Below are 72089 nucleotides of genomic sequence, written 5' to 3' on the forward strand. Positions count from 1 at the left end.
CTTCTCCAAGTCATTAAGGTTTCGAGGCTGACATTTGGCAACTTGAACCTTCAGCTCCCTCCACAGATTTTCTATGGGATTAAGGTCTGGAGACTGGCTAGGCCACTCCAGGACCTTAATATGCTTCTTCTTGAGCCACTCCTTTGTTGCCTTGGCCGTGTGTTTTGGGTCATTGTCATGCTGGAATACCCATCCACGACCCATTTTCAATGCCCTGGCTGAGGGAAGGAGGTTCTCACCCAAGATTTGACGGTACATGGCCCCGTCCATCGTCCCTTTGATGCGGTGAAGTTGTCCTGTCCCCTTAGCAGAAAAACACCCCCAAAGCATAATGTTTCCACCTCCATGTTTGACGGTGGGGATGGTGTTCTTGGGGTCATAGGCAGCATTCCTCCTCCTCCAAACACGGCGAATTGAGTTGATGCCAAAGAGCTCGATTTTGGTCTCATCTGACCACAACACTTTCACCCAGTTCTCCTCTGAATCATTCAGATGTTCATTGGCAAACTTCAGACGGGCCTGTATATGTGCTTTCTTGAGCAGGGGGACCTTGCGGGCGGTGCAGGATTTCAGTCCTTCACTGCGTTTTATGTTACCAATTGTTTTCTTGGTGACTATAGTCCCAGCTGCCTTGAGATCATTGACAAGATCCTCCCGTGTAGTTCTGGGCTGATTCCTCACAGTTCTCACGATCATTGCAACTCCACGAGGTGAGATCTTGCATGGAGCCCCAGGCCGAGGGAGATTGACAGTTCTTTTGTGTTTCTTCCATTTGCGAATAATCGCACCAACTGTTGTCACCTTCTCACCAAGCTTCTTGGCGATGGTCTTGTAGCCAATTCCAGCCTTGTGTAGGTCTACAATCTTGTCCCTGACATCCTTGGAGAGCTCTTTGGTCTTGGCCATGGTGGAGAGTTTGGAATTTGATTTATTGATTGCTTCTGTGGACAGGTGTCTTTTATACAGGTAACAAGCTGAGATTAGGAGCACTCCCTTTAAGAGTGTGCTCCTAATCTCAGCTCGTTACCTCTATAAAAGACACCTGGGAGCCAGAAATCTTTCTGATTGAGAGGGGGTCAAATATTTATTTCCCTCATTAAAATGCAAATCAATTTATAACATTTTTGACATGCGTTTTTCTGGATATTTTTGTTGTTATTCTGTCTCTCGCTGTTCAAATAAACCTACCATTAAAATTATAGACTGATCATTTCTTTGTCAGTGAGCAAACGTAAAAAATCAGCAGGGGATCAAATACTTTTTTCCCTCAAGTGCATCCCTGTCCCACCCCACGACCCTGAGAAAAGACATCTGTGTGTTTATTGCCAATTTTAACCGCACACTGTTTTTGTACATTGATTTTACAATGTCATATGCTTTCCCCCCAACACCACTTTTTATCAATGTGTATAGCAGACCCTCATGCCAAATTGAGTCAAAAGCTTTTTTGAAATCAACAAAGCATGAGAAGACTTTGCTTTTGTTTTGTATGTTTGTCAATAAGGGTGTGCAGGGTGTTTACGTGGTCTGTCGTACAGTATTTTGGTAAGAAGTCAATTTGACATTTGCTCAGGACATTATTTTCACTGAGGATATGTTGGAGTCTGCTGTTGATGATACTGTTGAGGATTTATCCGAGATTGCTGCTGACGCATATTCCACGGTAATTATTTGGGTCAACTTTGTCTCCACTTTTGTGGGTTGGGGGGATCAAGCCTTAGTTCCAAATATTAGGGAAGAGCTGAGGATAATGTTGAAGAGTTTAAGAATAGCTAATTTGAATTTGTGGTATGTATATTTTATCATTTAGTTTAGTATACCATCAACACCACAGGCCTTTTTGGGTTGGAGGGTTTGTATATTGTCCTGTAGCTCATCCGATGTAATTGGATAATTCAGTGGTTTCTGGTAGTCTTTAATAGCTGATTATTATTTTGTCTATTTTTTTTTGCTCTCGGTTCTTAGTTATATGGCTGAAAAGTTTGGAGAAGTGGTTTATCCATACGTCTCCATTTTGGATAGATAGCTCTTCCTGCTGTTGTTTGTTTAGTGTGTTCCAATTTTCCCAGAAGTGATTTGATTCTATGGATTCTTCAATCACAATGAGCTGTTTTCTGTCATGCTGTTCCTTCTTTTTTCTCTGTGTTGTTTTAGTGTTTCACCATAGTGAAGACGTAAGCTAAGGTTTTCTGGTTCTCTGTGTTTTTGGTTGGATAGGTTTCTCTATTTCTTTCTTAGGTTTTTACATTCTTCATCAAACCATTTCTCATTGTTGTTAGTTGTCTTAGGTTTTCTGCTGGGAATTTAAATTTGTTAGCTGATAGGTCAAATATATTGTTCAGGCTTTCTACTGCTAAGTTTACACCTTCACTATTGCAAGAAAACATTTTGCCCAAGAAGTTGTCTAGGAAGGATTGGATTTGTTGTTGGCCAATTGTTTTTTGGCCAATTGTTTTTCGGTAGGTTTCTACTCTACCTTCCTTCCATCTATAGCATTTCTTAATAGTATGCAGTTTGTTTGGCTTCAATGCCTCATGGTTGATTATTGCTCTATTCAAGTTGATTGTGATTTTGCTGTGATCTGATAGTGGTGTCAGTGGGCTGACTTTGAACACTATGGGAGACTCTGGGTTGAGGTTGGTGATAAAGTAGTGTACAGTACTACTGCCAAGAGATGAGCTATAGGTGTACCTACCGTAGGAGTTCCCTCGAAACCTACCATTGACTATGTACATACCCAGCGCGCGACAGAGTTGCAGGAATTGTGACCCATTTTTGTTGGTTATGTTGTCGTAGTTGTGTCTAGGGGGGCATATGGGGGAGGGAATGCTGTCACCTCCAGGTAGGTGTTTGTCCCCCTGTGTGCTGAGGTTGGGTTGGGGGTGTGGATGTGTCTGGTGGTGCTGTGGTCTGGATGTAGGTCCTCTCGTTCTCTCTCTCTTGATCTCTCTCCCATTCTCTCTTTCGCTCACTCGTTATCTCTGTCTTATTCCCATTCCCCCTCTCTCTCTCTCTCTCTCTCTCTCTCTCTCTCTCTCTCTCTCTCTCTCTCTCTCTCTCTCTCTCTCTCTCTCTCTCTCTCTCTCTCTCTCACACACACACACACACACAGTCCTATTCATAGAAATATTGCTCACACAGCATGGCATAGGAAAATACATTTTTGTAGTAGAAAATAATAAAGGACATAATTAAATAATATTTACATGAATTAGATTTTGCGGTTGAGGTGAAATGCGCGTGACAGTGACACTGACACACCCCTATTCTGAGCGGAAGCAAGTGCGTTCAAGGTGTTGCAGACAGATAGCGCTGCATGTTCCTAGTGATGGGAATTCCGAGTCTTTTCGGTGAGCGGGATCATTTGGCTCCTTTCACCTAAAAGAGCCGTTCATTTGGCTCATAGTGTTTAGAAATTGAGTTTAAACTATACAAAATATTACATCTGTAATTTAAAGCCTAAAACGTTGCCTACCATTATGTCAGATCGTGAAATGTGAGTTCAAATATATTTTTACCTGACCAAATTATTAAAAATGAATAAAATAATAATAATAATAATACAATGAAAAAATGAGCGTGGATCAGAATGAGGCGCTCTCCTCACTATAAAGTTCCTGCACTGAGGAATTACCATCAACAGACACTGTTTTTATAACTTATCTGCAGATAATCGATGTCTGGAGCTCAAAAAGCAACGGTGGCAGTATGCAAATCAGGGAGCCAAATGATCGGCTCTTTCACCGATGCAATTCGGTTCCCGACGTTCACTAAAAACAGCCATTCAAAAAGAGCCGTTCGTTCGTATCACCTGCTACCCACCCGGCCACTGCAATGCGATGCTGCGGCTGCTCATTACTGCCGAGAGTCCCACGCAGTACTGATGGAGGGAGGGAAGTTGTGAGGCGGCGAGAAGGGGAGATATCCCCTAAAAAGGCCAACCTAAGACCATGGCGGAGGCCAATCCTTTTAGGGGACTGCCCCGTTTGCGGAGGGCCGCGGTAAGGTGTTTACGATGGAAGTATTTCTTTGACGTTTCCCCAAATTAGGAATCAGAATCTGTCTATTGCAGCATAGCGAGGCGAATACTGCTTGCCCGGGATGTGCCCTACTGCGGCATCAGCTAGAAATCGCATGCGATTTAAGGCATACACAAATGTAGGATAACACTTGAGTTTCTGTCTGTTCTAGTAAGCGTGAATAAAAAAATAGTTTACATAGTTGTAAGTCTATACATGTGTTTGGAGATGCGAGGGGTCGGACAGGACATGCCAATGACAAAATGGTGTGTATGATAAGTCTTGCGCGGGATAACAACTGTAACATTAGTTGAAACAGCTCTTTAGGCATTGAAGAGTGATATAACCTAGTGTAAGTTGTAGGAGGGTGTTATCAGTTTAATCTTTATCAATAGAGAGCACATGAATATTGTATGACCTTAAAATATTGTTGCAGTAGCCTAATTGCGTTTCTACAGCTGTCTGTATGTATCAGTCCGCATCATTCACATAAAGTTAGCTAATAACTGATATAGCCTACTGTACGGGATTTGCTCTGTAGTTCACCACAGGGCATGTAAGCAAGGTGTTTCACTGACATAGCAGTGCAGTCGCACTGCAATGGATGCTGTTGGTAAATAAAGGAAAAACTATATTTCATAATACATGCATTATGTGATGGTATAGGGGTCTATTTGAGATGTGTAATAGGCCAAAACTCTGTTCATATGCATGTTTCTGATCTGTGCTGCAGTGGTCAAACTAATCTTCAGCTTGTCTCCACTAGGATTGACTGAGTGTGAGGGAAAGCTGATGAGCTTGATGTCGACTGGTGTGTTTCATTGATCACCTGTCCTGCAGACATTCAGATTGACTTTGCCTTATATCTATTTGCATTCACACGGCTGCTCAAAGCTGCCCCTTGGATCATAGTGGCCTGTACATGGAAGTACATCTCCATTGGCCTATGCAAAGTTCCATTATTCACGTCGAGGCCTTATAGTTCTGAGCCTGAGATGCATTTGCCTCACACATCTGAAGAGAGCCTGACAGGTCACAAGGATGTAATACGAGTCTAAGCACCTCCATGATGTTGGAGGTGCTGCAGTATGTTGTGAGTTTCTCTGCTATTCCAGAGATAGTAGAAGGCTTCTATTTGACCCATATTTATCCTCTTTCTCTATCATTTGTTTATTTGAATCATCATGTAGAGACATTACTAGTCATACATGTTTTGCAATCCTTTATAATGAACCCGAACTTAAATTCCAGAAGACAGAAGGAGAACATCCTGGTAAAATTAGAGTCCAATACATTCATCCAGAGCCATATATTTAACAAGTGTAAAAAATATTTATCAAAATATAGCTCTGCATTCATCTATCCATGCAACATAGGTTGCATTTGTACCAAACATCAACATGCTGACTTAGGTTTATTCACTAGTCTAGTGCTATAGGGAGGAGGACTTATGTAAGAGTTATCTAATGATTTAAGAGGGTCAATACTGTAAACGTCCACAGTTACCGAGTAAGATGAAAACTAAGAAGAACGGCTTGAGAACAGTAGTGAGGCAATAACCAAGTATGCATAAAACAGAGCAGGTTGACACAACAGTCATACCACACAGGTCATAAAGTGATATCATATCAATTATCTTAACTGTTTATCTCATCTCCTGCTGTTTTCTTTCTGCAGATGTCCTTCCCAGGGAATCTCCACCTGGTGTTGGTCTTGCGGCCCACCAGCCTCCTGCAGAGTCCCTCAGGCACTGGCACTGACTTGGGCTTCCGCTTCAGCCAGGATGACTTCATGCTCAAGATGCCGGTAAGAAGTGGAGATGATGAAACCAAGGCTTATTTGAAATGTTGAGCAAGTACCTGTACAGATAGTGGTTAAGGGACAGTATTGGGTGATTACAGTAAATATTGAAGTAGTTGTTTCAACAGTCTGACAACATAAGGGGCTGTGAAGGGCTCTCTTAGGTTAAGTTACCCACAATCTCTCTCTTAGATATATTACTGTAATGTGATGAGTGATTATTATTGATTCTGGTTGTCATGGTGGTTTTATGTTGTACCCCTTGGTCTGCTACTCTGCGTTCTTCCACAGGTGGTCATGCTCAGCTCAGTTACAGACCTGCTTCGCTACATCGATGAGAACCAGCTGACCTCCGAGTTTGGTGGAACTCTGGATTACTGCCATAGTGACTGGATTGTCCTTCGTACGGTAAACATACTGTCCCACAGTGTCACCTACAGCAACACATGAATTATAGGCAGACCTGGTATTTTGGATTACTGACCACATCAACAACATCTAGACAATTACACCGCAAAGCAGCCTAGATGTGCAGTGTGGCACTATACATAACAAATGAGTGTTTTTGGTAGAAGAAGTTCATGACTATTTGTCTCCCTCTGCAGGCTATTGAGAGCTTTGCTGTGACGGTGAAGGAGATAGCCCAGTTGCTCCAGTCGTTCGGCACGGAGCTCGCTGAGACCGAGCTACCAGATGAGGCCGACGCCATCGAGTTCCTCCTCAAATCCCACACTGACAAATACAGGCGGCTGAAAGTAAGACACATCTCCCATGACAACCTTGGAATTATTCCTAGTGTTCTTTCTTTGCAAGGCCATAGTAGTGCATGCTGTTGTGATGTCGTGTGAATAACTGAATGACAATGATTGCAGGATGACATCAGGTCTGTGATGCGGGAGGGCCGCCACTTGCTCGCCAACCTGGAGGCCGCCAAGGCAGCGAAAGCTGATGGACAGGAGGACAAAGATATCAAACAGGACTGGGACACAGTACAGAGGTACAGTATACTTTTAAAAAGATGGGTCAGACAATTATTTGTTTCTTCACATGCTATTGGTTGTGTGTAGTATAATTGATCTAAGGCTGTCTTTGCAGTAGCTGCCATGGGATGGGGCTCTGAAGGAATTATCGTTTTGATAGATTTAAGTGTTTGACCTTTAGCTTGTGGACCACCTGTTTTCCTCAGGCTTCTGGCACAACTACGGGACATGGAGATGGCTTTTGATGGCTTTTTTGAGAAGCATCACCTGAAGCTGCAACAGTACCTTCAACTGATGAGATATGAGATGAGCTTTCATGAGGTACAGTCAGTTTAGAGTGGTAAAGTGAAAAGTGTCAATCTGTACTATTTTCTACATTTAGTGCCAAAGGCCAAACTTCCTTTTTGCTGTTGCTCAGATGGAGGAGATCCTGGACCAGCTGTCTGGTCAGGAGAAGGAGGTCGCTGCAGTGGGCGGGACAGTGGTCCAGACAGAACAGCTATTAAAAGATCTGGAGTCACTGGACACCCGTGCACAGGTCAGGGTCCCACTACACAAACTAACCTCTCACTTAACCCTTATCTAGTACATCATGAGATTTCTGACAGAGAAACGTAAACTGCTCCAGATAGGGACACTATGATGTTGATCCTTGACTGGGTTTTTTTGATTGTGGTGGTTGTCAGGAAGAGATGGGCCGTGCCCAGATCATCATCCTGCGCGGCCACCAGCTGGCCACCAGTCACCACTACGCTCTGGCCCTGATCGTCCAGCGGTGCAACGAGCTGCGGCACCACTGTGACGTGCTGACCACCGCCATCCGAGCCAAACGGGCTGCCCTCACCCGCATACGTGACCTGCTGCTGCGTCTGGAAGAGGTATGCAAACGCACACACACACACAATTATAACCCCCATCCTCCCATATCCACTCATAAAGCTTGTAGAGTCTGTTATGTCTGTGATGGTCAGTGTGTCATGCTTCCATGCGTCTCTGTGTGTGTGTCTGTGTGTGTCTATGTCTGCCTTCAGGCCCGGCGCTGGTGTGACGAGGGGGCTTACCTCTTAGCCAATCAGCTGGTGGATAAGTTCCAGTCCAAGGAGGGAGCTCAGGGAGCGCTGCAGGATATAGAGAGACACCAAGAGGAGGCACCGTCGTGTCTGAGCCAAAGCCCTGATGTCCTCAGTCTGGAGTTTGAGGCCATCCTGACCCCCCAGCTACAGGTATACATCCCTGCTCCATAGCCTGTTCTTCGGTGTCAGTCACTTTTCCACCCAGCCTGGCTCCAAGTCATACTGTACCATTTCATCCCATTATCACTGTATCATTTCATCCCAAAGCTCTTTTGTATGATGATAACATCCTGTCAACACAGCAAACATGACACATACTGTAATACTACTACCACCACAAGCTTATAATATTATTATCAACAACCTACTGTTGCCAGCACTTTCCAACTGTCTATTTCCTCGTGCAGATCCAATATGCCTATCAATCTCTCTCTCTCTCTCTCTCTCTCTCTCTCTCTCTCTCTCTCTCTCTCTCTCTCTCTCTCTCTCTCTCTCTCTCTCTCTCTCTCTCTCTCTCTCTCAGTCTCAGATTGGGGTGGCCACTGAGAAGCTGTCTGCCATGCAGAGAATGATCCACAACAGACAGGCATGTCTGAGGAAGCTGGCTGACATTCAGGTGCGGCCCATCCAGCTGGTGGCCCCTCGGCCTGAGCACTCTCCTCGATGCAAATCCCCTCTCTTCTCCCCCAAACACAGTACGTTACCATAAATAGACCACCACACAACTCTTACCAAGGCCTAACGGACGGTGAATGTGAATTACTTCTCGTACTCTGATTATTAGGTGTGTGAGAAAATATTTTTCAAGAATGATAGTGGACAATCTTCCGCCTGTCTTCCTCAGGGCAAGTGTTCATACTTCAAGTAATAGCATTTTCTATAATCATTCTGTGCGTTTTCATGTCTGCAGGTGTAGATTTCAACTCTGTTCTCAACTCAAGGTTCTCTTTTGACCTCTTACCTGGCAAGAGGGCAGCTCGGAAAAGCCCTAGAAAGGTGAGAGTTGGGTTATTAAACCTAAAGATCAGAAGGTTCTGTAAGCTCTACTGCATTCATGAAGTATATGACACGCACAGGACCTGTATTACTATAGAACGTTGGTTATGTCAGTTTTTTCCAGTGGACGATTGGAACGGGATTAGTTTCACCAAACTGCCCGTGAAATATATTTTTTCTCATTAAATTGACCATTATGATGGAAGCCTGGAGGCTGTTCTAACCTTGAATAAGAGTTTCCAAATTGGGGAAATGTCTCTCTCGCTCTGTCTTCTATCTATCTATCTATCTATCTACAGTTGATGTCGGAAGTTTACATACACCTTAGCCAAATACATTTAAACTCAGTTTTTCACTATTCCTGACATTTAATCCTAGTAAAACTTCCCTGTCTTAGGTCAGTTAGGATCACCACTTTAATTTAAGAATGTGAAATGTCAGAATAATAGTAGAGAGAATGATTTATTTCAGCTTTTATTTCTTTCATCACATTCCCAGTGGGTCAGAAGTTTACATACACTCAATTAGTATTTGGTAGCATTGCCTTTTAAATTGTTTAACTTGGGTCAAACGTTTTGGGTAGCCTTCCACAAGCTTCCCACAATAAGTTGGGTGAATTTTGGCCCATTCCTCCTGACAGAGCTGGTGTAACTGAGTCAGGTTTGTAGACCTCCTTGCTCGCACACGCTTTTTCAGTTCTGCCCACACATTTTCTATAGGATTGAGGTCAGGGCTTTGTGATGGCCACTCCAATACCTTGACTTTGTTGTCCTTAAGCCATTTTGGCACAACTTTGGAAGTGTGCTTGGGGTCATTGTCCATTTGGAAGACCCATTTGCAACCAAGCTTTAACTTCCTGACTGATGTCTTGAGATGTTGCTTCAATATATCCACATAATTTTCCTTCCTCATGATGCCATCTATTTTGTGAAGTGCACCAGTCCCTCCTGCAGTAACGCACCCCCACAGCATGATGCTGCCACCCCCGTTCTTCACGGATGGGATGTGTTCTTCGGCTTGCAAGCCTCCCCTTTTTCCTCCAAACATAACGATAGTCATTATGGCCAAACAGTTCTATTTTTGTTTCATCACACCAGAGTACATTTCTCCAAAAAGTACGATCTTTGTCCCCATGTGCAGTTGCAAACCGTAATCTGGCTTTTTTATGGCGGTTTTGGAGCAGTGGGTTCTTCCTTGCTGAGCGGCCTTTCAGGTTATGTCGATATAGGACTCGTTTTACTGTGGATATAGATACTTTTGTACCTGTTTCCTCCAGCATCTTCACAACGTCCTTTGCTGTTGTTCTGGGATTGATTTGCACTTTTCGCACCAAAGTACGTTAATCTCTAGGAGACAGAACGCGTCCCCTTCCTGAGCGGTATGATGGCTGCGTGGTCCCATGGTGTTTATACTTGCATACTATTGTTTGTACAGATGGACGTGGTACCTTCAGGCGTTTGGAAATTGCTCCCAAGGATGAACCAGACTTGTGGAGGTCTACAATTTATTTTCTGAGGTCTTGGCTGATTTCTTTTGATTTTCCCATGATGTCAAGCAAAGAGGCACCGAGTTTGAAGGTAGGCCTTGAAATACATCCACAGGTACACCTCCAATTGACAAATGATGTCAATTAGCCTATCAGAAGCTTCTAAAGCCATGACATCATTTTCTGGAATTTTCCAAGATGTTTAAAGGCACAGTCAATTTAGTGTATGTAAACTTCTGACCCACTGGAATTGTGATACAGTGAATTATAAGTGAAATAATCTGTCTGTAAACAATTGTCGGAAAAATTACTTGTGTCATGCACAAAGTAGATGTCCTAACCGACTTGCCAAAACTATAGTTTGTTAACAAGAAATGTGTGGAGTGGTTGAAAAACAAGTTTTAATGACTCCAACCTAAGTGTATGTAAACTTCCGACTTCAACTCTATCTATCTATCTATCTACAGTGGGGAAAAAAAGTATTTAGTCAGCCACCAATTGTGCAAGTTCTCCCACTTAAAAAGATGAGAGAGGCCTGTAATTTTCATCATAGGTACATGTCAACTATGACAGACAAAATGAGAAAAAGAAATCCAGAAAATCACATTGTAGGATTTTTAATGAATTTATTTGCAAATTATGGTGGAAAATAAGTATTTGGTCAATAACAAAAGTTTCTCAATACTTTGTTATATACCCTTTGTTGGCAATGACACAGGTCAAATGTTTTCTGTAAGTCTTCACAAGGTTTTCACACACTGTTGCTGGTATTTTGGCCCATTCCTCCATGCAGATCTCCTCTAGAGCAGTGATGTTTTGGGGCTGTCGCTGGGCAACACAGACTTTCAACTCCCTCCAAAGATTTTCTATGGGGTTGAGATCTGGAGACTGGCTAGGCTACTTCCGGACCTTGAAATGCTTCTTACGAAGCCACTCCTTCATTGCCCGGGCGGTGTGTTTGGGATCATTGTCATGCTGAAAGACCCAGCCACGTTTCATCTTCAATGCTCTTGCTGATGGAAGGAGGTTTTCACTCAAAATCTCACGATACATGGCCCCATTCATTCTTTCCTTTACACGGATCAGTCGTCCTGGTCCCTTTGCAGAAAAACAGCCCCAAAGCATGATGTTTCCACCCCCATGCTTCACAGTAGGTATGGTGTTCTTTGGATGCAACTCAGCATTCTTTGTCCTCCAAACATGACGAGTTGAGTTTTTACCAAAAAGTTCTATTTTGGTTTCATCTGACCATATGACATTCTCCCAATCCTCTTCTGGATCATCCAAATGCACTCTAGCAAACTTCAGACTGGCCTGGACATAAGCAGGGGGACACGTCTCGCACTGCAGGATTTGAGTCCCTGGCGGCGTAGTGTGTTACTGATGGTAGGCTTTGTTACTTTGGTCCCAGCTCTCTGCAGGTCATTCACTAGGTCCCCCCGTGTGGTTCTGGGATTTTTGCTCACCGTTCTTGTGATCATTTTGACCCCACGGGGTGAGATCTTGCGTGGAGCCCCAGATCGAGGGAGATTATCAGTATGTCTTCCATTTCCTAATAATTGCTCCCACAGTTGATTTCTTCAAACCAAGCTGCTTACCTATTGCAGATTTAGTCTTCCCAGCCTGGTGCAGGTCTACAATTTTGTTTCTGGTGTCCTTTGACAGCTCTTTGGTCTTAGCCATAGTGGAGTTTGGAGTGTGACTGTTTGAGGTTGTGGACAGGTGTCTTTTATACTGATAACAAGTTCAAACAGGTGCCATTAATACAGGTAACGAGTGGAGGACAGAGGAGCCTCTTAAAGAAGAAGTTACAGGTCTGTGAGAGCCAGAAATCTTGCTTGTTTGTAGGTGACCAAATACTTATTTTCCACCATAATTTGCAAATAAATTCATTAAAAATCCTACAATGTGATTTTCTGGATTTTTTTTTCTCAATTTGTCTGTCATAGTTGACGTGTACCTATGATGAAAATTACAGGCCTCTCTCATCTTTTTAAGTGGGAGAACTTGCACAATTGGTGGCTGACTAAATACTTTTTCCCCCCACTGTATCTATCTATCTATCTATCAATCTATCAATCTATCAATCTATCAATCTAATCAATCTAATCAATCTAATCAATCTAATCTAAATCTAAATCTAATCTATAGGTTTTTGGGGCTGGAATAATCTATCTGTAGGTTTTTGGGGCTGGAATAATAACCTTCCCGCCAAGTAAAAATGACTGACATGGCATACACGGACAAGACAAAAGTTACGGATGTGGTGTTTTGTGCTCGTGCAGATAATTACATTACTCCACCTCGCCAGTATATCTAATCCCGTCCTAACTTTACATTTCATGTGAACAATATTTGCATGGTAAAGCATATTTTTTTATCTGGCCTCCACATCGTCTCTGTGACCTATAGGTTTATCATTTTTTCAGCTTGCCATGTTGACTAAATTCCATTCCATTGTTCTCTCTCTCTCCCCTCCAGATAGAGGTGATGCATGACTATGAGGAGAACCGCAACTGTCTCTCCTACGGCCAGGAGGGAGAGGAGAGCCCAGACCAGCTGAAACGGTGAAACAGCACCCGACCCCACTCATCAATCTGCATGTACTGTCTGACTCCAGCTTGCTTTCAACACCTGTTTATCTGTCTTTATCTGTTATCTGTCTAGAAAATGTAATTACATTTAATTTAATAAAGCAATTTCCCTTACTGGTGCCTCTCTGTCTCTCTCTCTGTCTCTCTCTCTCTCTCTCTGTGCATCTCGCTGACTGTGCTTTGTGTCTTCAGACACATAATGAAAGAGCTTATTGAGACAGAGAGGATCTATGTAGAGGAGCTGCTGTCTGTTTTGCTGGTAAGGTGTTTCATTTAACAGTTGCACAGACACACAAACCAACCCAAAGGGTACAATATAAAAAACAAGTCTTCATTTCTGTAGGGTTACAGAGCAGAGATGGATAACCCCGCCCTCTCCAACCTACTGCCCTCTGTCCTGCGCAGCAAGAAGGAGGTCCTCTTCGGGAATATGCCAGAGATCTACAACTTCCACAGCAGGCAAGGATGTACACAAACACTCTCTCACACACACACTGAGGCACTGATAAGCAGAAACGCTGACTCCGTTTTTACAAATAAAATTGAATTTGTCACATACACGTGTTTAGCAGATGTTATTGCGGGTGTAGCGAAATGCTTGTGCTTCTAGCTCCGACAGTGCAGTAATACAATTTCACAACATATACCCAATACACACATCTAGTAAGGATGTATACATATATATATACATATATGGACAAGCAATGACAGAGCGTATTGAAGAAAGTATTGATTGAAATTATAAGTCTGCCATGACTCACCCCCATCACCCCTCCTCCTCTCTACAGAACCTTTCTCCAGGACTTGGAGGGGTGCCTGGAGACTCCTGAGAGAGTTGGAGCATGCTTTCTACAACGGGTGAGCAAGCTTGTGATCACCCCTCTCTGACCACATGTGGAATGGGGTCATCAGTCAGAGCCTCCTGTAACCATCTACAGTCATTTGGCTTGGTTTTGACATTTCTCTGTCGTTTCAGAAAGAAAAGTTTCAGGTGTATGAGCGCTACTGTCAGAACAAGTCACACTCTGAGTTGCTATGGAGACAGTGCTCTGCTTCACACTTCTTCCAGGTACTCTCGCTAAGTGTACTGCAAAACTGTTTTTATTGAGGAGAGTTGCACTTCCACTTACCTCCCACTTTTGAATCCCCTTTCATGTATTGATAAAAGTTATAGTTTTGACAAATGTGTGTCTTCTGGATAAATTTGAAGGATTTCTTCAATCTTTCCGTCTCCATCCTGTGTAGGAGTGTCAGAAGAAGCTGGAGCACAAACTGGGGTTGGACTCGTACCTACTGAAGCCAGTCCAGAGGCTGACTAAGTACCAGCTGCTGCTGAAGGTAGGGCTTGGGCTCAGCCAACAACATCTTGACTTACATGGTTCATGTATGAGCCTTAACATTCCATTGTAACACATTGGACCTCCGGGCTCCTGTCTTTCCCAACAGGAGCTGTTGAAGCACAGTGCAGACAGTGATTATATCTCTGAGCTGCAAGGGGCACTAGAGGCCATGCTGGATCTCCTCAAGTCTGTGAACGACTCCATGCACCAGATCGCCATCACAGGTTATGAGGTAAAGAATGTGAGTGAGAGACTGCATGAGTGACTAAGTGAGAATGAATGAGAAATGTACAGATGTGCATTTTCTTTCTCTCAGTGATTTCTTCATAATTACTACAAAGTGAAATGTGTAATAATTATGTCTTACCATATCCCACCATGCTGGGTTGTGTTGTGTCTGGCTGTGTCCCCAGGGGGATCTGAGTGACCTGGGTCGGGTGCTGATGCAGGGCTCCTTCAGTGTGTGGATCAGCCATAAGAGGGGCCCCACGAGGATGAAGGCCCGTTTCAAACCCATGCAGAGGCATCTCTTCCTGCATGAGCACGCTCTGCTCTTCTGCAAGCGCCGTGAGGAGCATGGGGAGGCCCACGACCGCACCCCCTTCTACAGCTTCAAGCACTGCCTGAGGGTAAGGCCGGGGCAGGCCACTACTGGCACTTCTGCTCTTATCATATGGACACACGTTCGCTTTGAGGGACAGTCAATGCACTTGCAATGGTGAATTGTGTTTTCTCTGCAGATGACTGCTGTTGGGATCACTGAGAATGTCAAAGGAGATGTGAAAAAGTTTGAGCTCTGGTACAGTGGCAGAGAGGAGGTGTATATTGTTCAGGTGAGGCCCACATTGTTGATCATTTGATTTTGATTATCTTGTGCTCTCAGTTTAGTCTGTGCCTTGGCAAGTGATGGAGTGGGCTTGGTCTGGTCTTCTTACCCACTTCATATGTAAATGATATACTCTATTCTAGTCAAGGCTCATCCTATATAACTACTGCTGTACACACCTTTTCTATTCATACACTGTCCATAATGTCTATACACACTATCGTATATATTGACTCTGACATTGCTCATCCTGATATTTCTCAATTATTTTATTTGAATTTTATGGGATTTGTGTGTATTGTTAGGTATTATTGCACTGTTGGAGCTAGAAACACAAGCATTTCGCTGCACCTGCGATAACATCTGCAAAATGTGTACGGGGCCAATACAATTTGGTATGGTTTGACTCGCTGACACACACAGTACTGATGCCTGTGGCTGTGTTCCCCAGGCCCCTACGTTCCAGATCAAGATCGCCTGGCTCACCGAGATCAGGAAAATTCTCACCAACCAACAGAGGCTCCTCCAAGGTTTCTACTTTGCGTCTACTTGTCTGTCAGCTTCCATGTTGGGTGTGTTGTTCATTCCCCTTGTCCTCTATTGTGGTGTGATGGGACCTGTCTGTCTGCATGCCAGTAATTTGGTTAAACTACCTGGAGTTTTAAAGTCCCTTTTATCTGCCCTCTCCCTCTCCCCCTCTCTCAGAAGACATCCCCCCTATTCAACTCTCAGAGCAGACTCCTCTGTCTCCTCCCTCTACTGACAGGTGATGCTCTTTGCATGTCCTCTCATGTCCTCTCATGTCCCCATGTCTTACAATTTGCATGATGACCAAAGAGAACATTGTGATTTCCTGTCGCTCATAGCATGTGATTTGTTTGTTTTCGATTCCAATCATAGCTTGGTTTCGACTCATCTCCAACCTACTGACTCCGAAATGTCAAGCTTGTTTCTCTGGTATGATCTAGAGAATGATGTGACTTGGCCAGTGCCTGAGGCCAAGCTTGTGACCATGTGGATGTTGTGTTTCTGCCCCGTTCCTTTGCGACGCGGGACAGTCTGGCTCATATGTCGGTGTGCATGCCGTGGAGTCCCGGGCAGATCACTGGCTGCTCAGGTTGTTTTGATGTCCTTCCTCACAGTAAGCCTCCAGACCAGTCCCTCAGCACAGAGGAGGCCGAGTCGTCAGGCCGCACCAGCCCCGTCCTCACAGACCCCGTGGTCTTCTCCCCCCAGCCCCAGCACAACAATCGACGCAGTGAGTCAGCGTGGAAAACAGCAGCCATTTTGTCTCACCAACTCACTTTAGTAATAAAGCAGACTCCAAGTCTACTGGCCAATTGGGGCCGGTCAGTGAGGTTTCGACACTGAAAAGTCCAGCATGTAGCAGTGGAATTGTGTTTTTGTAGTCAGTGGAAAGGTTTTGAAAGTATCTAACATAAGTGACATTTAGGTCAATATGTATGGTACGTAGAGGCCTTTGACTTGTGAAGATAGTTGTATTTGAGAGCTTCTGTCTGTCAAACGTAGGTTGGCCTGGCACCTCCCAGTCAGTGGATGTCTGTGAGGGTCTGGAGGACTGGAGCACCACTGACCTGTCCAACCTGTCAGACTCTGACGAGGATGACGACCCTACTCCATTGGTGAGCCAGTCTAAACTTCATCTGGCATTGTAGTGTTAAGTGTCCTGTAAAACAGCTGTGGAAGTAATTGGACATTGGACATTAGTCAGACAGTTTCCTAAGTTAGTGCGCTGTGTAAAATATGATGCGATTGTCAGTCTGTTTTTATTACTGGTCTTAAGGTAACATGCTTTTCTCTCACAGGTTCCTGGGAGGTACAGGGCCCTGGTGGAAAGTAGTGTGTGTAGTACAGATGACTTCATCATTAAGTGCGGTGATGTCATCCAGCTGCTACATCAGGACACTGTAGGGAAATGGTGAGAAGCCCCAGTACTAATATCACTACCACTCTTACTCTTACTGTTCCTTGCTGTTGTTACTACAGCAGTACTCCTGATTCTCTCTCTGTCAGGCTTGTGAGGAATGTCAGTCGTTGTGATGAGGGTCGGGTCTCAGCTGATAACCTGCACAGGATTCTGGGAGAGAGTAGCCGTGCCCACTCAGGCAGGACGGAAGGTGAGGGGCTCCCCATGGACCCACTACTAGAGATCACTGTTCTTGTATAGCTATTAGCATGGATGAATAAGATGTCCTCGTTTCCACATTACAACCGTACTACCTGTAGGTTTCTCTTAATCTTTCAGGGAATGAGAAAACCCGGAAGCTCAGCTCTCTCTGAATGAACCATGTGCCATCCATCCATCGTCCGGACACAACTTCTGTCATCACAACTGTTGTCCTGCTATCATTCGCATCCAAGGTCTTCTTTCCTGGAGTCTCCAGGGGCCTTGAACATGCTGCCTGAGACTGACCAGTCATCAATCAAACCAGAGGATCTGAAGGGTCAACTATGCCTTCTTACCATCCATCTCCAGTAATTTAATACCAATGGAATAATTGATACCATATTAATACCATGATGATAAACCACAAGGACATCTTTTTACATTTCCTCCAGAGGGTGCATGTGTTGCCGTGCAATGTTAGGGTAAAATCCCTACCCACGTCAAGCAAACAACCTCAAGCACAAGGCAATGGACTGAGTCTACTTTCCAACCCCAGGCAGCATCACAACATCACCCTTAAAGTACCGCAAATCATCAGAGAGATAGGATCTTCATTTTCCTGCGGATGAGGTGCATGAACTGTTTCCAGTCCACTTTATGAATATTTACTTAGAAAAGGACTGTTTTACTTCTGTTACAGTGAAGGTGAATCAATCTCTATTTTTTTACATTTGTGTATAACTATCATGGTTCATGAGAGACCATAACAGATTTCAACATTTCATCAATGCCAGTTTATGTGCCAAAACATTGACAGTTTCCCTGTCTTCTTTATTTGTTACAACAGCCTCATTTTGTACCACTCCCATTATCCCCAATTACTATGGTAAATAGCTTACATTTCAGTGTGAAAGCTAACAGCAAGCAAACCGTGCCAAGCTTTGTATTTCTATGCTCACTGTTCTGCATGAATGTCAACAGGGTGTTGCCAGTGGTCAGTTCCCTGTTGAACATTGCCTAATGCTTCTTTTTATGTGCACTGCAATTTTGTACCAGTAGGGGGTGGTGTGTCAGTAATCTGACCATTGACGTGAGAGGAGGGTCCTGCAGTGCTGCTGCTGCTTCTGCTGCTGAGCGAGTGTGATGAATGGATGTTGCAGCTTATATGTAAATTCTCCACATTGGCGGACGTTGGGGATTCATGTAAATGTACAGAGAATTTAATGTGCATATATGATATGGATGGAAATTATTTTACCAAATACAAGCACAAGATAATCTGATGGGAGAGTCTTTCTTTACATTTAGTCATTTAGCCAACACTCTTGTCCAGAGCGACTTACAGTAGTGAGTGCATACATGTTCATAGTTTTTTCTTTACTATGTCTTCACTTTTGAACCTTTATGGGTGTGGATGTGCATATAGTAAATGTTGACTGATGCTACTGTTCAAGGTGTAGGCCTGTGGGTCAGTCCCGAACGTTTCTGAATCTGCCTGAATATCTTGAATAACTTACAGAAGACATTCAGAGACATAATTTCCAGATCCCTTTTAATTCAACAACAAAGAATAAATCAGCTCAGTGACACAATACACATTTGTAAGAATCCCAAACTTTAAGTAGAGACGTCAGGCTCAGAATTGGAACCGATGCTTCTAAGCCCAGTGACATTGGAGATCCAAGGGAAGTAGCGTGACACACGTGTGTAGATGCCATACTTCCCTTCCTTGGCGCACTCCTCGCCCCAGCTCACGATGCCTGTGAGGAACCAGGTGTCCCGGTACTGGGTAGCATGGGGACCGCCACTGTCCCCCTGGCATGAATCCTTCTGCTCATTGATGTAACCGGCACAGAACATGAAGCGGGACACCCGTTCTGCGCTGCTGCCCTTGCACTCGGTCCGGTCCACATAAGGCACCTCCACCTTCTGCAGTATGGAGGACTCTGGGCCCTGGAAGCGCATCCTGCCCCAGCCGCTGACCACAGAGCTGGAGGCCTCCCTCAGCAGCGTCTCAGTGAAGTCCTTGGGCCCCAGGCAGATGGGGAGGCTGTAGTCAGAGAGGAGTACGGGCGTGCGGAGCTTCAGCAGGGCTATGTCGTGGTTGTACAGGCTTGTCTTGGCGTCGTATCGCGGGTGTATGTGGTACTCAGCCACAGCGTGGTCATGCTCCCTCCCCTCTTGGACCTGCATGTTGTGCTCACCTGCAGAGAGACATTGTGATCAGATAAACATTCTTTTGAATGAAGGAAGCACAAATACGAAAACAGGCAGTCACTCCTACTTGGGTTGACTCACCCACTCTGATGAAAAATAATCCAATGAAGTCCTCTTTCAGGCAGTGGGCAGCGGTGATGACCCACATCTCACTGAGGAGGGAGCCACCACAGAAGCTCTGCCTGGTCAGCTTGCTCATCAGGGCCACCTGGCAGTGTTCCAGAGGTTAGCACAGACAACAGCAGTCTAAACACATTGACTGGAGGGGCTTAATTACACTCACACACACACACACACGACTGTCCTACCTGCCAGGGGATCTCCCCATGTTTCACTGTATTTCCCCCAACGATGCGATTGTTGTCGGATGTCTCTTCCCGGATGGTGGGTAGTGTTGGGGAGAAGACCCAGGAGGGCAAGTCCCCCAGCACTGAGGAAGAGTGGCTGCTGCTGGTGCTGCTGATACGGTGGGGGGTTGTGGTGGTGGCATTGACCACACGAGAATCTAAGGTGTTGTTCACAGAGGTCTCCAGTGCCTCAGTGATGTTGATGGCGTTGTCGTAGGAGTGCTGAGTTTGATCAACATTTACGGCTGTGATGATCGACCGAGAGGACAGGGTTGAGCTTACAGCCTTGCCAAGATGACCACAAGGGAATAGTCCTGGCAAACACAGGTTGAAAATAGAAGATAGATTATGTAAATAAATGTAAAGGAAACATTATATTTTATATGCAGGATTAATCAGCACCTTCTGGTTCACAAGTGGTCTTGTCTGGAGCCAGTTTATACCCCGTGGCACAGTCACACACTGCATGCTGGCCGTTCAGCACACAGAAGTGGGAGCAGCCACCGTTGTTGATGTCACACTGCTTAGCCATCTCTGAGTAGGGAGAATCCATGAGAACAGTGGGTTAGGAGACTAGTTGACTTCAAACAATTTGGGGAAATTAAAGAGGTTAACATGTAAGCTACTATAAGGTAAACAAATGCAATGAAATCTTCAGGTAAAGCAGGAATATCTGCAAATCCAATCAAATGACAAGTGGATAAAAAGACAGTCAACGTTACTGTATTTGATTAGATTTTAAACAGAATAAAGGGACCACATTGCTCACCTATCTCACAGTTTTTCCCATTGAATTGAGGTGGACACCAGCATACATAAGCACTCATGGCGTCTTTACACTTCCCCCCATTCTGGCATGGGTTGGACTCACACTGGTCCCCGTCTGGAGGGGCACATAGACAAAGACTTGACTACAGATACATTATATAGATTATACCAATCTGCTGATAATATAACACTACTATGTCTACAGAATATCCACATTTTTAATAATTAATGCTTACCAAGGTAATTCACCCAAAAATCCATCTAAATAAAAAGAAAAAAAAAAAATTATTGATGCTGTCTATCACCTGACATGGCAGAGCCAATGGGCAGATGGACTTCATGTGGGGTTGTAGAGGATGCTACCTACTGTTTTCTCCATGTCCTCAAACACTTCTCTCGCCTCCTCCAGATTGCAGCGCTCCTCGATACACTCCCTCTCCAGGTTGTCCCTCTTCAGCTCCTCGAAGGCCCCCGTGTTGTAGCGTTTCTGCCTCCTCAGGAGGTTGTCTGCAGACTGCCTGGACAGAAAGACTGAGGCTGGGGAGGAAAGGAGGACAGAGATGGGGGGTCACTAAATGAACAATTGAGTTTAAATGAATTCCCCTTATAAGGGAAAGGTGAACATCTTTTTTGATCTCATTCAGGTTGGCGAAGCATATGACGTTTACCATGAAGAAGAAAATATGATAATTGACATAAAGAAAACGTCTCTGACTCTTCTCATGCTCTCATCCTGTATCTGTACCCTGAAGTTTATACAATGTGACACTGCATTTGACTGACAACTGAACTGGAAGAAGCAGGGGCATCATGCACCCAAAAATCTGAGGGGGCACAAAGTACTTGAGGATGGCTAGGGGGGAGTCCGGAGGGGGGCTAGGGCCCCCGTCAGGAAGTTGAAAACTTTTTCTAACACCTGAAACAGTTTTTTCCTAAAATCTAGAGCCATAATCATTATGCTTAATTCTATTAAAAAAGATATGCTTATTTTTCTGCATATCTAAGCATACCTCTTGAGCTGTCTGTATCCTACTGACTGGTGGTTCTTTTTTTAAAGAAACTAATTACACTATATATACAATGTGGACAACCCTGTATGTGGACAACCCTTAAAATTAGTGGATTCGGCTATTTTAGACAAACATTGGCAGTAGAATGGCCTTACTGAAGAGCTCAGTGACTTTCAATGTGGTACTGTCATAGGATGCCACCTTTCCAACAAATCAGTTTGTCAAATGTCTGCCCTGCTAGAGCTGCCCTGGTCAACTGTAAGTGCTGTTATTGTGAAGTGAAAATGTCTTGGAGCAACAACGGCTCAGCAACAAAGTGGTAGGCCACACAAGCTCACAGAACGGGACCACAGAGTGTTGAAGCGCGTAGCGCATAAAAATCGTCTGTCCTCGGTTGCAACACTCACTACCGAGTTCCAAACTGCCTCTGGAAGCAATAACTGTTAGTCGGGAGCTTCATGAAATTGATTTCCATGGCCGAGCAGCCACACACAAGCCTAAGATCACCATGCGCAATGCCAAGCGTTGGCTGGAGTGGTGTAAAGCTTGCCGCCATTGGACTCTGGAGCAGTGGAAACGCGTTCTCTGGAGTGATGAATCACACTTCACCATCTGGCAGTCCGACGGATGAATCTGGGTTTGGCGGATGCCAGGAGAACGCTACCAGCCCGAATGCATTGTGCCAACTTTAAAGTTTGGTGGAGGAGGAATAATGGTCTGGGGCTGTTTTTCATGGTTTGGGCTAGGCCCCTTAGTTCCAGTGAAGGGAAATCTTAAAGCTACACCATACAATGATATTCTAGATGATTCTGTGCTTACAATTTTGTGGCAACAGTTTGGGGAAGGCCCTTTCCTGTTTCAGCATGACGATGCCCTTGAGCACAAAGCGAGGTCCATACAGAAATGGTTTGTCGAAATTGGTGTGGAATAACTTGACTGGCCTGCATAGGGCCCTGACCTCGACACCATCAAACACCTTTGGGATGATTTGGAATGCCAAGTGCGAGCCAGGCCTAATCGCCCAACATCAGTGCCCGACCTCACTAATGGTCTTGTGGCTGAATGGAATCAAATCCACGCAGCAATGTTCCAACATCTAGTGGAACGCCTTCCCAGAAGAGTGGAGGCTGTTATAGCAGCAAAGGGAGACCAACTCCATATTAATGCCCATGATTTTGGAATGAGATGTTTGATGAGCAGGTGTCCACATACTTTTGGTCATGTAATGTATGATTCTCTGTATCTCTGCTAACGTCTGGGTAAAAGATTGAAAGGAATGAGAGTACATTTAGTAATTGCTTGCTTTTACTTTCTAAAGTCTACCAACCTTATCAGCAGGCATGCCAGCTAAGATAGTTAGACGAGCTAGCTACTCTGACTTGATTGATAGCCTGAAATGGCTTCTTGGTAGCTAGTTATGAGGTTAGGAGATTGGGAATCTATCTGGGCTAGCTAAAACCAACTTCATAAAATTGCTAGATGGCTAGTAGTATAACAGAGAAACAACAACAACAAAATGTAGCTATAAATTACAATAATTATATACACTACCGTTCAAAAGTTTGGGGTCACTTAGGAATTTCCTTGTTTTTCGAAAGAAAAGCAATTATTTTGTCCATTAAAATAACATCAAATTGATCAGAAATACAGTGTAGACATTGTTAATGTTGTAAATGGCTATTGTAGCTGGAAACGGCTGATTTTAATGGAATATCTACATAGGCGTACAGAGGCCCGTTATCAGCAACCATCAGTCTTGTGTTCCAATGGCACGTTGTGTTTGCTAATACAAGTTTATCATTTTAAAAGGCTAATTGATCATTAGAAAACCCTTTTGCAATTATGTTAGCACAGCTGAAAACTGTTGTGCTGATTAAAGAAGCAATAAAACTGGCCTTCTAGAGACTAGTTGAGTATCTGGAGCATCAGCAATTGTGGGTTCGATTACAGGCTCAAAATGGCCAGAAACAAATAACTTTCTTCTGAAACTCATCAGTCTAATCTGGTTCTGAGAAATTAAGGCTATTCTATGTGTGAAATTGCCAAGAAACTGAAGATCTCGTACAACGCTGTGTACTACTCCCTTCACAGAACAGCGCAAACTGGCTCTAACCAGAATAGAAAGAGGAGTGGGAGGCCCCGGTGCACAACTGAGCAAGAGGACAAATACATTAGAGTGTCTAGTTTGAGAAACAGGCACCTCACAGGTCCTCAACTGGCAGCTTCATTAAATAGTACCCGCAAAACACCAGTCTCAACGTCAAACAGTGAAGAGGCGACTCCGGGATGCTGACCTTCTAGGCAGAGTTTCAAAGAAAAAGCCATATTGCAGACTGACCAATAAAAATAAAAGATGGGCAGTCTGAGATATGGCTTCTCTTTGCAACTCTGCCTAGAAGGTCAGCATCCCGGAGTCGCCTCTTCACTGTTGACGTTGAGAACACAGGACTGATGGTTGCTGATAATGGGCATCTGTACGCCTATGTAGATATTCCATAAAAAATCTGCTGTTTCCAGCTACAATATCCATTTACAACATTAACAATGTCTACACTGTATTTCGGATCAATTTGATGTTATTTTAATGGACAAAAAAATTGCTTTTCTTTCAAAAACAAGGACATTTCTAAGTGACCCCAAACTTTTGAACGGTAGTGTATATTTTTAAACAGGACAAAGCTGAGGGGGAACATGCCCCTGTGCCCCCTATGGGCATGAGGTATCTGGGAAGGAATTGTGCCAGTTTACTGAAATCATATTAAACCCATAGTTTGGGTTCATGTGAAGCAGATATACCAGAAAATGTTGAGCAAATAATATGTGAATCAAACATTACATTTGTACAGTATTTATATACTATCATAAAGAATGATAAAGAAGCACTTAGGAAAAACATAGAGGATACTGTTTGTTGATATCAATTTTTTGTTAAATGTGTGAAGCCTACCTCCAGAAGTGAACCAGTTTTCCACCATTAATACAACAGTTATGACAAATAAACAAACCCTTGCCATCTTGTTGCTCTAGGTAGTTATTCCTTTTGATATCCCACCAAACAGAAAAGACCAAAAAGGAATGAACAAACAGACTGTAAACTCCAAAGTACAGGAGACTATTTGCACATGACCACCTGGGTAAGCGAATCTCTCTCTCTCTCTCTCTCTCTCTCTCTCTCTCTCTCTCTCTCTCTCTCTCTCTCTCTCTTCTCTCTCTCTCTCTCTCTCTCTCTCTCTCTCTCTCTCTCTCTCTCTCTCTCTCTCTCTCTCTCTCTCTCTCTCTCTCTCTCTCTCTCTCTCTCTCTCTCTCTCTCTCTCTCTCTCTCTCTCTCTCTCTCTCTCTCTCTCTCTCTCTCTCTCTCTCACTCACTCTCTCTCACTCTTCCTCTCTGTGAGTCTGTACAAAATTCCTCTTCAAGTTTTTTACAGTTAATGTGGCTTGAGTTAAAACCTAACTATTATTATTAAATATATTTGTCTATATATTTTGCTGATTTAAATGTAATTGTTCATAAATGTTTACTAATTTAATACAAATGTTGTCCAAACTTGGGCAACACAACAAATATTGACAGTTGCTGCCTGACTTTTGTCAACCCTGTGTTTGAAGTACAAGACCGCTGAATAGTGGTTCTTTAACCATAAGGTTATTTCCACGCTTGATAAAGGTTAAAAATGCCTGTTGTAAATTCTAGTCTGTGTCACAAAAACAATGATTGTGTATCCAAATGAGGGCGAGGTGGGTATGTCAGTATAGCGCTAAGTGGCATAGTATTTGCATAGCTGGCAAAGCTGATGAAGTTCTGTCTCACTAATTATGTGTATTTTCCTATATCTGGCTGTCCTGCTGTTTTCCCCATCTGACCTTTAGTGACCTTTGGAGGATAAGGGAATGAACAGGGCACTAGGCCTCTAAAACAGGTCACACGTAAGGTCACAATGTGAGCGTGATACTACCAGCATCACAGGCAGTGTGAAGGCATCAGGACAAAACATAGGACATGAAAACTATTTGGAATATTTATAAAATGTACAACAAAAGCATTAGGCCTACTTATTGAATTACAATGTCCTTAACCATTATATCGTTTTACACAGCTAACAGAATGTACGATTTATCACAGACAATGCTGTCATCTCCCCATGGACATTGACAGTACCTGTATTCAAGCAATGATGATACACTTGTTCACACATTAATAACTGTAGCTTAGAAATGACAATGACCGAGTTGATGTGCAGGGTACGAGTGTCACGAATTCCTCCGAGGCTGCCTCCTCTCCTTGTTTGGTCAGGCTTCGGCGTTCGTCATCACCGGCCTTCTAGCCACTGTCACTCCTCATCTCATCATTCCATTTGTTTAGTCTTGTTGATTACACAAACCTGGTTCATAGTCCCTCATCAGTACCTGTATAAGTATTCCCTCTGCCCCCTTGTCTTTGTGTGTGATTGTTTATTGTGGAGAGTACTGAAGCTCGGTGGATCTCCTTGTATTTTGTATCGCCGGGATATTTCCCATGTGCCTTGTATTTTCCAGTAGCGCCTGTTTTGTGCACTGGAGTGTTTTGACACGTTACTGCGTAACTCTGTGGTTTGCGGAATAAAGCCTGTTATTCTGTGATTTACCCTCCTGCGCCTGACTCCTTCAACATCATGTCATCACAACGAGGTAATTGAGGTAGATATGTACATACAGTATGCTGTGGGTAGGGATAAAGTGACTAGGCAACAGGACCAGCAGCATATGTGATGAGTCAAAAGAGTTATCAGAAACGGTCCATGCAGATAGTTCGGGTAGCTATAGGTTAACTATTTAACTAACTATTTAGCAGTCTTATGGCTTGAGGGTAGAAGCTTCTCAGGGTCCTGTTGGTTCCAGACTTGGTGCATTGGTACCCATGCCAAATCTTTTCAGCCTCCTGAGGGGGAAGAGGCGTTGTCGTGCCCTCTTCACAACTGTGTTGATGTGTGTGGACCATGATAATACCTTAGTGATGAGGACATCGAGGAACTTGAAGCTCTCGACCTGCTCCACTACAGCCCTGTCGATGTAGATGTGGGCGTGCTCGGCCCTCCGTTTCTTGTAGTTCACGATCAGCTCCTTTGTCTTGCTGATGATGAGGTTGTTGTCCTGGCACCACACTGCCAGGTCTCTGACCTCCTCCCTGTAGGCTGTCTCATTGTCGTCGGTGATCAGGCCTACCACCGTTGTGTCGTCTGCTAACTTAATGATGGTGTTGGAGTCATGTGCGGCCACGCAGACGTGGGTGAACAGGGAGTACAGGAGGGGACTAAGCACACACCCCTGAGGGGCCCCCGTGTTGAGGGTCAGCGTGGAGGATGTGTTGTTGCCATGAACCATGACCAACCTTTCAAAGCATTTCATGGCTACAGATGTGAGTGCTACGGGGCGATAATAATTTAGACAGGTTACCTTAGCCAGCTGGTCAGTGCATTTTGTATGACTAAATAACATTATTGTATCGATAGGAGTGGGGAAAAAAGGTGATTGTGGTTGTTAATTGATAAGCACACCAAAGTCGGCATTAACAATAAGTAACAAAATAAAGATGGTACTTCTAAAAGCCTATTTCACACCATGGCCTGCTGAATTTGCAAGATAACTTTTCTTTCATTTTGATTTCGGTACCAATGAAATAGTGGCACTGACTCGCCCGTGGATTGCTGTTTCAGCATTGTCTCAATGAAGAGTTTGGCGTTCGATTAGCTGTCTGCGACATGCAAGTGCAGTTACAAGCCTGCTAGAGTTAGCACAGGAGGATGAGCAATATACAGATGAAGTTTGAGCTGGAATGCGAAGCTATCTGAAGCTGGTTAGCTTCAGAAAACCCTGAGTAGATTTAGCTTGCTTCATAGGATACCCCTCTGGTATGACAGCAACCCATGCGTTGGTTTTGTTTACCTAGCCACTGTTTCAAATGGTAACGTTTTAGCATTTGTACCACAAATCCAATGCAAGTCAATGGTACCTACAGTATATTAGCATTTTCACTGTCCAAATCATCCTAAAGTATCTAAAAAGGTATTGTGTAACTCAATGATGTTACTTATAGATGACTTGGGGGGGGGGGGGGGGGGGGGGGGGGATCACCTAATAGCAGGAACAGCACCATCTAGTGGTCAGAAGCTGGTAATATCAGGATGTAGAATGGGACATAAACCCAACAACTTCAATGGCATATTTCTCTAAACAGGGGAAAACACCCTATCACCAAATTCACTGAAAATATATTGCATAGGATGAAGAAACAATACTCCGAGCCGCAGCACCATACTACCTGTCAAACATACAGAACTGATACTATTTACTCATTGTTGGGGTGGGATTGACGTGGTGTGTGGGTGGTCCTTGGATGGCTTTTGACCACTTCTTTGGATTCCTTGTGTCTTACTCAATGTTAGAAAAAAGTTTGGCCCAAATCGGATGTTAGGTACTATAATTATTGAATATTATATGAATCCTATCAATTAAAATGTCCAATTTGGGAGCAATCAATTAACTTAATGTCTCAGAGATCAAATTATATTTCAACATAAAAATGCTTCTGGAAAGCTTATCTTATCTGTTTCTAACTGCAGAAACGATTTCCGAACAATCTGAGATGGTGGATGTCATGGCTTGCTGAAATGACATGGAATGATCCACTTACAAAATCAAAACAATGAAATCCGATAGGATACTATAGGATTCCAATACAAGGATCCAAATTAGAATACGATTAGAATCCAATAGAAAAATCCAATCAGATTTTGGATTCTATCCTACAGGAATTTATATACAATAATCTAATAGAGAAATTGTATCAATGTGCTGAAGTCTGGTGGTCTAAGGTCCCGACTCTGGATCACATATGCCTCCTCCGCAGACTGTCTGTGCCCTTAACCACTTTATGTAACCCTCTCTATATCTGTCTCCCTATCTGTACTTACATCTGTCCTGTCAAACAAACACAATAAAATAACTCAGATCTCCTAAAAAAAAGTACATTGTCCAGAAGCAGCTGGTTGTCAACAGCACGCCAGCATAGATTTATAACAGATTTAAAAACCTCCATCAATCTACTCTGCCCTAAATATTGTAGGCTTTAGTTTTGAGCCAGTCAGTCTTGATTAGTTCGTTAGTATAAGAACTAAATGGACCTCAGAAAGTCATAATTATCATGACAGGAAAGAAAGCCAAGACTAGGAGAATAAAATGTTCTACGTAGGCCTACCACTATTACTTTTGATTATATAAGCATTCATAGTCGTCATAGTCACAACAACCTAAGAAGAAGAAGTATGACAGATGATGATGATGACAATGATGATTCTGATCACGATGATGACGATGATGTGATGATTAGGCTGTCATGCGTTAATGAATTCCTATTTGGAAGAGGCTACTGCATGCATTGGGAGTAATAATACAAATACAGGGAGTAATTTAATGCTTTTCAGATGATTTAAATGTAGCTTTATTCATTTTGACTGTTTGGTTCAATGAAACCTCTTAAAACAACTTGACACTTGCACTGTGAAGTTGGCTCCTTGGAATATTGAGTCCCCCATAGTGTTCTTCCAGAGACTCGCAGGCGCGGACCTGTGTGGTTGTGTGGCAGCAGTGTTGTCTGTTCTTGTGGTCGGACTAGGAGGGAGGTTCCTCAATCTTGGTAAGATACCTCCGTTCACTTGCAATTTTGTATCACCTGCCATCAATTTCACACCTTTAAATTATTATAATGTATATCAATGTGTGTATGTCTCTGTTATGGCAGTTTTGCTTTGTTTGCAAAAACGTGGCGGAGTGGTCTGGGTATGGAACTGTTTTATGTGGCTCACAACAATGCTGAAAATATCTTGTTAAGATGACATGTTTTATTGGACACTGAATTCACATGGTAAATTGTGTTTTACATATTACCACTCTCAATAAATCAAGTCAGCAGACTCCCTGGCTAAACGACCAGTAGCCTACGGTAAAGTAGCTTATCCTTTGTGTTTTTGTTCCACAGAGCCCCAGCTGATGATTTAAAAAAAATCTGAAACCGCTTTACTGATTCTTGTAATTCGAAGGAGAACCAGTGTGGCATTGTTCTGCTGGTTGAAGTTTCATTGTGCGATTTACGAAGACGGCTCTATGAGTGCGAAAACGGGAAAACAAGTGGCAAAAGAGGAAAAGGAACATGCAACCAGAGGTGAGTGATCAGCCTACCTAAATGACAGAATGTATAGCCTTTAGGAATGCTCTATGTCACTTTCACTGTAATGTAGGGGTTTAACATAATGTCAGTTGATTATCTTTTAACTAAACGAATTCAGTGCACCTCATCAATATAATATCACAACGGGTTTGACAATTATCAAGGCTACCTAGACACAGTCGATACGATATGCAAATAATAAGGGGAAACGACTGGATAAAAATAAAATAGTGTAGGTTAAGCAGAATATGCAGTGTGCATGGATTTTTTAGCAGTATTGAGAATATGATCATAGAGGCGAGAAACGAGAGACAGACACCCAGTCTGTTATGGCCACTGTAGTGCGTAATGGAGAGGTTATGGTGGTTCACTGCGAGGTGCGCATTCTGGACAAATCTTTATGTCATGAACAGAATCTCCGCGGGAAACGCCGCAATGGAAGCTGGGAAAATAGTATTGCCATGGAGACAAAAGAGGGATTAGACCGCGAGCTCTCACTGCTTTCACTACAGAGAGTAGACCAAATTATGTATATAAACCCTGGATTGCTGATTCTATGTATTGGCCATGGAGAGGCTTTGAAGTCACCGGTCGGCCATGTTGGCACTCCCCAGTTCATGTATTTAAGTATTTTTTGTTGTAGTAGGGACAGTAAAATTAGTAATCTCTAAAAAATATACTATAAGGAATATATTTGTGTATATATATTTTTTTGTTGTATTTTTAAGTTTAGCTCACATAATATAATTTTTAAGTATGCATTAAGTTGTCTGTAATAGAATAAAGGTAGCAAAAACGAATGTAGACATTAAAAAATGCATTTCTATTAGCTTCCAAAATATTTTTACAACGTGGGGGAGTGCCAAGATGGAGGCACGGTTGCTTCAACACAGCGCCCCCTAGCAGTCATCTAGTGTATATATAATTCATTGAGTAAACCTCTACAGGGAGTAGACCTAACAGGGTTTAGACCATGAGCTCTCATAATAACATAATATTCATACATTAGAAAAACAATGGTTCATTCATAGCATTCACATGACTAGAATTACTAAATAGTAGCCTAGGCGGGCACCTCAAAGACTCCAGGTAATTGTAGCTACTCAGAGTAAGGTTAAATCAAAACATCTCTCTCTCTCTCTCTCTCTCTCTCTCTCTTTCTCTCTGGTAGAAGGTTATATGTCATTTAGCCAATTTCTAAGGACCCCAGAGGATCTTGAAATGTTAGTGTAGACTGTAGACACAAAGTAATTAAAAGTTGATTAAATCATGTGAATTAGGGAGGTTAAATAAAGTGCAGATAAAGCAACAGAACGGTTGATAACATAAGGATTTATAAGTTGAAATGATGGAACTTTCAATTGCCTTTTCCTTAGAGGAAAGTAAAGGTGGGGATCTTTGGTAATGTTTCAGTTCAACATCTATATTGGACTTTCCAGACAGACTGTCAAAGGGGTGTTTTGTGTTCTGTATCAGGCATTTGTATAAACAAATGTTTTTATATTTTTGTTCCACATGAATTGTAGCTTTAAAGCCCTGTTCTATGCTTTAGACATGAACCAAAGTGACTGTTTTTTGTCCTAAGTTAATTGTGACAGTGTAAACCACCTTATTGTAGATTGTTATTCGGCAGATGGAGGTCTATCTCTGCCCATAGCCACAGCAGACCCTAGGGCTGCAAGACTGCTGTCTCCCACCGCCCACTGATCATGTGTGGACACTAACATATCTATCCTGACAGCTTATCATCAGTATTAAAGTGTAGGAAGCTGGAGATAATGTAACTTAACTACATGCATATTTATTTCATTCTGATTGATACAGTTTCATCTTATTCATTTATGCCAACTGATCATTTATCCAAAAGACAAAGCAAATTTTGTATGGAAAAAGTAGAGGTATCAAAAAGGCTTTTATTGAGGACATTTAAATTCCATTTTGGGCCACCCAACCCCACCCAGCATTTACACCAAAAACCCTCTGTCCAATCTCCTTCACCACAGGCTTTCACATGACAGGAGCCCATCGACATGTGTCTTGGCAGCAAACTCACTCCTCCTGAGTACTGGCAGTGCCTTGTCCCAATGTTCCAGGCCAAATGGTGTGCATTCCCTCCAGAAGAAAGATGCTCAGGCAAAAGATAATGGATATTGGTGTTCTTCCTTTATCTTGCAGGATATTCTGCTGTCTCTGGTGAGAGAGGGTTATTTGTGTCCATTTCTTACTGTGTGTTTACAGTATGTGTATTGGTGATGCACAATCTAACAGATTTTATGGTAGGATATATTATAACCACAGTGCAAGATGGCGCCTTAAGTACCCTGGATTATTTTATGTTACGGCAGGATTCTAGCCAATCTGTGGATGTGGTGATTATTGAGTCCCCCTGCCATAATAATAATAGTCTTCTGCTGTCGATTGAAGCAAGCCATCAGAATGGGAAGAGAAATCTCTCCTGAAGGTTTGTCCATGAAAATGTAATGTTTGCACCGGTTTTGGCTTTTTGATATAGGTCTTTGGGTTTTGCTTGAATTCAGTTGTCCTTTGAATGGCATGTTGATGTCATTCACCAGAATTATGATGTGCTTTTTCACAGCAGTGGAACCCCCTACCCTCAGCCTGCATTCACAATTGAGTCAAACTGTGTCTCTCTTCTACATGTTCAATGTGTGTCAATGGTGCTTGGATGCACCACAGTAAACCTTGATTGTTTTTTTCCTTTATGGGAGAAGTAGTAGGTGATGATGTCTTGGACCACATTTTATGTAGTTGTGCAGAGCTCTGGTCCCTTGTACATAAAGCGTCTCAGAGTAGTAGTGCTCTTCTAGGATCAGATTCCCCCTGTCCATATAATCTTCATCAAAAAGGCAAAACTGGTCCTAGATCAGTACTCATACTCTGAGACACTTTATGAATACGGCTCCTGGAGCCTCACTCACTCCTATTTTACTTATATTTTGCTCCATCTAGTGGAGAATGTTCAGGTGTAAAGAGTGACAACTCAACAGAGAGAAGTTACCACCAGTTGATAATACTGCACATAAGAGGGCATACCTGGTATTCTGGTGTCCTTATAGCCTAACTTGCAAATACAATCTGTAGACTAAATAATTGGATTGGAAAAGAATGCCCCTGCCCTGAGATGAAGTTAAACCATGGTTTAATGATAGAGATGATGGGAAATGGTTTCTGGAAGCTGGCTATTGTGTCTACCTTGAAGTTTTCCCCAATGACTGTGGAAATGTTTATGTTTTGGTCAGTTAGACTATATAATAGAGTTACCTAATGATAGACAGGGTCATAATATGACTACATCTTACAGATTGTAGTTTAAATATTATATAGCCTACTCCCTGCACATTATGACTAATTCTAATTCTTGAAAGCTCCTTTTCGTTTGATAATTTCTCTAATGCAAAACCGTCTATTATTCACCACGATGACGACCATCTGGGTCTTAACAGGAAGAAAGAGCATGTTAATATCATTGTCCAGAGCTGTCGGCCTAATAAGACTTCCTTATTACTTCTAGATTAAATTAGTTGCTAGTCAAATCTTTAAAGCTGGAATCCTTAATGGTGAAACTGCCACATTCGTTTGCGATATTACAACAACAAAGAAGTTACTGCAAACAATGAACATGCGCGATAGAACAGAAGCATATGTACTGCACATTTTTTTTGCCATGATGCTCAACGATCCCCAGCGCTCCCCACCTCTGCTTCATCAACAAAACAAAAAAGATAACAACTGCTGTGGGGCGGACAGTGACACTGTTTCCGCCTACTGCAGAATCCATCTTTAAGGGTGGTGGATTGCTTGGTTTCCCCTTTCTTTCCTCGCCTGTTGTGGGAGAGTTGTAGGCTATGTAATGGATACCTGCGATCCATTTGATGTTTAGATCAATTCAGCCATGAAGACGTCAATGTCACAGTCCATAACATTCACCATTTACAGTAAATTTAATGCCAGGGTGAATAAAATGAACATTTGCCATAACAAAGGATAGACTTCTAAGCCATTATATGCAATTTTATGTTTGTAAAGGCGTTCCCTTACCTTCCTGCACATCAGCGTAGGCTACAGTGGCCCAGTATTGCACGTTTTTGCCCGATCAGCGAAACCTTTGGATAAATCATTAATGAGCATTTCGAAAGTCATAATAATGGCCTTCCACTAATGCCCTATAATGATCTCCTATCACAACCACGTGCACATATTTAATGGATGGAATGCCTTTGAGAATTTGTCGGTTTAAACTTCGGAAAGGCCTGTCCCCTTTCACTGTGCATATCCGGGAAGTGCTGAAACGTTAACAAAGGACTCTTCCTTGGCTCCGCGAAGTGAAGCATGACTTTCCCTCTCCGGAGATCAGCATCAGGTACGCTCATTTAAATACGTTTTATTATTAAAATATAGACTAACCTTTTGTGTTTTTTAACTAAAATAGAAAATAATGAGTTTTTGATGGGAGGAGGCTCCGATTTAACAAAAAAGTATAATGCTTTTCCCATTCAATTCAATCAAATATTAGGCCTAGCCTACACTCTTAGCAAAAAGGGTTCCAAAAGGGTTCTTCGGCTGTCCCCATGGGAGAACCCTTTTGGGTTCCATGTAGAACCCTCTGTGGAAAGGGTACTTCATGGAACCCAAAAAGGTTATATGTGGAACCAAAAGGGTTTTACCTGGAACCTAAATGTGTTCTTCAAAGGGTTCTCCTATGGGGACAGCCGAAGAACCATTTTAGGTTCTATATAGCACCTTTTTGTACTGAGTCTACATAGCCTAATGCTCCTGTTCGCATACCGTAGTTTGACACATCTACACCTGCATGAAGCGTGTGCATCGTTTTCGTGACTGTTGTATAGTTTGTGTTTTTTGGGATGTCACTTCTTGCCACTGTGGGGCAATAATGCATAATGTGACTAACTGTAAGTCGCTCTGGATAAGAGCGTCTGCTAAATGACTAAAATGTAAAATGAAGTAGTTTTTCCTCTCCTGGAGTGACTGTTGTGAGTGTGAGTGCTGTCCGTGGTGCTGATCTTAGAGGTAACGGTCCCTGTCCATGGTGCTGAGCTCAGAGGTAACGGTCCCTGTCCATGGTGCTGAGCTCAGAGGTAACGGTCCCTGTCCATGGTGCTGAGCTCAGAGGTAACGGTCCCTGTCCATGGTGCTGATCTTAGAGTAGAGGTCCCTGTCCATGGTGCTGAGCTCAGAGGTAACGGTCGCTGTCCATGGAGCTGAGCTCAGAGGTAACGGTCCCTGTCCATGGTGCTGATCTTAGAGGTAACCGTCCCTGTCCATGGTGCTGATATTGTGATGTTTTTGTTCATGGTGCTAATGTAGTGAAATTCCCTGTCAAATATAATTTAATATGTTTTTCATAGAAATAGTACTGTACGTTTGCGCTGTTGTGGTTCTCTGTAGCTCAACTGGTAGAGCACGGCGCTTGTAACGCCAGGGTAGTGGGTTCGATCCACGGGACCACCCATACACAAAAAAATAAAAATGTGTGCACGCATGACTGTAAGTAGTCTGCTAAATGGCATATTATTATATTATTACTGTTCAAGGTGCTAAAGTTAAGTGAAGCTCCCTGTTCAAAGAACTGAAGTCATAAGTGACACTCACTGTCCAAGGTGCTGAAGTTATAAATAACGCTCCCTGCCCAAGGTGCTGAAGTTACATTTTGTTGCTTTCCTGCGATATTTTATGTTAAAAAATGTATCTTTTCACAGTTTAACTGTTGTTGTTGTTATGGGTGAGGTTGTTATTTTACTGTTGATAGGAGAAGGCAAGAATTAGGTCATTCTAAGTGTGAGTGATTCTCTATGAACTGCATGTGACGCAATTGAAGAAATGATCTGTGTAAAGGGCCTTAGAGAGAGGGCACCAGAGGAAAGTAAACAGATAATCACATTTTATGGAAATAATTTTATGGAAATAATTCATCCAAATACAAAGAAAGTTATAGTAGGGGAAAGTTATACTTGCCTACGTGGATATTTTATTTCACATTAAATCTAATTAAATCTCAATCGAATAATATTATTGGTTATTCTTTAATTATTAATCCAAATAAAACTAGGAGGCGCCACTCATTGATCCTCTAACTTTCATCAACATGAAAGGATATATGGCGCTAGACTAAACTTAAATGCATTTCAATCTGATGACGGATGCGGTTGTAACCTGAGTGGCATTGGCTTTGACGTTAGACAGATGTTACCTCAAGATGAAGTCCCACACCATAGTCTTTCTTGAATCCGACGACATTTCAGCTTATGTTCTCGACGCTTCGGAAAGCACCAATTTAATGAACCTTTTGGAAAGTATGTTATGCAGATTCACCTCACATGTCCACATCCCTTTTGGAGAGGCTACAGGGAGCTGAATGAGGCATGATCTGCCGCAAACAAGTTAGTCTTAGCAGAAAACACTCATCTGGGTACACCTCCCTCTCCTGATTATTTTTTGCGATGAGGACATATGCGACATCAGTGCTATCTATATATATCCCTGGATTTATATGATGCAACGTTTTCTTGAATTGTTTTTGGATCAGCGTCTCATGCCTTGCCTGTCAGATGCTGATATTCAGTTACCTGTTTCTCCTAATGAATTGGGACAAGACTCCTTCCTATTGCGCAATTCATACCGCAGAGTTAGGGAGGTGAAAGGAGTAATGGCCCCACTAGTATTCTGCCAGCAGCACAAATTATGACGTCACTTTCATATGGTAATGAGGAAACCTTCAAAATAAAACCCCACCAGTTTCAACATCATTTTCATTCAGCCATGAAGACATCAATGTCACAGTCCATAACATTCACCATTTACAGTATATTTAATGCCAGGGTGATTAAAATTAAAATTTGCCATAACAAAGGATAGACTTCTAAGCCATTATATGCCATTTTATGTTTGTAAAGGGGTTCCCTTACATTCCTGCATACTGTATGAGGTTGAAAAGTGTCGGAATTGCCCTTTAATAATGAAATTATATTTAAATATACAGTACCAGTCACACCTACTCATTCAAGGGGTTTTCTTTATTTTTACTATTTTCTACATTGTAGAATAATAGTGAAGACACCAAACTATGAAATAACACATATGGAATCATGTAGTAACCAAAAAAGTGTTAAACAAATCAAAACATATTTTATATTTAAGATTCTCAAAAGTAGCCACCTTTTGCCTTGATGACAGCTTTGCACACTCTTGGCATTCTTTCAACCAGCTTCATGAGGTAGTCACTTGGAATGCATTTCAATTAACAGATGTGCCTGGAATTTATTTCCTTAATGCGTTTGAGCCAATCAGTTGTGTTATGACAAGGTAGGGGTGGTATACAGAAGATAGCCCTATTTGGTAAAAGACCAAGTCCATATTATGGCAAGAACAGCTTAAATAAGCAAAGAGAAATGACAGTCCATCATTACTTTAAGACATAAAGGTCAGTCAATCTGGAAAATTTCAAGAACTTTGAAAGTTTCTTCAAATGCCACAGGAAACTGCCACAGGAAAGGAAGAACCCAGAGTTACATCTGCTGCAGAGGATACGTTCATTACAGTTACCAGCCTCAGAATTTGCATCCCAAATAAATGCTTCACAGAGTTCAAGTAACAGACACATCTCAACATCAACTGCGTGAATCAGGCTGCAAAGAAACCACTACTAAAGGACACCAATAAGAAGAAGAGACTTGCTTGGGCCAAGAAACACGAGCAATGGACATTAGACCGGTGGAAATGTGTCCTTTGGTCTGGAGTCCAAATTTGAGATTTTTGGTTCCAACTGCCGTGTCTTTGTGAGATGCGAAGTAGGTGAACGGATGATCTCTGCATGTGTGGTTTCCACAGTGAAGCATAGAGGAGGAGGTGTGATGGTGTGGGGGTGCTTTGCTGGTGACACTGTCGGTGGTTTATTTAGTATTCAAGGCCCACTTAACCAGCATGGATACCACAGCATTCTGCAGCGATACGCCATCCCATCTGGTTTGCGCTTAGTGGGACTATCATTTGTTTTTCAACAGGACAATGACCCAACACAACTCCAGGCTGTGTAAGGGCTATTTGACCAAGAAGGAGAGTGATGGAATGCTGCATCAGATGACCTGGCCTCCACAATCACCTGACCTCAACCCAATTGAGATGGTTTGGGATGAGTTGGAACGCAGAGTGAAGGAAAAGCAGCCAACAACTGCTCAGCATATGTGGGAACTCCTTCAAGACTGTTGGAAAAGCATTCCAGGTGAAGCTGGTTGAGAGAATGTCAAGAGTGTGTAAAGCTGTCATCAAGGCAAAGGGTGGCTACTTTGAAGAAAAATATAAAATACACATTTTTTTGGTTACTACATGATTCCATATGTGTCATTTCATAGTTTTGATCTCTTCACTATTATTCTACAATGTAGAAAATAGAAATAAATTAAGAGAAACCCTTGAATGAATAGGTGTGTCCAAACCTTTGACTGTTACTGTATATTTGTTATTTATTTAATGTAGTGGTGGGCACCAATTTTGATAACTCGATATGATATCGATATTGTTTGATATCAATATGAGCAAGGCATATCGTGATATTGGTTTATTCTTCACTGTTCTGTAAAAAAGCTTACATAACTGTTCCTGCATGCTCAATGCCCTCTCACAGACCTTCTCACAGGCTGCTTAGCATTCTTTAAAAAACTAACGTTAAAAATAAAACAGGCTCCTTAGCATACTTAGTTGCCTGCTGATGGGCCATCGACAGTGGATGGGCTTCCGATTGTATTTAAAACTAGTTAGGTAGGTTTATGCCACCATAACAAACCTGGCCCAGTGGGAAATCCGCAAGCAGTTGTCTGGACTTCACAGAAAAGTGAACATTCAACACAGTTGCAATGTATTATTCTACAAACCGATATATCAATATCGAATCGAAAAATGCAACTGATGTCGATATAGATTTTCCGTATCGGTGCCCATCACTAATTTAATGACTTTATTCAATGAGTGATTGAAACGAATCATGCATTTTTACCTGAAACAGTTTATGAAATTGGGGACTGAAATGAATGAATGTGTTAGACCGTGAATTACACTAGTGTGTTAGACCGTGAATTAACTGACACATTTTATTAAATAAATTGCAGTGCTTCTCAGAATTTTTGATCTTTCAACTGTCATTGTTGATTATCTCATGTAAACTCAGAAAATACCTTTGCTGACCTTGATAGATAATCATCATAATATAAATTGTAAAATGATCTTGCCTCTGTTATTGTTTTTGAAAACTAGACAAATGTGCTGCTGGGTATTTAGACCACAGTCCCCCATGAAATGACACCATATATAGGTTCTACAGGCCCTACTGAGTATTCTTAACCCCACTTTTACTTCGGCACATATAATATTTTTTCTCTATAAACCAAAATGTAATTCATATACAGTGTATTGCATTGCAGTGAATGGAGTGGGTGGAGTAAGGAGTCACCAGCACTCTGTATTAAACCCATTGCCCAGACCAATTTAAGTTTAGCAGACTCTATTAAGTAATTTCAATTCCAACTACATATATTTGTATTTTATTAAAGTGTATTTCTTTAAATATAGTCTACACAATAGCTTTCAACATACCAGTATTGGTGTAAACCTTCTAAAGAAATGTTGGTATAAATAAAACAATATTACAAATAAATGTACGTCAAATTATGCAATGCTGTGAAAAACAATTGTACTGCACTAGAATGCTAAAAATATATTCCCAAAGTTTAGCATGTCTTTGCAGGGGGACTCTTATTTTGAAAAAAAGACATCTGTGATCTTGCTGCCAGCATAATATCCTGCTGCTAGGAGAACAGTAATAGGGGAACCTCTGCACCAAAATGAGGCAAGACTCTCTCTCTCTCTCTCTCTTGCTCTCTCTCGCTCCCTATCCCCTCACAGCATAACATATATGATTTTTATACCACATGGCTCTAACAGGTTCTCTTTCCCGTAAACCATACTGTACGTGGCATTGGCTCCAACCCGGAGGAGAGGATTGCTTGTGGTTGCTGCATCAATGGCACACACAACTATGACAAGAGTTGTTTCATTGATTGAAAAACATTTTGAGGACTGCATTTTTCTCACGGAGAGCGGACAAATCACAGCCATTGTGTGCATGCAGGAGAAGCTGCAGTGATCAACAACAAATCGAATGTATAAATTGGAGGGACTAGCTGTTGATTCACAGCTGAAGGCGCACCAAAATCTTATTTTCCAGCTTTGACAATTAAAATGTGTAGGCTACTATAATGATTTTATTACACACTTGAAGGCTATCATGGATTATATGGTTTACTTAAAAACAATACTGCTAAGACTTCATTGGATAATATTCATTGTATGGTGAGTGGAGGAGATAGAATTTTCTCCTGGGACGTTTTGTCATCACCAAGCCGCCAAACTGGCTATGGCCGCGGCGATCGCCAGCTCCCTCATTCGGCAGAAGAGGCAGGCGAGGGAGCGGGAGAAGGCGAATGCCTGCCGCTGCGCAAGCAGTCCGGATAATTGCAAAGCAGGGGACAGGGGACCCTGTGAGAAACCGAGCAAGCTGAACGTGTTCTCACGCGTCAAACTCTTTGGCTCTAAGAAACGGAAGAGAATAAGGCGACCAGGTGTGCTCTTGAGTGTGATCTTTCGACTTAACACAAAAACTGTCATCATCACCATCATCATCATCAGCGGTGTAGTGGTGCCTGGAGAAGTGGGTATACTTTAATTTTGCCAATAATTTCCCAAACAGTCAGCCTGGCGAAGGAAAGGTGCCCTGTGTGAAAAATTCAATGAGAAACAGTGACATACACTCTGAATTACCTAAAATGATAAATCCCATATTGATCTTTCACAGTCAGGCCAACCCAAGCTGTACTGTGCATGTAGGATAATAGTAGGCCTACTATTGAAACAGAAAAATTAGGCTGTCAACTGAGTCAGAAATTACAGGTTTCGTTTTTTTCCCATTTTCTATAGGTTTTTGGTCTCAAAGTCACACTTTTTTTAATAGACGGCAACAAAATTGGATGTTCTAAGTCGATAACAATGCTTAAACCACATCAGGAGACCACTTTTGAGGTTTGGGAGCAATCTAAGACTTTTAGATGTTTAAGTGTAGTTACCCTTTAATTCAAGTGTGCAGGCACCTAGCACTGTTGTTTGGTTAGTGGTGTTTCTGTAGCACATGAGATGCCAATGGATTGATGCAAATAATCATGATATCATTCTGCCAGGTAGGCATAGGCTACTTTGTAGCTAGTTAACATTTAATTGAGAAGGTTTTTGGGAAAGCCTTTCCATCTACCAGAAGACGGTTATGCCTATCATTAGCATCCCTATATTTTTCCTGTTCCTTAATTGTTTGAAACCTGGACATTTTACTTCATATTGTGAGGCATGTCTTACCTTGCTTCAAAGTAGCCTATAGCCAAAATCCCACCATAGAAACGTGGAGGCAATTGTTTTATAAAGACTTACTCATATGCGTTCTCCTGTTCAATTGCTTTTCTTACAACTTTATTTCATTGTCTAGCAGCCAAAGGCATTATTCTAGTCATATTAGTGACCCATGATAGTTGTTGCATCTTTAGATCTTCCCTCTTTCAAAATTTCTGCTCACATGTGCAGTGTGCATTTTAGAATGGTATTTATCCACAAATTGCATTTTGGAACATTTGCACATAGGCCTACCACTGTGTGCACATTTCTGCACCTAAAATGTGAAGAAATAATAGTTGATCAACATTTTAAGCTAAACATTCTGATCTGTTCCATCAACTTTATTAATTGATATGGCGTATACCTCCACCACACTACTTTGATATGCATCGTGGGGATTAAGAAGTGAGTATACACAATGCCCACTGAAAAATAAGTCGGTATACAGCGTATACCTGCGTATACCCTCCACTACACCACCGATCATCACCACGAACACAAACAGCACCACTTCTATCCTATCCCACTTTAAATGTGAAGATCTTGGAGCAATGACACCTCTGTCCAAATGGTGATATTATAGCATAAAAATACCTTATTTGACTATTTATTCCATCAAACTCTGGTGATTCTGAAAGTCCATGCACTCATCAATTCATTACCTCACTCTAACACTTAAGACACCAGCAATACATTCAGTGCCATTATTGGATAAGTGCGCAACACCTTCACACTGCCATGCTTCTGTTGTGCATGATATTATCATCTAAACAAGAATGCAATTCAAACTACATTGTCCCGTATCCAGACAGATAGAGCACCTGTTTTGAATCTATGAATTAGCTTTTTCTTGCACGGCCGGCCACCACTATCCCAGGTACCCATCACACTGTCTGGGTTTGTGCCATAGTGTGATGTCTATGGGATGCCTGAGGTTCCCCGGATAGTTTACTACTGACTGTGAAGCAGTGGCAAACTAGTAGCGTTGGACTATAGACTTGGCATATGTCCAATCTCTCCTCCCCTCCTCTCTTCCCCGTTCTCACGTTCTGCCCTGTCGTCTCCACAGAGCCCCAGCTCAAGGGGATAGTGACGAGGCTGTACAGCCGCACAGGATTCTACCTTCAAATGCAAGCTGATGGAACCATCGATGGAACCGAGGATGAGGACAACAGCTATGGTAGGACTATGTGCATTTGACTGTGTTTTTGCCTTTAATTCATTCAGATTTGAGATGATTGTTATATAGAATTCAAGAAGAAATGTAGCCTTGACTTTTTTGCTCAACGTTTCCTGTAGCTGTATTTTCACTATTACATAGTGAGTATAATGTTACAGTATACTACGCACCCTCTCTCTATTGTATTCCACATTGCAGCTGTGTTCAACCTCATTCCTGTTGGGCTGCGAGTTGTGGCCATCCAGGGGGTTCAGACCAAACTCTACCTGGCCATGAACAACGACGGCTTCCTGTATACCTCTGTGAGTCTCCTTCCTTCTCCACCACAACATTGGGTCTCCTACATGCTAAACGCAGGTTGTATATCACAGTATAGTAATTACCTGTGTTACTGAGCTAGTTGATTACATTGAAGGTCACCTTAACTGCCATGTTAATAATATTTAAGCATCATTTGTTGGTTTGAAAACCCAAGTTGGTTCCATTTGTTGGTGTGTTTATGTCCCCATTGGTAACCTGGGGGGCATCTTATTGAGAGGGCTGGTTTGTATTCTGGGCGAGACACATGAGTATGGAAATGCTAATGTTAATCCTCTCAAGTTGTTATTGTTTTAGCTCTGGTAAGGTTATTTAGCAATCTGCATGGAAAAATACAGCATGGACTGAATTTCAAACACTATTTAGATTAATTCTGTTTATTTAAATTGCCTAAAGCCTAGCCTAGCCGTTTGTGTGTGTGTGTGATTGGGTGTGTTTGTGTGGTCACCATGAACATTGGTGTCACTGGATATCTCTTGCCAGAATGTGGTTTTGTATCGATCATTGCCAATGAAAATATTGATCTTTGTCTGGCAATTGAATGAATCAGTGTTTTCATACTGTGCAGTTTAAAATCAGCTCTCATCCACAATCTGTGCAAGCTGTGGGAGTGATGGATGGCTCATGGTGGCTCCAAAAATCAAAGATTCCCATCCTAGGCATGTTCACACAGTATGGCAAGCGAGTTCAATTCAGCTCATCAGTTAACTGAGGTTTTCGCAACTGAGTTCTGAAAGTGACCAGTGGTAGGGGATCTCTTATTGTAGATTTGCTGCCGGGCACTGTGTGGCTGGCTTATCCTGACTTGTAAGCTGTGCACGTAAAAGGTTCCCAAGCATAGAAATGGAATTGGTCCGAACTGCCTTTTAGCTCAGTCTTCTGTGCCGCTTTTGACCAATTCCATTAGTGTTTCAGTCCAGTTAGTTGTTCCATCCCTTCTGTCTTAATTTACTCCACTTTGGGCATTTGATATGAATGGAGAGCCTAGGACCTAGGTGATAGTGAAATGGCTGAAATTAAGTGGCTATTTCTTTCTTTCTCTCTGTCTGTCCATCTCTGTTTCTTCTCTCTTTATATTGTCTCACATTTACACTCCTGTCTTTCTCTCTTCGCTGTCTCCCTCTTTAGGAACACTTCACCCCAGAGTGTAAGTTCAAGGAGTCAGTGTTTGAGAACTACTACGTGACCTACTCCTCCATGATCTACAGACAGCAGCAGTCGGGCAGGGCCTGGTACCTTGGCCTCAATAAAGAGGGGGTCATCATGAAGGGCAACCACGTGAAGAAGAATAAACCAGCGGCCCACTTCATCCCTAAACCACTAAAAGGTGAGTGGTCCTTTTTCTGAGAGGCTTTGTGTTTGTCTTTGTGTATCTGTGTTGAAGTCTGTTGGGGGAACCCTAAAGTGTCTCGTTAGAAAGACTCACCCTAGTATATTGTTGCGTTTTACAGAATAATGTTTGTCAAAGGCATGACCTCTGCATAATCAGTGTTGGGGAAGCTACTCTGAAAATATCGTTTACCAAGCTACCAATTACTTCACACTAGAAGAAGTTAAGATACTCTAAAACTACCCTTAAGAAACATATAGTTTACTTAACTAAACTACCACCAAGCTACAGCTAAATGTAATTACTACTCCCCAACACTGTGCATAATACAGACAACCAGACTTTATCTTTACCAAACTTGATCCCCTCTCTGCCTCTTTGTCTTCCAGTTGCCATGTACAGAGAACCGTCTCTCCATGATCTGACAGAGTTCTCCCGCTCTGGCAGCGGTACTCCCACTAAGAGCCGCAGTGCATCGGCCCTGCTGAACGGAGGAGGGAAGCCGCTGAGCCAGAACGAGCAGTCCACATAGCTGTGGGGATCAGCCTCGGGCAGAGGGCGGCTCTCACAGTCTTACAGTAAGCAGACTCAACTGATCCTCATCAAACTGAACAGGTGGAGAGGAAGGACATTTACTTAGCTTAGTGTGTACTGAAACCACTGTGACAGACTATGACATCATCAATTAAATAAATCCATGAGCTTCTGCGGGTCAACTTTGCTATGAACTTCGATACAAAAAGCCTAAACCGTTTTGCTGGTCTGGAGTTTATATTCTTTCTTGGATTATTCTTGAGCATATGTAGTGTATTACACATGTATATCTCTCCAAGGGTCTTGAGAGGGAGAGTTACTGGCCAGTAATTATGTGGTCTGTGATCTGTTGCTTCCATGCCTCCTAAAAAAGCAATTTCTTTGTGTTTGAGTCCAAGAAAAGTGTACATATCTGCAAGCCTTCTGCCTCGGTCTGACTATCTGCCATATACATTGCTTGCAAGTGATACCAATTGCGTTCATTTGTTCCTGTGTACCAAAGACTCAAACGTGTTTCTCTGGTTTTGCTCAAGACAAAGAAGTCTGAAAAACTGTGTACTAATCGTACTACATACTATTTAGAACATACTGTTTTTAAAAATGTATACAGTAAGCAACACATATCAACATACTAGGCTCACCCATACTGAGAATGCATCATCTAATGCACAGTTGCGTTGTAATCCACCATTCATAAATTTTTGTACAATTCTTCCCCTTATCTGATTATCAGCTGTTGCCAAACACATGTGGGTCTGAAAGATTCTCTTTCTCAATAGCATGCAGCGAATTCGTACTAGATGAAAAGTTGAAATGATTATGACATCGTGGCATTTAAAGCATATAACATTTTCGAAATGTCAAATACTAATAAAACTTTCTTTAGAACGCAAGTAGACTATGAGTAGGCTACGGGTAATCGGACACGACCAATGTGTGGTTTATAGCGACTTGTTTTGACAGACCCTCTCTGTTTCTCTATAGTGTTTAAAGAGTCCGTTTCCATCTTCATTTATTACATCTGAAGCCTAATTAGAGACCTCTGTTTGTGAGATCTTGTTGTTTAAATACTTACATCAACCCTTTTACAGTCATTAGTAGGCTCCTTTTACATTCTAGATGACATAACAAACCATAAATGTACTTTCATATTGTATTTAGATCTGTTTAGTCATTTGTTTGCGTGTATGTGTATTAAGTGCTTGCGTGCGTGTATGTGGAAGGATAATAACATAATCCTTGATTTTGTAATGTACAATCAAGTGGGGATTATTAGTGAAATTGAGGGCTCTTCCAGATAAAATGATTGTATGTATTCTCCTGCATAGTTTTTTCCTTCCCTGAGGCCAAATACACTGAACAAAAATATAAACACAACCTGCAACAATTTCTAAGATTTTACTGAGTTACAGTTCATATAAGGAAATCAATCAATTGAAATAAATTAATTAGGCCCTGATCTATGGATTTCACATGACTGGGAATTCAGATATGCATCAGTTGGTCACAGATACCTTAAAAAAAAAAAGGTAGGGGCGTGGATCAGAAAACCAGCCAGTATCTGGTGTGACCACCATTTGCCTCATGCAGGGCAACACATCTCCTTCGTATAGAGTTGATCAGGCTGTTTATTGTGGCCTGTGGAATGCTGTCCCACTCCCCTTTAATGGTAGTGCAAAGTTGCTGGATATTGGTGGGAACTGGAACACGCTGTCGTACACGTCGATCCAGAGCAAACCAAACATGCTCAATGGGTGACATGTCTAGTGAGTAGGCTGATTTTCAGCTTCCAGGAATTGTGTACAGATCCTTTCGACATGGGGCCATGCATTATCATGCTGAAACATGAGGTGATGGTGGCATATGAATGGCACGACAATGGGCCTCAGGATCTCATCACGGTATCTCTGTGCATTCAAATTGCCATCGATGAAATGCAATTGTGTTCATTGTCCATAGTTTATGCCTGCCCATACCATAACCCCACCGCCACCATGAGGCACTCTGTTCACAACGTTGATATCAGCAAACCGCTCGCCCACACAACGCCATACATGCTGTCTGCCATATGCACGCAGATGAGCTTCCCTGATATGGTTTCTGACAGTTTGTGCAGAAGTTCTTCGGTTTTGCAAACCCACATTTTCATAATCTGTCCGGGTGGCTGGTCACAGATGATCCCGCAGGTGAAGAAGCCGGATGTGGAGGTCCTGGGCTGGTGTGAGGCCAGTTGGACTTACTGCCAAATTCTCTAAAACAACGTTCGAGGCGGCTTATTTTAGAGAAATGAACATTAAATTCTCTGGCAACAGCTCTGGTGGACATTCCTGCAGTCAGCATGCCAATTGCATGCTCCCTCAAAACTTGAGACATATGTGGCATTGTGTTGTGTGACAAAACTGCACATTTTAGTGGCCTTTTATTGTCCCCAGCACAAGGTGCACCTGTGTAATGATCATGCTGTTAAATCAGCTTCTTAATATGCCACACCTGTCAGGTGGATGGATTATCTTGGCAAAGGAGAAATGCTCACTAACAGGGATGTAAACACATTTTTGAACAACATTTGAGAGAAATAAGCTTTTTGTGCGTATGGAACATTTCAGGGATCTTCTATTTCAGCTCACGAAACATGAGACCAACACTTTACATGTTGCGTTTATATTTTTGTTCAGTATAGATGCTGATGTCTATCATTTGGTTTGATTTATTGATTTATTGACAATATTATTGCATGGGAGACTGTGGACCTCTGGGAAATAGCAGCATGATGTACTACTGTAGGTCTACAGTGCTTATTATCAACCTGTTTTTGACCCTGTGCTCCAGTCTGTACCAGTCTACAAGTGAATGATCCAGAGCACAGATACACTTTTCATCTGGTAACTTCTTCCAGTATGTTATTTGTTGTTCTAATGAAAATGCACTGAATAAAATGTTTATAAGGAAATACGATTTTTGTCAAGTGCTTAGGCTGTCCCTGTCTTCTGCTTGTTGATACTAGTGGCCCCACCCCAGCTATGAAAGGGTTAAACTGCTGTCATCAGTACTAATACTGAGACTACAATATCCTGGGTGTAAAATGTCCATCCATCTATTATGGATGGGCTAGCTAGATCATCTTCAATGAATCCTTAGGGAACTGATAAACCCATCTTCGTGTGGTGCTAAAACTGAAAGGCCATTAACATTGATGGTAATGCCTCACATGTTGAAATCCAAGGCCATCTCAGCAGGAGAGTGAGCCAATCACGCCGGAGTGGAGCACAACTCTAGAGCTCTGCTTGAGATGGCATAGACCTCAGTACAAACAGCATTATAAATGTGAGTTCCCACAAACCGAGAAAGAGAAGGTGCAGGAGAAATTGTGCAGACTGAAAGAAATTGGTAGAGCATGTCTATTCGCCATAGAAAGAAAGAAATGCAGTACACGTGGGGAGAGCCCTTCAGTGCAGTGAGGGTGGAGAAAGCATACAGATGTAAGATCCTAATTTGAGATAGTTTTCTACAGCAGGAAAATAATCCTGCAGCAATAGGAAATGTGTCATGTTTATTGGCTGTGAGCCCTGATTACTCCAGAGGGTTGTGAATTATTGTATGGATTATAATTAATGGACATTGTTTGTAGGGGTTGATCCATTTTTCTTTGGGCAAATCAAGTCTGAAAGCTTTTTAAAATCTTGAATACACTATTAAGTTAGCATTTCCTGCTGTGCAGGAATATTCTCAGCAACAAAAGAGTGATCAAATGAAGATCCTACATCTGTAAAAGCATAAGTTGCACATGGTCAAGACCACAGGGACTGACTGACAGTCATGAAACAGGAGGTACCACTGGGCTCATAGACCTCCTGCATTTTGATTGATTATAGTATTGATGACAACACAGAGTACAGTGCACATCCTTGACAGCAATCAATAGATGGACCTAGAGCCCTGGGTTCAAGGATAAGGTAAACATGCATAACAGGCCAGAGCAGTCAATATTAGCCCACTCTTATCAATCACTCTGGAAGGGTCAATGAAGAGTCAAATGGTCAAATCAAATCAAATCAAATTGTATTGGTCACATGCGCCGAATACAACAGGTGCAGACATTACAGTGAAATGCTTACTTACAGCCCTTAACCAACAGTGCATTTATTTTAAACAAAAAAGTAAAAATAAAACAACAACAAAAAAAGTGTTGAGAAAAAAAAGAGCAGGAGTAAAAAATAAAGTGACAGTAGGGAGGCTATATATACAGGGGGGTACCGTTGCAGAGTCAATGTGCGGGGGGCACCGGCTAGTTGAGGTAGTTGAGGTAATATGTACATGTGGGTAGAGTTAAAGTGACATATGCATAAATAGTTAACAGAGTAGCAGCAGCGTAAAAAGGATGGGGTGGGGGGGGCAGTGCAAATAGTCTGGGTAGCCATGATTAGCTGTTCAGGAGTCTTATGGCTTGGGGGTAGAAGCTGTTGAGAAGTCTTTTGGACCTAGACTTGGCACTCCGGTACCGCTTGCCGTGTGGTAGCAGAGAGAACAGTCTATGACTAGGGTGGCTGGAGTCTTTGACAATTTTGAGGGCCTTCCTCTGACACCGCCTGGTATAGAGGTCCTGGATGGCAGGAAGCTTTGCCCCAGTGATGTACTGGGCCGTACGCACTACCCTCTGTACTGCCTTGCGGTCGGAGGCCAAGCAGTTGCCATACCAGGCGGTGATGCAACCAGTCAGGATGCTCTCGATGGTGCAGCTGTAGAATTTTTTGAGGATCTGAGGACCCATGCCAAATCTTTTTAGTCTCCTGAGGGGGAATAGGCTTTGTCGTGCCCTCTTCACGACTGTCTTGGTGTGTTTGGACCATGATAGTTCGTTGGTGATGTGGACACCAAGGAACTTGAAGCTCTCAACCTGTTCCACTACAGCCCCGTCGATGAGAATGGGGGCGTGCTCAGTCCTCTTTTTTTCCCTGTAGTCCACAATCATCTCCTTTGTCTTGGTCACGTTGAGGGAGAGGTTGTTGTCCTGGCACCACACGGCCAGATCTCTGACCTCCTCCCTATAGGCTGTCTCATCGTTGTCGGTGATCAGGCCTACCACTGTTGTGTCGTCGGCAAACTTAATGATGGTGTTGGAGTCGTGCCTGGCCATGCAGTCATGGGTGAACAGGGAGTACAGGAGGGGACTGAGCACGCACCCCTGAGGGGCCCCCGTGTTGAGGATCAGTGTGGCAGATGTGTTGTTACCTACCCTTACCACCTGGGGGCGGCCCGTCAGGAAGTCCAGGATCCAGTTGCAGAGGGAGGTGTTTAGTCCCAGGATCCTTAGCTTAGTGATGAGCTTAGAGGGCACTATGGTGTTGAATGCTGAGCTGTAGTCAATGAATAGCATTCTCACGTAGGTGTTCCTCTTGTCCAGGTGGGAAAGGGCAGTGTGGAGTGCAATAGAGATTGCATCATCTGTGGATCTGTTGGGGCGGTATGCAAATTGGAGTGGGTCTAGGGTTTCTGGGATAATGCTGTTGATGTGAGCCATGACCAGCCTTTCAAAGCACTTCATGGCTACAGACGTCAGTGCTACGGGTCGGTAGTCATTTAGGCAGGTTATCTTAGAGTCCTTGGGCACGGGGACTATGGTGGTCTACTTGAAACATGTTGGTATTACAGACTCAGTCAGGGACATGTTGAAAATGTCAGTGAAGACACTTGCCAGTTGGTCAGCACATGCTCGGAGTACACGTCCTGGTAATCCGTCTGGCCCTGCGGCCTTGTGAATGTTGACCTGCTTAAAAGTCTTACTCACATCGGCTACGGAGAGCGTGATCACATAGTCATCCGGAACAGCTGGTGCTCTCATGCATGCTTCAGTGTTGCTTGCCTCGAAGCGAGCATAGAAGTGATTTAGCTCGTCTGGTAGGCTTGTGTCACTGGGCAGCTCGCGGCTGTGCTTCCCTTTGTAGTCTGTAATAGTTTTCAAGCCCTGCCACATCCGACGAGCGTCAGAGCCAGTGTAGTACGATTCAATCTTAGACCTGTATTGACTCTTTGCCTGTTTGATGGTTCGTCGGAGGTCATAGCGGGATTTCTTATAAGCGTCCGGGTTAGAGTCCCGTTCCTTGAAAGCGGCAGCTCTACCCTTTAGCTCAGTGCGGATGTTTCCTGTAATCCATGGCTTCTGGTTGGGGTATGTACGTACGGTCACTGTGGGGACGACATCATCGATGCACTTATTGATGAAGCCAGTGACTGATGTGGTGTACTCCTCAATGCTGTCTGAAGAATCCCGGAACATGTTCCAGTCTGTGCTAGCAAAACAGTCCTGTAGCTTAGCATCTGCGTCATCTGACCACTTTTTTATTAACCGAGTCACTGGTGCTTCCTGCTTTAGTTTTTGCTTATAAGCAGGAATCAGGAGGATAGAGTTATGGTCAGATTTGCCAAATGGAGGGCGAGGGAGAGCTTTGTATGCGTCTCTGTGTGTGGAGTAAAGGTGGTCTAGAGTTTTTTTCCCTCTGGTTGCACATTTAACATGCTGGTAGAAATTAGGTAGAACGGATTTAAGTTTCCCTGCATTAAAGTCCCCGGCCACTAGGAGCGCTGCATCTGGATGAGCGTTTTCCTGTTGATTAATGGCCTTGTACAACTCATTCAGTGCAATCTTAATGCCAGCATTGGTTTGTGGTGGTAAATAGACAGCTATGAAAAATATAGATGAAAACTCTCTAGGTAAATAGTGTGGTCTACAGCTTATCATAAGATACTCTACCTCAGGCGAGCAAAACCTCGAGACTTCCTTAGTATTTGGTTTTGTGCACCAGCTGTTGTTTACAAATATACACAGACCGCCACCCCTTGTCTTACCGGAGTCAGCCGTTCTGTCCTGCCGATGTAGCGTATAGCCTGCTAGCTTAATGTTATCATTGTCGTCGTTCAGCCACGTCTCGGTGAAACATAAGATATTACAGTTTTTAATGTCCCGTTGGTAGGATAACCGTAATCTTAAATCGTCCACTTTATTTTCAAGAGATTGAACGTTGGCTAATAGGATTGATGGAAGAGGCAGTTTACTCGCTCGCCGTCGGATCCTTACAAGGCACCCCGATCTCCGTCCACGGTATCTCCGTCTCTTCCTCACGCGAATGACGGGGATTTGGGCCTTGTCGGGTGTCTGTATGATATCCTTCGCGGCCGCCTCGTTGAAGAAAAAATCTTCGTCCAATACGAGGTGAGTAATCGCTGTCCTGATATCCAGAAGCTCTTTTTGGTTATAAGAGACGATGGCAGAAACATTATGTACAAAATAAATTACAAATAACGCGGAAAAACACACATAATAGTACAATTGGTTAGAGGGCTGTAAAACGGCAGCCATCTTCTCCGGCGCTTCTCCGGCGCTGTTTTTCTGGTAGTGAGAGGAGAAAGTTATTTACCTCTTATATTTCTAAGAGCTCTATTCAATCTGTAAAGCTGAAGCGTTAAAGATTCCGCAATATAAATGTAAAGGTAATTTCCAATTGAGCTGACATTATGCAGCGTTTACCGTGAATGCCGTCCGCCATCACGGGAACATTGCCTTTAAATTTCAATTTGGCTTTAGCACTGAATTTCTGCGATACGGATTGAATAGAGCCTCAAGTCAATGAGGAGGTCCTCTAGATAGCCATTACTATTGGCAGTTACATACTACGTGACAAATCTAATTTACATTCTTATGATATAAAACAATGTTATTTGGTAATTGTATGAATTCTTCAACAATATTGTCAGGTTTTGGCCATGACTGTTCGGGTTTTGGTCACTAGATGTCCCCATTGCACCTTTTTGTACCTTTTGTTTTTCTTGCTCTAATTATTGTTTGCACCTGTAGGTCATTCCCTTGTTAGTATTTAAACCCTGTGTGTTCCTCAGTTCCTTGCTCAGTGTTTGTAAGTTAGCACCCAGCCCCAGCCCAAGCCTTGTTTTATATAGATATTTCTCTGGTGGGATTTTCCAGAGGTTCTCTGGTTTAGTTCTTGTGTTTTGTTTGAGTAGTCTTTTGAGGTTTGTTTTTTCCCTGCTGTTTTTTACCACTTTGTGGAGTTTCTTTTGTTTTTGGAGGTTTTCCTCTTTGTGCCTCTTGGCTTTATTTTTGGACATTGTGGATTTAGCTTCTTTGCCTGAAGATTTTGTTCTTTAATAAACCACCATCTCTAGTACAGCTGTGTCTGCCTCATCTTCTGGGTTCTGACAATTATTAGTGACTGTTTCTCGCACCGGGTCGTGACAGAAACACTGAGCCACTATTATGAACCCAGAGGCAGCCAGTACCCAGGATCTTTTTTCCATGCTGTCCCACCATGAGGGGACTGTCCAACGCCACGAAGCTGCTCTGGTTCAGCAAGAGGCCTTAATGGCTAGACATTCTCAACTTCTGTCAGAGATGCTGACTTCCATAAAGCAGATTTCGGATCGACTTTCCCCGGCAACCGCTTCTGCTCCAGTTCATCCGATTCAAGGGCCCCTGGCAGTTAATCCCCTGGCTGAACCTCGTCTGCCGCCTCCCCAACGGTTCTCAGGGGATCCGAGTGTTTGTAAGGGGTTTTTCACCCAATGTTCTCTCTCCTTTGAGCTGCAACCATCGTCGTTTCCCACCGACCGGTCCAAGATAGCATATATCATCACCCTGCTGTCGGAAAAGGCCCTAGCCTGGGCTACTGCGGTGTGGGATGCCCAAAGTCCCTGCTGTGGCAGCTACTCTACCTTTGCTGAAGAATTCAAGCGAGTGTTTCAAGGTCCTACCAACGGCCCTGACTCAGCCAAACAGCTCCTGACTCTCCGCCAAGGTCGGCGCAGCGTGACGGACTATGCCATCCAGTTCCGCACTGTGGCAGCAGCAAGTGGCTGGAACGACGAGGCGCTCACAGTGTGTTTTTTGAAGGGTCTTTCTGACACCATCCAAGATGAACTGGCCACTCGGGAACCACCGGACAACCTCGAGTCCCTTATCAAGTTGGCTTCACGCATAGACCAGCGTCTGAGAGAGAGAGAACAAAACCATAGACCGCTCACCCCAGCTCCTATCGGTTCCAGCTCCGAGTCTCCACCTTTATCCTCGCTGGCTCCACCAGAACCCATGCAGGTTGGACGCATCTCCCAGGCTGAGAGAGACCGCCGGATGAGGGAGCGATGCTGTCTATATTGCGGCAAACCGGGCCATTTCCGCTCCACGTGTCCCGGGCTCCAGGGAAACGCACTCTCCCGTGCAGGCCTGGGAGGACTGTAACGGGAAACATAACCTCCTCCCATCCATCCAACTCCCGCCTGCTCATTCCAGTTACCCTCTCCTGGGACGACCACGAGTTTTCTCTTCAAGCCTTGGTAGACTCTGGAGCCGCAGGTAACTTCATGGATGGGATCTGGGCGAAGGAGAATGGCGTTCCTTCTGAACCTCTAAGTGACCCCATAAGGGTTACTACGTTGGATAGAAGTCCTTTGGGATCTGGACTTGTCACTCGTGCCACTACCCCCTTACGACTTTCAGTTTCCCAACACCAGGAAGTGATGAACTTTCATCTGATCTCCTGTTCCGAGTTTCCTCTCGTCCTTGGTTATCCCTGGCTTCACAGCCATAACCCTCACATCGACTGGTCTGTGGGCACTATCAAGCAGTGGGGTCCTACGTGCCAAGCCACTTGTATCTTCCCGAGTTCCCAGAGTTCTCCTTCCGAGTCTCTAGAATCCATCGACTTGTCCCGAGTTCCCGAGTGTTACCATGACCTCAAACTGGTATTTAGCAAACAGAGGGCCACCAAACTACCACCCCATAGACCTTACGATTGCACCATCGACCTGTTGCCGGGGACCTGCCCTCCCAGGGGTCGGATCTTTTCCCTTTCCCCTCCCGAACGAGCTGCTATGGATACCTACATCAAGGACGCTCTGACAGCAGGCCTCATGCGTCCATCTACCTCGCCGGCGGGAGCAGGGTTTTTCTTTGTGGCCAAGAAAGACGGTGGATTACGACCTTGCATCGACTACCGGGGACTCAATGCCATAACCGTCCGTAACCGCTACCCGCTACCTCTTATGGCCACAGCCTTTGAGCTGCTCCAGGAAGCAGTTGTCTTCACTAAGCTTGACCTGCGGAACGCATACCATCTTGTGCGGATCAAACCCGGGGACGAGTGGAAGACCGCTTTCAACACGCCTACTGGTCACTACGAATACTCGGTGATGCCCTTCGGCCTGACCAACGCTCCGGCTGTGTTCCAAGCGCTCATAAACGATGTGCTTAGGGATATGCTTAACATCTTTGTGTTTGTTTACTTGGATGACATCCTCATCTTTTCGAGCTCCCTTCAAGAACACACGAAGCATGTCAGACAAGTGCTCAAACGCCTCCTAGACAGCCATTTGTACGTTAAGCCGGAGAAGTGTGAATTCCATTCCTCTCGAGTACAATTCCTGGGATTTATAGTGGAACCCGGACGAGTCCAGATGGACCCCAAGAAGGTAGAGGCGGTAGCGGATTGGCCCACCCCCAAGTCCGTTAAGGAGGTTCAGCGTTTCCTGGGCTTCACCAACTTTTACCGCAAGTTCATCAAGAACTTCAGCTCGGTGGCAGCCCCTCTCTCGGCGGTAACCAAGGGTGGCAACACAAGGTTTCTGTGGGGAAGAGAAGCTGAGACGGCCTTCCAAGGACTCAAGCAGCGCATCCTCTCTGCTCCCATCCTGACACTACCAACGGCGGATGAACCTTTTGTGGTGGAGGTAGACGCATCAGAGGTTGGGATTGGAGCTGTCCTGTCTCAGAGGGGTGAAGACAAGAAGCTTCATCCTTGCGCCTTCTTCTCTCACCGGCTTACCCCGGCCGAGAGGAATTACGATGAGGGGGATCGTGAACTCCTAGCGGTTAAGATGGCATTGAAGGAATGGAGACACTGGCTCGAGGGGGCTTCTCAACCGTTTCAAGTGCTTACGGACCACAAGAATCTGGAGTATATCCAGCAGGCGAAGCGGTTGAACGCCAGACAAGCTCGATGGTCTCTTTTCTTCAGCCGATTTCAGTTTATCCTCACCTATAGACCCGGGTCGAAGAATCTCAAACCGGACGCCTTGTCACGAATCTACTCTCCTGCCATTCGAGAAGATACTGACATGACTGTCCTTCCGGCCGCTAAGATCGTGGCTCCGATCTCGTGGCAAGTGGAGGATACTGTGAAACAAGCTCAAGCCATCGAACCGGGCCCTGGAGGAGGTCCTGCTAATCGGTTGTTTGTTCCCAAGGCAGCAAGGTCCCAAGTCCTTCGGTGGGGGCACTCCTCTCGCCTCACCTGTCACCCGGGCGTAGGCCGCACCTTGGAGTTCATCCAGCGTAAGTTCTGGTGGCCCACCATAAAAGAAGACGTTGCCACTTTCATCAAGGCCTGTTCCGTGTGCTGCCAGGGCAAATCTTCTCACCTCCGCCCTCAAGGACTCCTTCACCCTCTATCTATTCCCCACCGACCCTGGTCCCATATCTCGTTGGACTTTATTACTGGCCTTCCTCCGTCCCATGGTAATACTACGATCCTAGTCATCATCGACAGGTTTTCTAAGGCGGCCAGGTTTGTTCCTTTGACCAAATTACCTTCTGCCAAGGAAACAGCTGAGTTGGTGATTAACCATGTGTTCCGAGTCTTTGGGATTCCGCAAGATATGGTTTCCGACAGAGGTCCCCAGTTCGCCTCAAGGTTTTGGAAGGCCTTCTGCCAACTCATAGGGGCCACGGCCAGTTTATCTTCAGGGTACCATCCGGAGTCCAATGGCCAAACTGAGAGGATGAATCAGGAGCTGGAAACCACCCTCAGATGCATGGTTTCCAACAACCCGTCCACTTGGTCATCCTTCATTGTTTGGGCCGAGTACGCGCACAACACCTTGTGCTCCTCCTCCACTGGTATGTCCCCGCATGAGTGTCAGTTTGGCTATGCGCCTCTATTGTTCCCGGACCAGGAGGCAGAAGTCAGAGTGCCTTCAGCCTCGAGGTTCATCAGACGCTGTCGGCTTACGTGGAAGAAGGCACGTCTTAATCTTCTGCGTTCCTCTCAGCAGTACCAACGACAAGCCAACAGAGGTCGCCGTCCCGGTCCTACCCTGTACCCCGGCCAGAGAGTATGGCTCTCAACTAAGAACCTACCACTACGGGTGGAGTCTCGCAAGCTGTCCCAGAGGTTCATCGGTCCCTTTAAGATTGCCAGGAGAGTCAATCCCGTTACTTTTCGCCTGCACTTACCCAGATCACTTAAGATCAATCCAACATTTCACATTTCTTTATTAAAACCTGTTGTTTTTTCTCCCCTTATCCCGGCAGGCAGACCTCCCCCTCCGCCCCGTGTCATCGGTGGTCAGTCGGCTTATACCGTCCACCGGATACTGGATTCCCGCCGGGTGCAGCGGTCCTGGCAGTATCTGGTGGACTGGGAAGGCTACGGTCCCGAGGAGCGCTCCTGGGTTCCTGCCAAGGACATACTGGACCCTGACCTCATTCGTCAGTTCAGGGCCCTCCACCCTGAGAAGGCTGGTAGGAACGTCAGGAGCCGTTCCTAGGAGGGGGATTCTGTCAGGTTTTGGCCATGACTGTTCGGGTTTTGGTCACTAGATGTCCCCATTGCACCTTTTTGTACCTTTTGTTTTTCTTGCTCTAATTATTGTTTGCACCTGTAGGTCATTCCCTTGTTAGTATTTAAACCCTGTGTGTTCCTCAGTTCCTTGCTCAGTGTTTGTAAGTTAGCACCCAGCCCCAGCCCAAGCCTTGTTTTATATAGATATTTCTCTGGTGGGATTTTCCAGAGGTTCTCTGGTTTAGTTCTTGTGTTTTGTTTGAGTAGTCTTTTGAGGTTTGTTTTTTCCCTGCTGTTTTTTACCACTTTGTGGAGTTTCTTTTGTTTTTGGAGGTTTTCCTCTTTGTGCCTCTTGGCTTTATTTTTGGACATTGTGGATTTAGCTTCTTTGCCTGAAGATTTTGTTCTTTAATAAACCACCATCTCTAGTACAGCTGTGTCTGCCTCATCTTCTGGGTTCTGACAATTATTAGTGACTGTTTCTCGCACCGGGTCGTGACAAATATTGAAAGATTTAAACGGAAACTTAATGTGGACACAATGTTATTACTGCAGACATGTGACTGGCTTTTCTGAGGAGATAGAGCAGACAGCTAGATTTTACTGAAGGCATTAATCCAAGATGGCGTAGCAGTGCTGTCGTGTTTTCTGTAGTGTCCTTGTGTAAATAGCCAGTTTTTTCGTTTTTTGTCTATTTTGTATATATTTCTCAAATTTTACTTTTCATTCTTTAACTAAATATACTTTCCTGCAACCCGCCTCACCCAATGTGGAAAGGATTCTATTATTTCTTTATAACTTTTACCAAGAACCTTAAGCTGAAACTAGTCTAGCTGCAACCGAATGGCTGTGGTAGCCAGCTAGCTAGCTACTTGCTATTAGCCACCGTTAACATCTTCACCATTGTCCGTGGCCTGCACTACCCACCAGCCAGCTCTAGCTCTAGCCTGGACAATTTGTCGGCCAGTCTGCACAACGTGCTATCGACCCAGAGCATATCGGATTTTCTGCCGGAATCACTGGACCCTAGCGCCGGATCATCACAACTAGCTAGCTGCAACCGAATGGCTGCTGTAGCCAGCTAGCTAGCTACTTGCTATTAGCCACCGTTAGCGGTCTAAACCATTGTCCGTGGCCTGCACTACCCACCAGCCAGCTCTAGCTCTAGCCTGGACAATTTGTCGGCCAGTCTGCACAACGTGCTATCGACCCAGAGCATATCGGATTTTCTGCCGGAATCACTGGACCCTAGCGCCGGATCATCGCAACTAGCTAGCTGCAACCGAATGGCTGTTGTCGTTGGCTAATTACCATTGCCCTTAGCAAGCACCAGTTAGCCTTGAGCTAGCCTCGAGCCAGGCCCATCTCCCGGCTATCTACCTCTCTGTCAAACGGACGGGACCTCCTAGTGTTGACACGGAGCCCAGCCGAAATCTGCCCCTTTTTTTCTCTGTACCCAACGCACTAGAAGACCATTTCTTAAAGCCTTTAGCCGTATCCTTATTCTACTCCTCCTCTGTTCCTCTGGTGATGTAGAGGTTAACCCAGGCCCTGTAGCCCCCAGTATCACTCCTACTCCCCAGGCGTTATCATTTGTTGACTTCTGTAACCGTAAAAGCCTTGGTTTCTTGCACGTTAACATCCGAAGCCCCTTCCCTAAGTTTGAGGTATTCACTGCGTTAGCACACTCTGCCAACCCTGATGTTCTAGCAGTGTCTGAATCCTGGCTTAGGAAGGCCACCAAAAATTCAGAAATGTCCATCCCCAACTACAACATTTTCCGTCTCGATAGAACTGCCGAAGGGGGTGGGGTTGCAATCTACTGTAGAGATAGCCTGCAGAGCTCTATCATACTATCCAGGTCTGTGCCCAAATATTTTGAGCTTCTACTTCTAAAAATCCACCTTTCCAGAAATAAGTCTCTCACTGTTGCCGCTTGCTACAGACCCCCCTCAGCCCAGAGCTGTGCCCTGGACACCATATGTGAACTGATTGCCCCCCATCTATCCTCAGAGTTCGTACTGCTTGGTGACCTAAACTGGGATATGCTAGATGCCCTCAATCTCACACAAATGATCAATGAACCTACCAGGTACAACCCTAAATCTGTAAACATGGGCACCCTCATAGATATCATCCTGACAAATATACCCTCTAAATACACTTCCGCTGTCTTCAACCAGGATCTCAGCGATCACTGCCTTATTGCCTGCGTCCGTAATGGGTCCGTGGTCAAACGACCACCCCTCATCACTGTCAAACGCTCGCTAAAACACTTCAGCGAGCAGGCATTTTTAATTGACTTGGCCCGGGTATCCTGGATGGATATTGACCTCATTCCGTCAGTAGAGGATGCCTGGTTGTTCTTTAAAAGTGCTTTCCTCTCAATCTTAAATAAGCATGCCCCATTCAGAAAATTCAGAACTAAGAACAGATATAGCCCCTGGTTCTCCTCAGAATTGACTGCCCTTGACCAGCACAAAAACATCCTGTGGCGTACTGCATTAGCATCGAACAGCCCCCGCGATATGCAACTTTTCAGGGAAGTTAGGAACCAATATACACAATCAGTTAGGAAAGCAAAGGCTAGCTTTTTCAAACAGAAATTTGCATCCGGTAGCACTAACTCCAAAAACGTTTGGGACACTGTAAAGTCCATGGAGAATAAGAGCACCTCCTCCCAACTGCCCACTGCACTGAGGCTAGGAAACACTGTCGCCACTGATAAATCTACAATAATCGAGAATTTCAACAAGCATTTTGTTACGGCTGGCCATGCTTTCCACCTGGCTACCACTACCCCGGCCACCAGCTCTGCACCCTCCGCTGCAACTTGCCCAATGACTGCCTCGCCTGGTTCACCAACTACTTCTCAGATAGAGTTCAATGTGTCAAATCGGAGGGCCTGTTGTCTGGACCTCTGTCAGTCTCTATGGGGGTGCCACAGGGTTCAATTCTCGGGACGACTCTATTCTCTGTGTATATCAATGATGTCGCTCTTGCTGCTGGTGACGCTCGGATCTACCTCTATGCAGACGACACCATTTTGTATACATCTGGACCTTCATTGGACACTGTGTTAACAAACCTCCAAACGAGCTTCAACGCCATACAACACCCCTTCTGTAGCCTCCAACTGCTCTTAAATACTAGTAAAACAAAATGCATGCTCTTCAACCAAACGCTGCTTGCACCCGCCCACCCGACTAGAATCACTACTCTCGGCGGGTCTGACCTAGAGTATGTGAACAACTACAAATACCTAGGTGTCTGGTTAGACTGTAAACTCTCCTTCCAGACTCAGATTAAGCATCTCCAATCAAAAGTTAGATCTAGAATCGGCTTCCTATTTCGCAACAAAGCCTCCTTCACTCATGCTGCCAAACATGCCCTCGTAAAACTGACTATCCTACCGATCCTTGACTTCGGCGATGTCATTTACAAAATAGCCTCCAACACTCTACTCAGAAAATTGGATGTAGTCTATCACAGTGCCGTCCGTTTTGTCACCAAAGCCCCATATACTACCCACCATTGTGACCTGTACGCTCTTGTTGGCTGGTCCTCACTACATATTAGTCGCCAAACCCATTGGCTCCAGGTCATCTATAAATCACTGCTAGGCAAATCCCCGTCTTATCTTAGCTCACTGGTCACCATAGCAACACCCACCCGTAGTCTGCGCTCCAGCAGGTATATCTCACTGGTCATCCCCAAAGCCAACACCTCCTTTGGCCGCCATTCCTTCCAGTTCTCTGCTGCCAATGACTGGAACGAACTGCTAAAATCTCTGAAGCTGGAGACTATTATCTCCCTCACTAACTTTAAGCGTCAGTTGTCAGAGCAGCTTACCGATCACTGCACCTATACACAGCCATTCTGAAATTAGCCCACCCAACTACCTCATCCCCATATTGTTATTTATTTTGCTAATTTGCACCCCAGTATCTCTATTTGCACATCATCTTTTGCACATCTATCATTCCAGTGTTAATACTAATTGTAATTATTTTGCACTATGGCCTATTTATTGCCTTACCTCCATAACTTACTACATTCGCACACACTGTATATATATTTTCTGTTGTATTTTTGACTATGTTTTGTTTACCCCATATGTAACTCTGTGTTGTTGTTTTTATCGCACTGCTTTACTTTATCTTGGCCAGGTCGCAGTTGTAAATGAGAACTTGTTCTCAACTGGCTTACCTGGTTAAATAAAGGTGAAATAAAATAATAAAATAAAAACCTGAGTCACAATCAGTGCAGGGAATGGCTACATACAGTATGTGGACAACTGCACGTCAAACATCTCATTCCAAAATCATGGGCATTAATATGGAATATATATTCATCCCAAAGCTGTTCAATGGGGTTGAGGTCAGGGCTCGGTGCAGGCCAGTCAAGTTCTTCCACACCGATCTCGACAAACCATTTCTGTATGGATCTCGCTTTGTGCACGGGGCATTGTCATGCTGAAACAGGAAAGGGCCTTCCCCAAACTGTTGCCACAAAGTTGGAAGCACAGAATCATCTAGAATGTCATTGTATGCTGTAGCGTTACGTTTTCCATTCACTGGAACTAAGGGGCCTAGCCCGAACCATGTAAAACAGTCTCAGACCATTATTCCTCCTCCACCAAACTTTACAGTTGGCACTTTGCATTCGGGCAGGTAGCGTTCTCCTGGCATCCACCAAACCCAGATTCATCCGTTGGACTGCCAGATGGTGACGCGTGATTCATCACTCCAGAGAACGCGTTTCCACTGCTCCAGAGTCCAATGATGGCGAGCTTTACACCACTCCAGCCGATGCTTGGCATTGCTCATGGTGATCTTGGGCTTAGAAACCCATTCCCGACGAACAGTTATTGTGCTGACGTTGCTTCCAGAGGCAGTTTGGAACTCGGTAGTGAGCACTTACAGTTGTCTGGGGCAGCTCTAGCAGGGCAGAAATTTGACGAACTGACTTATTGGAAAGGTGGCATCCTATGACGGTGCCACGTTGAAAGTCACTGAGCTGAAATAGCCAAATCCACTAATTTGAAAGGGTGTCCACATATTTTTGGCCATATGGTGTACATTTTAGCAGTACGTTGGCTATGTCGTGGACAGCTGTTAGGAATGGACTGTGTCTGACAGGTACATTTATGGAAACCTGGCTATTCAGTCTGAGTCCTATCTTCAGATGTGCTGTCCCTTTTGTCTCAGTGAGACGGGGCAGAATGAAGAGACTGCCATAAGGTGATGAGTCTATAGAGCATTAATGAACTCCTATCTCCACAGCAACCTTGTGAAATGAATTCCTCTAAATGCGAGGAAGTACACCGTCTGGTCTGTCTGCCTCACTACCTGCATCTTTTCCTCGCATAGAGATGGAGAAGGTTTATGATTGGTCCTTGCACTCGTTTTCAGGTTTTGATTAAAAGCTGCAGGAAAGTACAGAATGGATTTTGGCAGACTAGACTTTCCAGAAAAAATATTTACCAGATTAAAAAGCAAAAACAAAACTCGGCACGGCCCACCAGAAAATACAATCGTGATCTTACTTAGATCATTACCTTTTATGTTCTCAAAGTGAACCGGTGTTCTGTTTTTCACTATCTAAAATGCATCTGCATATGGTTACCGGAATAAATCATGTTTATTGGCTGTGAGCCCTGATTACTCCAGAGGGTTGTAACTTTTCCTGTAGCGTACACAAACACATCAAATCCTCCATGCCCTCTGCCAGAGGCACGCTTTTACCCAGCACCCGATGCAGAACAGCTCTACCTCATCTACACTATTACCATGCAGCTCAGGCCCTCTGTCTGCAGACAGAGAGACAGAGATGGTACTCTAGAATAGAAATGAGTTATTCTTAGAGTAGACCTTTTCAGATCGTCTATGCATTCATTGAAAGGTACAGGAATGTATAGGGACACCAATTGATAAGAACTAATAGACAGATCACAGGGACTTTAGGTAGAATGTTATCTGCTGATACACTATATATACACAAAAGTATGTGGACCCCCCCTTCAAATTAGTGGATTCTGCTATTTCAGCCACACCCGTTGCTGACAGGTGTTTAAAATTGAGCACACCGCCATGCAATCTCCATAGACAAACATTGGCAGTAGAATGACCTTACTGAAGAGCTCAGTGACTTTCGTCGTGGCACCTTCATAGGATGCCACCTTTCCAACAAATCAGTTTGTCAAATGTCTGCCCTGCTAAAGCTGCCCCAGTCAACTGTAAGTGCTGTTATTGTGAAGTGGAAACGTCTAGGAGCAACAACAGCTCAGCCGCAAAGTGGTAGGCCACACAAGCTCACAGACCGGGACAGCCGAGCACTGAGCCACGTAGCGTGTAAAAATAATCTGTCCTCGGTTGCAACACTCACTACTGAGTTCCAAACTGCCTCTGGAAGCAACATCAGCAGAATAACTGTTCATCGGGAGCTTCATGAAATGGGTTTCCATGGCCGACAGCCGCACACAAGCCTAAGATCACCATGCGCATTGCCAAGCGTCGGCTGGAGTGGTGTAAAGCTCGCCGCCATTGGACTCTGGAGAAGTGGAAACGCGTTCTCTGGAGATATGAATCATGCTTCACCATCTGGCAGTCCGACGAGCAAATCTGGGTTTGGTAGATGCAGGAGAACGCTACCTGCCCCAATGCATAGTGCTAACTGTAAATAACAATGGTCTGGGGCTGTTTTTCATGGTTCGGGCTAGGCCCCTTAGTTCCAGTGAAGGGAAGTTTTAACGCAACAGCATACAATGACATTCTAGACGATTCTGTACTTCCAACTTTGTGGCAACAGTTTGGGGAAGGCCCTTTCCTGTTTCAGCATGACAATGCTCCCGTGCACAAAGCGATGTCCATACAGAAATGGTTTGTCGAGATCGGTGTGGAAGAACTTGACTGGCCTGCACAGAGCCCTGACCTCAACCCCATTGAACACCTTAAGGATGAATTGGAACGCCGACTGCGAGCCAGGCCTAATCGCCCAACATCAGTGCCCGACCTCACTAATGCTCTTGTGGCTGAATGGAAGCAAGTCCCCGCAGCAATGTTCCAACATCTAGTGGAAAGCCTTCCCAGAAGAGTGGAGGCTGTTATAGCAGCAGAGCGGGGGACCAACTCCATATTAATGCCCATGATTTTGGAATGAGATGTTCGACAAGCAGGTGTCCACATACCTTTGGTCATGTAGTGTATATCAGAGACTAAAATCTCAGCACAAGGGGTTCTGTCAAGGTCATGCGAATAGAGATGGACTTTACTAGAAACAAACATCCTACTGTGATATAACAAATTATTGATTTTGAATCATACATTGATCGTATTGAAATTGGTCTAACAGGTTAAAATGAAATGGTTGTGGTTAGCCTACACAACAGACAAAAGATGTAAGGTCTCGTGCCTTGTGTTGGGAAAATGATAACAATTTATTGTGAATAGAGTGGAGTTCTTCATTGGACACACTCCTGAATGAATGCAGATGTGTAGCCAATGTATGAGAGGAGTTCTGCAGCAGCCTCTCCATCATCTGTAAGTACCGAGGTCGCCATCTACTGGTGAACAAAGGGTCGACACCATTCCATAAAAAATGTGCAATAACAATAACAAAGAGTCTACCCAGCCACTGTTTCGGTAAACAGCTGAGGGATGGGGCTGGAAAAATGTCACCACTTTGAAATTCATAGGCAGAGCTATGGATGCAAGGACTGACCATCAGTGATATTTTACAATTATAGTCTTAACCATGTTTCGAGGCTATATATTGTTTACAAGCAAATAAGTAAAACGAGCTTATATTTTGAGTGCTGATTGGGTTAGACAGTTGAACTAAACTCATGAGGCCTTTATAAGTAATATTCTTCAAGAATCAAAGGCTATATATTGTGAAAACATGTTTTATTTATGTAGAAAATACAGACTGAACCTTTAATGTAGAGATGCATGACGACTGTACAAGGCTCTTTTCTCAATTAGTTTGATTGAACTCCTGCGTCCTCTCTCCTCCGTCTTCTCTCGCCTCTTTTTGAAAAAGGTCAAAGGTAATCGAGGAGAGGCGGCAAGGAGACTGAATGTGGGCGAAAATGCGCTTGTATGAAATAAAAAGCTCCTTCCCCACTGAGCACACACTGGTTGAATCAACGTTGTTATTACGTTGAACCAACGTGGAATATATGTTGAATTGACGTCTGTGCCCAGTGGGTCTCAACTTGCGCATCATCTGGCAAAAGACGTTTACAGGGTTGGGGACCCAAAATAAATGTATAAAGTGATAAAAAACAAATTAAGTTAGTTGTGCAAGACATTTTATTGATATGCCTGCCTTTCTCCTCCTACAGTACAATACAACATCTGATTCAAAGGGTGATGGAAAAAGTACTAAATTGTCATACTTTAGTAAAAATGAAAGTCACCCAGTAACATACTACTTGATTAAAAGTCGAAAAGTATCTGGTTTTAAATGTACTTAAGTACAGTGGTGGAAAAAGTGCTCAATTATCATACTTGAGTAAAAAGTAAAAGTAAATGCTATACATCAAATTCCTTATATTAAGCAAACCCGATGGCACAATTTTCTTTTTTTAAATGTACGAACAGACAGGGGCATACTCCGACACTCAGACATCATTTACAAATGCAGTATTTGTGTTTAGTGAGTCCACCAGAACAGAGGCAATAGGGATGACAATGTGTTATATTGATAGGTGCGTGAATTGGACCATATTGCTGTCCTGCCTGAGCATTCGAAATGTAACCAATATTTTTGGGTGTCAGGGAAAATGTATGTGAGTAAAAGTAGTCCAAAATATAAATAGTAAAGTAAAGATACCAAAAAAATACTACTTATCAGTAAATAAAAGTATTTTTACTTAAGTACTTTACACCACTGGGTGTGGCAGATATCAAAAGTATTCCGCAGTAGGATATACTTGTTCTTCCCTTCCAAAAGGAGGCTATCGAGGAGGGGAGGACCGTTTTCCGTTCGCCTGCTGACGAATTGACACGGTCCTCGACCACTTATCAGTTTCCGGGTCACGGAGGAGAGCTAACGGAGGACAGACTTTGTCCAAACAAGAAAAGGCCAAGGTATGGCCAGCTGTGCACTTCTACAATTTGTTAACCCCATTATTTGTTAACTCTCTCTCCCTTGTAGTTAGTCAGTGTAATGATTAGGGCTCATTCAAAAGGTGCAGTAAGAGTGTATTTGAGACCTGGTTGTTAAGGATTTCTGCTGTTGTTTTGGAGTGAGGTGTCAGGGCTTGATTCATGCCGTCTGGGCAACTGTCTGTTCAGGCTGACTAAAGCCCACCAACAGGGTCATTATCTCAATGCAGTAGAATCGCACTGGACAGCCATATCATTCTAGTTTGAGATGTATCAGGGCCACAAGCAGCCATTGTTCAAAACAATGGTAGGATTAAGTTGGGCTGAATCAATTTTCACGGCAGAATATTGAAAAAGAAACAGTCACACAGCCATGGTTGGTCACTCCTATATAGAGGGATTCAATAGAGCAGGTCCACTAACCCCTCTCTTATCTGCCTCCAAATTGCCTTACCTCAACACATACATGGAAACATGGACCCAGGCCGGTGCTATCCTTCCAGCAAAAGGTGCTTCTTTAATATGTTCTATAGGAAAGTGATTATGGATTTATCAGGAACCATTTTGGCGGGACAGGAAATAAAAATAAAAAATCTTGATTTTCTTATATTTCCACACGAGGTTGGAATAATACTGTGAAATTGTGTAAATTATGATAATGTACTTTTAGTGTAAGTGCAGTTTGAAAAGACAGCCAGAAATGTCAGCCTATTTTGGTGGGATGGCGTTAATAGACCAATAAGAAAGAGAGTTCAAAACTCTCTGCCAATAACAGCTAGTTTTCAGTTTTCCCCTCCCCGCTCAGACCACTCGCAGACAGTCCTAGCAAAATTCTTGTTTGAGGAATTACTCTTTGCGAATAAGCTATTTTTGTTTGTTTTTGACCATTTTAATTGAAAACAATAACAGTAAGGTACTTAATTGTTACCGAGAAAGGATTTGATATTGAGGTAAAAACGGCTTTAAGATTGAGTACAGCGCTCAAGATAAATGCCTGCATCAACCATAGTGTGCTGCTTTTATCTATGCAACAGAGGGCACTCTCTTCTAATGTAAATGGGATTTTTCTGTTAAACCTTTTGTACTACAATTTTGAATAGTACAGGATAAGTGTAATATAAATGGGATAAAAGTATATGTGCCATCATATAAATATGACGACATGTCCAAAGATTTCATTTATTTATATTGAAACCAAACCCACAATCGTCCACAACCTGCTTGGACTAAAAGGGGTTTTATCACAGTTAGTGTTGCGAACAGCATCGCCATACTCTCATCATCTCAGCATAACTATTCAAGGAAAAAGACAGAAGTAGCCAGCAGGGGGCATAGTGCTTTCTCCCTCTCTGTCCCCTGTTTTGTGATGAGAGGCCTCTAATCCATATAATTTCTCTCACATCTCATCTCCCCTTTTCTTTCATAAAAGAGAATCACCTATTCAATCTGTCAGCCATTCAACTGTTTCTTCTCTTCAGTTAATTACACATAGGCCTACTGTAGATGGATCATCATGATGAGCAAGACTATAGTTATTTGTATAACTGTGTGGGGGACATTTGAAAAGAGACAAAACAGCAAGAGATCTGAGCTCCTTATAAGGGAATGGGATACCACTTCTAAAATATCCCCCACCTCCCTCCCCTCTCCTCTCTTCTTCCACATATGCTGTACGATCAGATCCTTTATTTGTACTTTAAAAAGAAGCCTGAAGTACATTATCTTTCTCTTCTAATGGCCCATATAATGCAGGTTTAATGTGCCATCCAAATTCTCACAAAGGCCCCTTCTTAGTATCTCCTCATAAAAGCTACTGGCCCAAATAGTATCTGTAGTCTTAAGTGAGTGGACAACTGTACTGTATGCTTGTATTGGGGATCTTTTCATAGGCACTGGAGCCAGCAGGGAAATATAGAGGTAAGCCTCCAATGTACTGTACCGTCATCTCACTTTGCTCCTCCAGGATAAATAACTTTTAGAGGGCAAGGGTTTGGGGATGGTTTTAATGTGAAAATATTTGAAATACATGGACATATTTTGTGATAACAATACATTTTTGGGGGTAAGGATTATGTTTACTAATACAGACAGAGGTTGCAAGAATGCATATACAGTATTTAGTTTGACGTTTTACAAACCTCGGATTGCAATTGTTCAAATAATAGTCTGTACATTTTGTTGTTGGGTAATGTAATGTTAGCTTGTTCAGGTTTTGTAAATGGTTAGGCTATCGTCAATACAGGTTTGTCTGTGTTTATGGATTATAGTTTGTAGTATGAATGGCAGGTCATTTGATAAAGAATATTTGAGATATACTGTATTATTACTGTCACTGGCAGAAAAAGATCTCAATATTTATACTCAACAAACTAAACAATCACGGGTTAGATTACACATTACTGATGATGTACATGACAGATGCAATGCACTTTATTTGACGTCTTAATTGGTGGGTTTGCTGTATATTGGGAACATAGACATAATCAAATACACTGTTTAATTTTTTATTGAACAGTATGTGCACAATGAATACTGGTAGGCTAGTGGTTTACTTTATTTTCATTGACTTAATTTTCAAATGAGATTCAATAAGAAGACAAACAATACATATAGATATATATATATATATAAAGTAAATCAATACCTTGTATACTACTGTTGAAGACTCAATAATAGGGACTTGCCTTTTTGAATACTTCTTGACATTTTAGGCTTCACTATTGATGCTGCTTGTGCTAGTTGTTAATACGAAAACACACAGGGACACGGAAAGTTCAACCGTAGTGTCAAATATAATGTTTACCCATCAATTATACAATGAGCATATTGTGACAATGGTGAGTAAGGGTCAATTGATACATGTCTCATAAGTAACAGAAATGAGACAGTCACAAACAGTATGGGATATCCTTTGTTCTGTTACATTGGTACTACTAGTATTGGAGTAGTTTCAATTACAAATGTTCTTTCATATCAAAGGCTGTGATAATATTAAACCGAACAAAATCAAAGTCACGTTGTGAATAATATTTAAAGTCTTTCTCATTGACAAATATTTCAATAATATTTCTAACTCATTGAAACATTATCAGACACTCACAAAACATGGAGGATCCTGATACAACCTTTCATCCTACTACTACTGTTATTTCACCTTTATTTAACCAGGTAGGCCAGTTGAGAACAAGTTCTCATTTACAACTGCGACCTGGCCAAGATAAAGCAAAGCAGTGTGATAAAAACAACAACAACAACACAGAGTTACATATGGGATAAACAAAAACGTACAGTCAATAACACAAGAACATATAAAAATGGCTACCATCCCTGAGTCATATTTTTCTTGACAAATTCATGCAGCGCATGACAGCTCATAACATAATAATAGCCTTTATTTACATAAATAGACATTAAAATATAAAAAGTGTTGGTTGGCTACATTTAGGGGTGCATCCATTAGATATATTTAATCAATTTGGCAAGTGAATGAGGAATTTGAACAGATTCAATCTATGCTACTGTATCTGTATTAAATATCAGGCTCAGAGATGTTTGAACTTATTGATGCCCCAACATCCTTTGTCTCATACTGGTGCCTTTATGATCATGAGTGTTTTGATATTGATTTAATAATGGGACTTGGTTACTATGAACTGAATCGTGTATGCTCAGTACTTGACTTGGACTGAAATAGGTTCTGGTACTCATTTTGGGTGCCTGTACTGTTTATATTTAGGTGCAGGAGCTCCACAATACTTCGGAGCTAATATTCTATAAGAGGAACAGGAACTCAAGCAGTAGAACATTTGAGGTGCTTGTACTCTGCTCCGGTGAGCTCCTGCCCAAGGCAAGCACTGTGTATGCTGCCTTTTGAGTTTAGAATTATTAAGGAGCTTGTTATTGAAGCCTGCATTCAATGCTTTGCATTTTGACCAAAGACAGAAGGAGTGATCATCATAAGGAATTAATTCATGTTTATTCTGTGGTTATGGTGAATTCCCTTTCAATGCCAAAGGCCTCTGAATGCTACTTGCATGAGATTGCTGATGCCTCTGATGCCGAGGCAATTTGAATGAATCTGAATATAACGTCCCAACATGCTAGATTGGTTAGTGCACGTTTATTGCCAATCACAAACATAATAATACAAATCCGATTGGTTTCTTGTGTGAATTGTATCAACTTGTTTGCTTGTGGGGTTATTGAATACACCTCACTTCTTAGCATCAGCGAGAGCTTCGAACCATGGATCACAATGATCATACTGACTCCTCAAAAGGGAAACTGAGGGACATCCCTGCAGCAACTGGATGAGAAAAAGCATCATAAGAAAGTAGATAGATAGCAAAGGGAGATGCTTCTTGCATCCAAAAAGAAGGTCCATGCTAATGTTGGGGAAAAGCTTCAGGATTTCCTCACTTGTATGTTTTGATCCACCAGGCCTATAGTTTCCAATGGCTCCAAACTGTTTTTACAAAAACGGATTACGATTAAGGCACCATTGGATGTCTGCAAATTGTAGCTCTGTTTTCACGAATTAGAAATGTCATAGACCAGGCTACCTGGATAGTTAATTATTGTATTTATTTATTCATTTAATTAGAGCTACTGTGTGCTGCATCTGGTACTCCATGTGATAGGCTACCTGCGGAGGGCCGCCGTAATGCCCCAATCTGATCCGTGACACCGCCTGGAGTTTGCTAAACGGCATTGGAACCGGTGCTATGGTCAGAGGACATGGAAATAGAGCTGTTTGGCCATGCACACCAGTGGTGGGTTTGGTGTTGAAAAACTGCATATGCAGAAAAGTACCTCATACCTACTGTAAAATATGGTGGTGGATCTTTGATGTTATTTTAGCCAAAAACTTGTTTGCCTTTGCCAGGAGGTTGACACTTGGCCGCAATTGGATCTTCCAGCAAGACAATGACCCAAAGCACACATCAAAATCCACAAAGAAATTGTTAAATGACCACAAAATAAACATTTTGCATTGGCCATCTCAGTCTCCGGCCATGAACCCCATTGAAAACCTGTGGTTTGAATTGAAGAGGGCAGTCCATAAGCGCAGACAAAGGATATCAAGGATCTGGAAAGATTCTGTATGGAGGAATAATCCAAGATCCCTCCCAACATGTTCTCCAACTCATAAAACATTTTATAAAAAGATTCAGTGTTGTTATCCTCACAAGGGGAGGGTGATGGAGTAGTACTGAAAACAGGGCTGCCAATAATTGACCCCTATCTTTGAGTTTTTTATTACTTAAACAAAATCTCTTTTTCAGAGCAAATGTATTAGTATAAAATATAATTTTCACACAAAACATAGCATGCAATATAGCTCAGTATTTGTATTTATTGTATAGGATTTTTGCTCATCTTTATCAATGGTGCCAATAATTATGGACCTGACTGTATATTCTTCAAGAATCAATGGGTTATATAATTAATTTAGAAGTCAAAAGAATGATGTAGCAACTAAGGACTCTAGCTTTTAAAACCTTGTATTAATCTAATATGCACCAATGCAATTGTCTCTATTCTATGCCATATTTATTGAAATTGTGGTTCAGGTTGATATTGAACTTTATGTGGGTAAAACTATGATAATTGGCCAATACAACAGCGAAAACAGTTTTATAGCAACTATAGTCATTCAGCTAACCATAACCTAAGCTAACCATAACTCCAAAAGTTGTATTTTAATTTTGTTTGTTTGAATTGTGAACTGTCTGGTCACGGGGTTATAGCCTACCACTGTAACCTACACCTGCTAGCAAAACTCGATGAAATTGCTCAAT

General features: G+C 43.2%; 3 protein-coding genes across 4 annotated transcripts; 2 read left to right on the forward strand and 1 right to left on the reverse strand.

Moving 5' to 3' along the window:
* Window positions 1-3950: 3950 nt before the first annotated feature.
* On the forward strand, window positions 3951-17415 carry LOC311115262 (proto-oncogene DBL-like; the record flags this gene model as incomplete). The annotated part of the gene is made up of 27 exons (XM_084190456.1): window positions 3951-4001; window positions 5697-5825; window positions 6111-6227; window positions 6425-6574; window positions 6692-6816; window positions 7006-7120; window positions 7218-7337; window positions 7486-7677; window positions 7831-8022; window positions 8396-8567; window positions 8783-8868; window positions 12836-12921; window positions 13141-13207; window positions 13292-13407; window positions 13737-13806; window positions 13925-14017; window positions 14194-14286; window positions 14395-14520; window positions 14702-14917; window positions 15029-15121; window positions 15566-15686; window positions 15820-15880; window positions 16173-16372; window positions 16645-16757; window positions 16941-17053; window positions 17149-17252; window positions 17381-17415. The coding sequence occupies 27 exons, from the start codon at window positions 3951-3953 to the stop codon at window positions 17413-17415; spliced, it is 3156 nt and encodes a 1051-aa protein (XP_084046582.1).
* Window positions 17416-18777: 1362 nt separating this feature from the next.
* On the reverse strand, window positions 18778-24685 carry f9b (coagulation factor IXb). Its single transcript, XM_084190458.1, has 8 exons — window positions 24532-24685; window positions 20942-21111; window positions 20811-20835; window positions 20576-20689; window positions 20209-20340; window positions 19768-20120; window positions 19541-19667; window positions 18778-19446 (listed from the first exon to the last, which is right to left on the reverse strand). The coding sequence occupies exons 1-8, from the start codon at window positions 24596-24598 to the stop codon at window positions 18860-18862; spliced, it is 1575 nt and encodes a 524-aa protein (XP_084046584.1). The 5' UTR covers window positions 24599-24685; the 3' UTR covers window positions 18778-18859.
* Window positions 24686-29176: 4491 nt separating this feature from the next.
* LOC311115266 (fibroblast growth factor 13-like) lies at window positions 29177-47539 on the forward strand. Of its 2 annotated transcripts, XM_084190460.1 has the most exons (6): window positions 29177-29253; window positions 29596-29778; window positions 42320-42430; window positions 42629-42732; window positions 43877-44075; window positions 44468-47539. In XM_084190460.1, exons 2-6 carry the CDS (start codon window positions 29721-29723, stop codon window positions 44608-44610), a joined length of 615 nt encoding a protein of 204 aa, XP_084046586.1. In that variant the 5' UTR covers window positions 29177-29253; window positions 29596-29720; the 3' UTR covers window positions 44611-47539. The 2 variants fall into 2 exon arrangements, with proteins under 2 accessions (XP_084046586.1, XP_084046587.1); XM_084190461.1 differs by lacking the exons at window positions 29177-29253; window positions 29596-29778 and adding an exon at window positions 40226-40433.
* The last annotated feature ends 24550 nt before the right edge of the window (window positions 47540-72089 follow it).

This window comes from Coregonus lavaretus, assembly GCF_964263955.1.
Source record: "Coregonus lavaretus genome assembly, contig: HAP1_SCAFFOLD_1879, whole genome shotgun sequence".
NCBI lineage: Eukaryota > Metazoa > Chordata > Actinopteri > Salmoniformes > Salmonidae > Coregonus > Coregonus lavaretus.

Coding starts and splice junctions, on each gene's coding strand:
- f9b (XM_084190458.1), bottom strand. CDS start 24,598: ATGGCAAGGGTTTGTTTATTTGTCATAACTGTTGTATTAATGGTGGAA. Junction 21,112..24,531: donor AAACTGGTTCACTTCTGGAG/GTAGGCTTCACA, acceptor TTTCCTCCCCAG/CCTCAGTCTTTCTGTCCAGG. Junction 19,447..19,540: donor ATTATTTTTCATCAGAGTGG/GTGAGTCAACCC, acceptor GTCTCTCTGCAG/GTGAGCACAACATGCAGGTC.
- LOC311115266 (XM_084190461.1), top strand. CDS start 40,229: ATGGCCGCGGCGATCGCCAGCTCCCTCATTCGGCAGAAGAGGCAGGCG. Junction 40,434..42,319: donor GAAGAGAATAAGGCGACCAG/GTGTGCTCTTGA, acceptor TCGTCTCCACAG/AGCCCCAGCTCAAGGGGATA. Junction 44,076..44,467: donor CATCCCTAAACCACTAAAAG/GTGAGTGGTCCT, acceptor TTTGTCTTCCAG/TTGCCATGTACAGAGAACCG.